The sequence below is a fragment of the Medicago truncatula genome, chromosome 3 (assembly GCF_003473485.1).
Source record: "Medicago truncatula cultivar Jemalong A17 chromosome 3, MtrunA17r5.0-ANR, whole genome shotgun sequence".
Classification (NCBI taxonomy): domain Eukaryota; kingdom Viridiplantae; phylum Streptophyta; class Magnoliopsida; order Fabales; family Fabaceae; genus Medicago; species Medicago truncatula.
Genome location: NC_053044.1, coordinates 14,965,337 through 15,037,425, shown reverse-complemented (window position 1 = coordinate 15,037,425; position 72,089 = coordinate 14,965,337). Strand labels below are relative to the sequence as shown.

Here is a 72,089-nt window from a genome sequence, read left to right as displayed (position 1 = left end):
AGTTTTAGAAAACATTTTGTTGTACGTACGTTTTGGAGAAAAAGGGAGAAAAAGCCAAGTCTAGAGGAACCTAAGGGAGTGCTGCGATTTCTTCAATTCAAGGTAAGGGTGAGACTAATAATTCAATAACGTTGATTGCTGTAATTCTGATGATTGGTTGACAAAGTTAGGATTGATTTAGAGAGGTTTTGAAATTAGGTCAAAACCTTAGAATTGATGATCAAACGGTGAGAATTGGTTTAATTGATGTAGAAAGTGTTCCTAGACCCTAGATAATGTTTAGGACGAACTTTGGAATCAAAAACAAGCTTAGAACCATGTGGATCGACGAATTTTTGTGATTTTAGGAAGCCTGGCCGTAGCGATATTCATCGCTCGCCACGGCGAGCTATGATCCTCGCCTCGCGAGTGATGAGCTTCATCGCTCGCCACGCGAGCCCCTTCCCTTCGCCTCACGAGTTGTTTGGTTCAACTTGCCATGGCGAGAAATCCCCTTCGCCTCGCGAGTTGCGTGACGCAGCTCGCCACTGCGAGCCACCTTACTCGCCATAGCGAGCTAAGGCAGAGTGCATGTTAGTTTTCGTGTTTCGACCTTTTTAGTTGAATCTTTTATGCCTTTGAGTACCTGAACATACCTAGTATTGATTAGGAATGAATGTAGGATCAGAGGGAACCCAGAACAACCTTAGTTTGGGAGTTGAGTGGTACTCGCCATGGCGAGTAAGTACTCTCGCCTCGCGAGTACAACCAGGATGAACTTGTTTATGTGTTTATGCGATCTGTGTCGCACTTGTTGATCAAGAGTGAACCCCTAACTAGTAATGAGACCTAGTGATGTCGTTTAATGCAGATTGTAGAGTTGTTTAAGTTATATTAATATTAATTGAATATGAACTATTGTATTGTATATTCATGCAAGATAAGAAGATGTGATAATGATACAAATTATGTGCTTTGATATAATGATATCATCTTGTTATGTGACCTGTTTATGCTATTTCCGTTATTTAACTAAGTGCATAATTATGTGATGAAGTTTAGCTCCAAATTATTGGATGCATGTTGATAAGTTGATTACGATGTTTTGTTCATATGTGTCCATGCATAGCATATCATTGAGCTTAGTCCTCACCACGAATATTAGGAGCTTTGTCCTCCGCACGTTTTATAGGAGCTTTGTCCTCCGCACGATTAAAGTATATTAATACTTATGATGACGATTGGTACCACATGCATATAAGGAGTCTAAGAGCATTGTCACATTGTCATGATTAAGATGCCTTGTTGATAATAAATGAATATGTGATTACGTGATAAGTGTTTATTGATTATGTTATGTTGTTTATAAAGATTGGATATATGATTACGTGATAACTGTTTAGCATTTATGCAAAGTTAATAATGGAATGATTATGATGTTAATTATGATTCATGATTACATTGATTAATGTTATTTTATTATGAAATCTCACCCCTTCTGCTTGAAAATGTTGCCCTTCGTATGGGTAACTTGCAGGTGATCGTGCTTAGTGTGCAGTTGCCGTCGTGAGTGACCTTGCCTTCATTGTGTCGTCTAGGTCGCTCTGATACGTAACGGGATGGGGTTTTATGCTATAACATGCTTCATTCTCTTACGTGAACTGCTATGATAATTTCTGTTTTGATTAACTCTTTTGAGATACTTATTGGGCCTGCGTGCCAAAACGTTTTATGAATTATGATTATGACTTTCCGCCGCAATGTTTAAGATATTGGTTAAATTATTATTTAACTGTTGGATTACGATATATGTGATATCCCGTTGTTTGATGTTTACTCTGATAAATGTTATGTTTTTAAAGAAATTTTGATATTGGGAAAACGGGGTGTTACAATTGGTATCAGAGCAGGTCGGTCCGTCCGGTCAATTAGAGTCGTGTCGAGTCTTAGTAATATTATATTACTATCTTATGCTGTTGTTGCTACTTTTGTAGTATATCAGAAATGGCTGGAAGAAACGATGTTGCGTTAGCTGCTGCTCTACAAGCTGTTGCCCAAGCTGTGGGACAACAACCTAACGCAAATGTTGGTGCGAATGCTGAAGCTAGAATGTTGGAGACGTTCATGAAGAAGAACCCTCCGACTTTCAAAGGACGTTATGACCCTGATGGAGCCCAGACGTGGCTTAAGGAGATTTAGAGGATTTTCCGGGTTATGCAGTGCACTGAAGATCAGAAAGTGCGGTTTGGTATTCATCAGCTAGCCGAGGAAGTTGATGATTGGTGGGTTGCGCTTCTTCCTCCCCTTGGGCAGGAGGGAGCTGTTGTGATTTGGGCTGTTTTCAGGAGGGAGTTCCTGAGAAGATACTCTCCGGAAGATGTTCGCGGGAAGAAGGAGATCGAATTCCTTGAGCTGAAGCAAGGAAACATGTCTGTGACAGAGTATGCTGCCAAGTTCGTGGAGCTGTCAAAGTTCTACCCGCACTATACTGCTGAGAATGCTGAGTTCTCGAGATGTATCAAGTTCGAGAATGGTCTGAGGCCCGACATCAAGAGGGCGATTGGGTATCAACAGCTGAGAGTTTTTCCAGATTTGGTTAACAGCTGCAGGATCTATGAAGAGGATACCAAGGCTCACTACAAGGTAGTGAATGAGAGGAAGGGCAAGGGACAACAGAGTCGTCCTAAGTGTAACACCCCGTTTTCCCGACTTAGAAATTTCATTTAATTAATCAGAGTAATCATCAAATAACGGAATGCTACACTTCTAAAAATCATAAAACAGATAATTAACAAATTATCTTTCAACATAATTAATTCAAATACTTCGCAGCGGATTAAGTTCATCATCATAAATAAGTTTTGGCACGCAGGCCTCATCAAACGCATTATAAGTTCAGTAAATCAACATCAAAACATAGCATGTACGTAAAGGAAAGAGAAATAGCCACTAAAGACCCCTCCCGTTACGTATCAGAGCCCTAAGACACTTGAGCCACCACTCCTACTAAACTTTAATACCTGCAAGTTACCCATACGAAGGGCAACATTTTCAAGCAGAAGGGGTGAGATTCACAATCAATAATAATAATGTATAATTCATCAAATGCAACTAACAACTTAAACTCTATTAATTAGTAATAGTAATTCTTTTAACGACTCCTAAACCATATCATATACTCATCATATCAACAGTCATAACTCGATATCATAAACAACATCATAACAGCATCATTTAACTTCATAATTAACATCTTAATCATAATCATATAACATCATACTCATAATTCGTATACAACATGACAACTTCATAATGAAATAATGAATGACCTAAACAACGTAACAACATCATATTCATAGTTCATATACAACATAACAACATCATTAATTCATGTTAACATTCTCCACCTAGCACCTTATTAACAACTCATGAATAGAGGACAACTTAGCAACTATATGTAACATCATCATTTCATAATAATAATTATTCATCAAACGTTCCATTAGCAATTCATGAATAAAAGACAACTTATCAACTTAACATAACCATCATCAAATACATTTAACAACTCATAGATAACATCACATAATCATCATCACAACATTCATAATCATCATCATGTAACATTTAACAACTCATAGATAACATCACATAATCATCATCACAACATTCATAATCATCATCATGTAACATTTAACAACTCATAGATAACATCACATAATCATCATCACAACATTCATAATCATCATCATGTAACATCATAACAACCTCATATTCAACACCATAAACAGTCATCATAACATCATAATCAATATCATAATAATATAAACAACAACATATATTCAACAATAATGTTCTTACTTCTTTAACTTTAGTAACACTTGCTAATTCAACCAACAACGACGACAACAACAAGATTAAACGACAACGACAACAAATCTCTCAAGAACAACGGCAACTACAATTATCCAATATATGTATATATTTCATAATCAACAATATCATCAATAATAGATATCCAATTCATCAATTAAATCTAACACCCTGTCATAATAATAATTCATCAATATATAAGTATATTATCATTAACAACATCAACAACAAATGGTAATTAAAACCAACAACAACGACTCATGCAAGACATGACCTTCCCCCTAATACTCCTCAATAAATGCAACTATGCATGTGGTACCATAATTCAGGGCCGTGACCCACACCGCTGTCGAATGGTTAAAGCATTCTCAACAGGACCTAAGTCCTCACCGCTCCACACCGCTTTGAACAACTAGTGTTCCACCGCTTTGAACGACAAGGCGTTCCAGAGCCGAAGCTCTCCCACTTTGATGTTTATGCAACTACCCAACCTGTGTATCTCTACATACAACTCCACAACAAATGCATATGTACTTATATGACTCACCACGACAATCCAATTAATAATACTTCAACCTTTGAAAAGAATTCAGCAACATGTATAATTTATTTAAATATAAATATACATCATAGTCAACAATAATCCATCATAATTGATCCAACGAATCTTAATAGCAAGATCCATCAACACATTCACAACAACATATATATTCACCCACCATATCATAATACATCAATTCAGTAAGCAATCATGTTCTTGGTAAACAATGCAGTCACATATAATCAATAATAAACGGAAACATGGCAGCACTCAAACATTCTTAAGATATAACAATATCAAATGGTAATTAACATCAACTTAAACATCTTATATAATCCACATAACGAACATATTTCACATTAACCAACATTAACCAACATTACCCAACATTAGGTTAAATACTCTTAAACACCTTAATTGAATTCATAATACTTCTAGTTTTCGAGGTTTGAAATTATTCCCTAAGTTTTGGATTAACTTAGAAACGGTTATGCTGAATTTTCATAAGATTTCACTAAGACCTACTTGGAGTATTTCCATCATAACTTCTAAACCAAAAATCATTTTAAAGTCAAACCAAAGCCATTGGAAAGCTAACAAAATTATCTACAACTTTTATGTTTACACCAAAGGCCAATTCAAAACAGAAACGTGTGAAAAAGACACAAGAACGCAAAATAAGAAATGCTGTAAAAAGGCATTTCGCTTAAGCGAACGGTGCTTCGCTTAAGCGAACTACTTACAGTAGCTGTTCGCTTACAGCTCGCTTCCGGCTCGCTTAAGCGAACAGTCATCGTTCCTGCATAATTTTTCACGGGTTTAAACCATTTTTCACCCCAAAACTCCCAATTTTGATCTCCCAATGCCCAAACATGTTTCCAAAGATCGTTTATAGGTTCATTATACAATTAGGCATCTAAAGGAACATAAAACATGCATCAACAACAACAAATACAGATCACTCCACCATCATACAAATCTTCATCAATTCATCTAATCAATCATAATTTCAATCAATTTATGATCACAACAACAGTATAGATTAAGTTTTCATTCTAGACATTACATTACAATAGAATTAACATGATCAATACCCATTCCCCTCAGAATCATCATCAAACCCTAACCCTCAATTTATTTTCCAAAATTATGCAATTAGGTCAATTTTCAGAAATTATAGATTATGATTATTGAGAGATAGTCTCACCCTTACCTTAATTTAGATGAACAAAAGCACAACAATCGGTTTCTCTGACTCCACTTGTTCTTCCCACCCTTGTTCTTGATTTTCTCTCCCAAAACTTGTTTCACATAAAACTGCTTCTGACCTTTTCTTTTCCTAACTCCCAAAATATAACTCCTCCTTTATTTCATTAAACTCCCCTTAATTCTATTAATTCCTAATTAACTCCCCAACCTCTAAAATAATATTTATTCTCACATTATTCTAATTTATATTAAAATAAACTATATAATAAAATAATACACACCACATAATCAACCAATATTATTTAAAATCACATAAGTTATATAAATATATCCTAACTCAATAAAAATAATTAAATAATCAAATAATTCAAGGAGGGCGTTACAACTCTACCCCCCTTAAAAGAATTTCGTCCTCGAAATTCAAAGCAAAAGAAAATGAATTCAGTTAGTGCATAAATACCCTTAAACTATATATAGCAAGATATAACCTTCAATCAAAACATACAAACCACATTAAGTTAATCAATCAACATAATCACTTAATAAACATAACAATTTATCAGGAAACACAACAAACAACAATCAGGACAAAACAGACAACATTAAGTTGACACTCTAGCCTATGTGGCTCAACACGACTCTACTATTTGGCCGGACGGACCAACCTGCTCTGATACCAATTGTAACACCTCGTTTTCCCGACTTAGAAATTTCATTTAATTAATCAGAGTAATCATCAAATAACGGAATGCTACACTTCTAAAAATCATAAAACAGATGATTAACAAATTATCTTTCAACATAATTAATTCAAATACTTCGCAGCGGATTAAGTTCATCATCATAAATAAGTTTTGGCACGCAGGCCTCATCAAACGCATTATAAGTTCAGTAAATCAACATCAAAACATAGCATGTACGTAAAGGAAAGAGAAATAGCCACTAAAGACCCCTCCCGTTACGTATCAGAGCCCTAAGACACTTGAGCCACCACTCCTACTAAACTTTAATACCTGCAAGTTACCCATACGAAGGGCAACATTTTCAAGCAGAAGGGGTGAGATTCACAATCAATAATAATAATGTATAATTCATCAAATGCAACTAACAACTTAAACTCTATTAATTAGTAATAGTAATTCTTTTAACGACTCCTAAACCATATCATATACTCATCATATCAACAGTCATAACTCGATATCATAAACAACATCATAACAGCATCATTTAACTTCATAATTAACATCTTAATCATAATCATATAACATCATACTCATAATTCGTATACAACATGACAACTTCATAATGAAATAATGAATGACCTAAACAACGTAACAACATCATATTCATAGTTCATATACAACATAACAACATCATTAATTCATGTTAACATTCTCCACCTAGCACCTTATTAACAACTCATGAATAGAGGACAACTTAGCAACTATATGTAACATCATCATTTCATAATAATAATTATTCATCAAACGTTCCATTAGCAATTCATGAATAAAAGACAACTTATCAACTTAACATAACCATCATCAAATACATTTAACAACTCATAGATAACATCACATAATCATCATCACAACATTCATAATCATCATCATGTAACATTTAACAACTCATAGATAACATCACATAATCATCATCACAACATTCATAATCATCATCATGTAACATTTAACAACTCATAGATAACATCACATAATCATCATCACAACATTCATAATCATCATCATGTAACATCATAACAACCTCATATTCAACACCATAAACAGTCATCATAACATCATAATCAATATCATAATAATATAAACAACAACATATATTCAACAATAATGTTCTTACTTCTTTAACTTTAGTAACACTTGCTAATTCAACCAACAACGACGACAACAACAAGATTCAACGACAACGACAACAAATCTCTCAAGAACAACGGCAACTACAATTATCCAATATATGTATATATTTCATAATCAACAATATCATCAATAATAGATATCCAATTCATCAATTAAATCTAACACCCTGTCATAATAATAATTCATCAATATATAAGTATATTATCATTAACAACATCAACAACAAATGGTAATTAAAACCAACAACAACGACTCATGCAAGACATGACCTTCCCCCTAATACTCCTCAATAAATGCAACTATGCATGTGGTACCATAATTCAGGGCCGTGACCCACACCGCTGTCGAATGGTTAAAGCATTCTCAACAGGACCTAAGTCCTCACCGCTCCACACCGCTTTGAACAACTAGTGTTCCACCGCTTTGAACGACAAGGCGTTCCAGAGCCGAAGCTCTCCCACTTTGATGTTTATGCAACTACCCAACCTGTGTATCTCTACATACAACTCCACAACAAATGCATATGTACTTATATGACTCACCACGACAATCCAATTAATAATACTTCAACCTTTGAAAAGAATTCAGCAACATGTATAATTTATTTAAATATAAATATACATCATAGTCAACAATAATCCATCATAATTGATCCAACGAATCTTAATAGCAAGATCCATCAACACATTCACAACAACATATATATTCACCCACCATATCATAATACATCAATTCAGTAAGCAATCATGTTCTTGGTAAACAATGCAGTCACATATAATCAATAATAAACGGAAACATGGCAGCACTCAAACATTCTTAAGATATAACAATATCAAATGGTAATTAACATCAACTTAAACATCTTATATAATCCACATAACGAACATATTTCACATTAACCAACATTAACCAACATTACCCAACATTAGGTTAAATACTCTTAAACACCTTAATTGAATTCATAATACTTCTAGTTTTCGAGGTTTGAAATTATTCCCTAAGTTTTGGATTAACTTAGAAACGGTTATGCTGAATTTTCATAAGATTTCACTAAGACCTACTTGGAGTATTTCCATCATAACTTCTAAACCAAAAATCATTTTAAAGTCAAACCAAAGCCATTGGAAAGCTAACAAAATTATCTACAACTTTTATGTTTACACCAAAGGCCAATTCAAAACAGAAACGTGTGAAAAAGACACAAGAACGCAAAATAAGAAATGCTGTAAAAAGGCATTTCGCTTAAGCGAACGGTGCTTCGCTTAAGCGAACTACTTACAGTAGCTGTTCGCTTACAGCTCGCTTCCGGCTCGCTTAAGCGAACAGTCATCGTTCCTGCATAATTTTTCACGGGTTTAAACCATTTTTCACCCCAAAACTCCCAATTTTGATCTCCCAATGCCCAAACATGTTTCCAAAGATCGTTTATAGGTTCATTATACAATTAGGCATCTAAAGGAACATAAAACATGCATCAACAACAACAAATACAGATCACTCCACCATCATACAAATCTTCATCAATTCATCTAATCAATCATAATTTCAATCAATTTATGATCACAACAACAGTATAGATTAAGTTTTCATTCTAGACATTACATTACAATAGAATTAACATGATCAATACCCATTCCCCTCAGAATCATCATCAAACCCTAACCCTCAATTTATTTTCCAAAATTATGCAATTAGGTCAATTTTCAGAAATTATAGATTATGATTATTGAGAGATAGTCTCACCCTTACCTTAATTTAGATGAACAAAAGCACAACAATCGGTTTCTCTGACTCCACTTGTTCTTCCCACCCTTGTTCTTGATTTTCTCTCCCAAAACTTGTTTCACATAAAACTGCTTCTGACCTTTTCTTTTCCTAACTCCCAAAATATAACTCCTCCTTTATTTCATTAAACTCCCCTTAATTCTATTAATTCCTAATTAACTCCCCAACCTCTAAAATAATATTTATTCTCACATTATTCTAATTTATATTAAAATAAACTATATAATAAAATAATACACACCACATAATCAACCAATATTATTTAAAATCACATAAGTTATATAAATATATCCTAACTCAATAAAAATAATTAAATAATCAAATAATTCAAGGAGGGCGTTACAACTCTACCCCCCTTAAAAGAATTTCGTCCTCGAAATTCAAAGCAAAAGAAAATGAATTCAGTTAGTGCATAAATACCCTTAAACTATATATAGCAAGATATAACCTTCAATCAAAACATACAAACCACATTAAGTTAATCAATCAACATAATCACTTAATAAACATAACAATTTATCAGGAAACACAACAAACAACAATCAGGACAAAACAGACAACATTAAGTTGACACTCTAGCCTATGTGGCTCAACACGACTCTACTATTTGGCCGGACGGACCAACCTGCTCTGATACCAATTGTAACACCTCGTTTTCCCGACTTAGAAATTTCATTTAATTAATCAGAGTAATCATCAAATAACGGAATGCTACACTTCTAAAAATCATAAAACAGATAATTAACAAATTATCTTTCAACATAATTAATTCAAATACTTCGCAGCGGATTAAGTTCATCATCATAAATAAGTTTTGGCACGCAGGCCTCATCAAACGCATTATAAGTTCAGTAAATCAACATCAAAACATAGCATGTACGTAAAGGAAAGAGAAATAGCCACTAAAGACCCCTCCCGTTACGTATCAGAGCCCTAAGACACTTGAGCCACCACTCCTACTAAACTTTAATACCTGCAAGTTACCCATACGAAGGGCAACATTTTCAAGCAGAAGGGGTGAGATTCACAATCAATAATAATAATGTATAATTCATCAAATGCAACTAACAACTTAAACTCTATTAATTAGTAATAGTAATTCTTTTAACGACTCCTAAACCATATCATATACTCATCATATCAACAGTCATAACTCGATATCATAAACAACATCATAACAGCATCATTTAACTTCATAATTAACATCTTAATCATAATCATATAACATCATACTCATAATTCGTATACAACATGACAACTTCATAATGAAATAATGAATGACCTAAACAACGTAACAACATCATATTCATAGTTCATATACAACATAACAACATCATTAATTCATGTTAACATTCTCCACCTAGCACCTTATTAACAACTCATGAATAGAGGACAACTTAGCAACTATATGTAACATCATCATTTCATAATAATAATTATTCATCAAACGTTCCATTAGCAATTCATGAATAAAAGACAACTTATCAACTTAACATAACCATCATCAAATACATTTAACAACTCATAGATAACATCACATAATCATCATCACAACATTCATAATCATCATCATGTAACATTTAACAACTCATAGATAACATCACATAATCATCATCACAACATTCATAATCATCATCATGTAACATTTAACAACTCATAGATAACATCACATAATCATCATCACAACATTCATAATCATCATCATGTAACATCATAACAACCTCATATTCAACACCATAAACAGTCATCATAACATCATAATCAATATCATAATAATATAAACAACAACATATATTCAACAATAATGTTCTTACTTCTTTAACTTTAGTAACACTTGCTAATTCAACCAACAACGACGACAACAACAAGATTCAACGACAACGACAACAAATCTCTCAAGAACAACGGCAACTACAATTATCCAATATATGTATATATTTCATAATCAACAATATCATCAATAATAGATATCCAATTCATCAATTAAATCTAACACCCTGTCATAATAATAATTCATCAATATATAAGTATATTATCATTAACAACATCAACAACAAATGGTAATTAAAACCAACAACAACGACTCATGCAAGACATGACCTTCCCCCTAATACTCCTCAATAAATGCAACTATGCATGTGGTACCATAATTCAGGGCCGTGACCCACACCGCTGTCGAATGGTTAAAGCATTCTCAACAGGACCTAAGTCCTCACCGCTCCACACCGCTTTGAACAACTAGTGTTCCACCGCTTTGAACGACAAGGCGTTCCAGAGCCGAAGCTCTCCCACTTTGATGTTTATGCAACTACCCAACCTGTGTATCTCTACATACAACTCCACAACAAATGCATATGTACTTATATGACTCACCACGACAATCCAATTAATAATACTTCAACCTTTGAAAAGAATTCAGCAACATGTATAATTTATTTAAATATAAATATACATCATAGTCAACAATAATCCATCATAATTGATCCAACGAATCTTAATAGCAAGATCCATCAACACATTCACAACAACATATATATTCACCCACCATATCATAATACATCAATTCAGTAAGCAATCATGTTCTTGGTAAACAATGCAGTCACATATAATCAATAATAAACGGAAACATGGCAGCACTCAAACATTCTTAAGATATAACAATATCAAATGGTAATTAACATCAACTTAAACATCTTATATAATCCACATAACGAACATATTTCACATTAACCAACATTAACCAACATTACCCAACATTAGGTTAAATACTCTTAAACACCTTAATTGAATTCATAATACTTCTAGTTTTCGAGGTTTGAAATTATTCCCTAAGTTTTGGATTAACTTAGAAACGGTTATGCTGAATTTTCATAAGATTTCACTAAGACCTACTTGGAGTATTTCCATCATAACTTCTAAACCAAAAATCATTTTAAAGTCAAACCAAAGCCATTGGAAAGCTAACAAAATTATCTACAACTTTTATGTTTACACCAAAGGCCAATTCAAAACAGAAACGTGTGAAAAAGACACAAGAACGCAAAATAAGAAATGCTGTAAAAAGGCATTTCGCTTAAGCGAACGGTGCTTCGCTTAAGCGAACTACTTACAGTAGCTGTTCGCTTACAGCTCGCTTCCGGCTCGCTTAAGCGAACAGTCATCGTTCCTGCATAATTTTTCACGGGTTTAAACCATTTTTCACCCCAAAACTCCCAATTTTGATCTCCCAATGCCCAAACATGTTTCCAAAGATCGTTTATAGGTTCATTATACAATTAGGCATCTAAAGGAACATAAAACATGCATCAACAACAACAAATACAGATCACTCCACCATCATACAAATCTTCATCAATTCATCTAATCAATCATAATTTCAATCAATTTATGATCACAACAACAGTATAGATTAAGTTTTCATTCTAGACATTACATTACAATAGAATTAACATGATCAATACCCATTCCCCTCAGAATCATCATCAAACCCTAACCCTCAATTTATTTTCCAAAATTATGCAATTAGGTCAATTTTCAGAAATTATAGATTATGATTATTGAGAGATAGTCTCACCCTTACCTTAATTTAGATGAACAAAAGCACAACAATCGGTTTCTCTGACTCCACTTGTTCTTCCCACCCTTGTTCTTGATTTTCTCTCCCAAAACTTGTTTCACATAAAACTGCTTCTGACCTTTTCTTTTCCTAACTCCCAAAATATAACTCCTCCTTTATTTCATTAAACTCCCCTTAATTCTATTAATTCCTAATTAACTCCCCAACCTCTAAAATAATATTTATTCTCACATTATTCTAATTTATATTAAAATAAACTATATAATAAAATAATACACACCACATAATCAACCAATATTATTTAAAATCACATAAGTTATATAAATATATCCTAACTCAATAAAAATAATTAAATAATCAAATAATTCAAGGAGGGCGTTACAACTCTACCCCCCTTAAAAGAATTTCGTCCTCGAAATTCAAAGCAAAAGAAAATGAATTCAGTTAGTGCATAAATACCCTTAAACTATATATAGCAAGATATAACCTTCAATCAAAACATACAAACCACGTTAAGTTAATCAATCAACATAATCACTTAATAAACATAACAATTTATCAGGAAACACAACAAACAACAATCAGGACAAAACAGACAACATTAAGTTGACACTCTAGCCTATGTGGCTCAACACGACTCTACTACTTGGCCGGACGGACCAACCTGCTCTGATACCAATTGTAACACCCCGTTTTCCCGACTTAGAAATTTCATTTAATTAATCAGAGTAATCATCAAATAACGGAATGCTACACTTCTAAAAATCATAAAACAGATAATTAACAAATTATCTTTCAACATAATTAATTCAAATACTTCGCAGCGGATTAAGTTCATCATCATAAATAAGTTTTGGCACGCAGGCCTCATCAAACGCATTATAAGTTCAGTAAATCAACATCAAAACATAGCATGTACGTAAAGGAAAGAGAAATAGCCACTAAAGACCCCTCCCGTTACGTATCAGAGCCCTAAGACACTTGAGCCACCACTCCTACTAAACTTTAATACCTGCAAGTTACCCATACGAAGGGCAACATTTTCAAGCAGAAGGGGTGAGATTCACAATCAATAATAATAATGTATAATTCATCAAATGCAACTAACAACTTAAACTCTATTAATTAGTAATAGTAATTCTTTTAACGACTCCTAAACCATATCATATACTCATCATATCAACAGTCATAACTCGATATCATAAACAACATCATAACAGCATCATTTAACTTCATAATTAACATCTTAATCATAATCATATAACATCATACTCATAATTCGTATACAACATGACAACTTCATAATGAAATAATGAATGACCTAAACAACGTAACAACATCATATTCATAGTTCATATACAACATAACAACATCATTAATTCATGTTAACATTCTCCACCCTAGCACCTTATTAACAACTCATGAATAGAGGACAACTTAGCAACTATATGTAACATCATCATTTCATAATAATAATTATTCATCAAACGTTCCATTAGCAATTCATGAATAAAAGACAACTTATCAACTTAACATAACCATCATCAAATACATTTAACAACTCATAGATAACATCACATAATCATCATCACAACATTCATAATCATCATCATGTAACATTTAACAACTCATAGATAACATCACATAATCATCATCACAACATTCATAATCATCATCATGTAACATTTAACAACTCATAGATAACATCACATAATCATCATCACAACATTCATAATCATCATCATGTAACATCATAACAACCTCATATTCAACACCATAAACAGTCATCATAACATCATAATCAATATCATAATAATATAAACAACAACATATATTCAACAATAATGTTCTTACTTCTTTAACTTTAGTAACACTTGCTAATTCAACCAACAACGACGACAACAACAAGATTCAACGACAACGACAACAAATCTCTCAAGAACAACGGCAACTACAATTATCCAATATATGTATATATTTCATAATCAACAATATCATCAATAATAGATATCCAATTCATCAATTAAATCTAACACCCTGTCATAATAATAATTCATCAATATATAAGTATATTATCATTAACAACATCAACAACAAATGGTAATTAAAACCAACAACAACGACTCATGCAAGACATGACCTTCCCCCTAATACTCCTCAATAAGTGCAACTATGCATGTGGTACCATAATTCAGGGCCGTGACCCACACCGCTGTCGAATGGTTAAAGCATTCTCAACAGGACCTAAGTCCTCACCGCTCCACACCGCTTTGAACAACTAGTGTTCCACCGCTTTGAACGACAAGGCGTTCCAGAGCCGAAGCTCTCCCACTTTGATGTTTATGCAACTACCCAACCTGTGTATCTCTACATACAACTCCACAACAAATGCATATGTACTTATATGACTCACCACGACAATCCAATTAATAATACTTCAACCTTTGAAAAGAATTCAGCAACATGTATAATTTATTTAAATATAAATATACATCATAGTCAACAATAATCCATCATAATTGATCCAACGAATCTTAATAGCAAGATCCATCAACACATTCACAACAACATATATATTCACCCACCATATCATAATACATCAATTCAGTAAGCAATCATGTTCTTGGTAAACAATGCAGTCACATATAATCAATAATAAACGGAAACATGGCAGCACTCAAACATTCTTAAGATATAACAATATCAAATGGTAATTAACATCAACTTAAACATCTTATATAATCCACATAACGAACATATTTCACATTAACCAACATTAACCAACATTACCCAACATTAGGTTAAATACTCTTAAACACCTTAATTGAATTCATAATACTTCTAGTTTTCGAGGTTTGAAATTATTCCCTAAGTTGCTAAAGGATTATGACTTTGGTTTGAATTATCATCCGGGTAAAGCTAATGTTGTTGCAGATGCCTTGAGTAGGAAGACACTGCATATGTCCGCCATGAAGGTCAGAGAGTTCGAGTTACTTGAACAGTTCAGAGATATGAGTTTGGTTTGTGAATGGTCACCTCTGAGTGTGAAACTGGGTATGCTGAAGATTGATAGTGAATTTCTGAAAAGTATCAAGGAAGCGCAGAAAGTTGATGTAAAGTTTGTGGACTTGTTGGTTGCTAGAGATCAGACTGAAGACAGTGATTTTAGAATTGATGATCAAGGTGTGCTGAGATTCCGAGGAAGAATTTGCATTCCAGACAATGAAGAGATTAAGAAGATGATTCTTGAAGAGAGTCATAGAAGTAGCTTGAGTATTCACCTGGGAGCTACGAAGATGTATCATGATTTAAAGAAGATTTTCTGGTGGTCTGGTTTGAAACGAGATGTGGCACAGTTTGTGTATTCCTGTTTAGTTTGTCAGAAGTCGAAAGTCGAGCAACAGAAACCCGCTGGGATGATGGTACCTTTAGATGTGCCAGAATGGAAATGAGATAGTATATCGATGGATTTTGTGACGAGTTTGCCGAATACCCCGTGAGGGAACGACGTAATTTGGGTTGTTGTTTATAGATTGACGAAGTCAGCTCATTTTCTACCTATTAATATTAGTTTCCCTGTTGCCCAGTTGGCAGAGATTTACATCAAGGAGATTGTGAAGCTACATGGTGTTCCTTCGAGCATTGTATAAGATAGAGATCTAAGATTTACTTCTAGATTTTGGAAAAGTTTGCAAGAGGCCTTGGGTTCGAAGTTGAGATTGAGTTCGGCGTATCATCCGCAGACAGATGGTCAGTCGGAGAGGACAATTCAGTCGCTAGAGGATTTGTTGAGAATTTGTGTTCTTGAGCAAGGAGGAACTTGGGATAGTCATCTTCCGTTGATCGAGTTCACATACAATAATAGCTATCATTCTAGCATTGGAATGGCACCTTTCGAGGCTTTATATGGTCGGAGATGCAGAACTCCGTTGTGCTGGTTTGAGTTAGGTGAAAGAGTGGTCTTAGGACCAGAGATTGTTCAGCAAACTACTGAGAAAGTTCAGATGATCCAAGAGAAAATGAAGGCGTCGCAGAGTCGACAAAAGAGTTATCATGATAAGCGTAGAAAAGATCTTGAGTTTCAGGAAGGAGACCACGTGTTTTTGAGAGTCACTCCTATGACTGGTGTAGGACGTGCTTTGAAGTCAAAGAAGTTGACCCCGAAGTTCATTGGACCATATCAGATATTGGAAAGAGTTGGAACGGTGGCTTACAGAGTGGGTTTACCACCGCATCTTTCGAATTTGCACAATGTTTTCCATGTGTCGCAACTTCGGAAGTATGTTCCGGATCCATCTCATGTAATTCAGAGTGACGACGTGCAAGTTAGAGACAACCTTACGGTAGAAACTTTACCATTGAGGATTGATGATCAAAAAGTGAAGACGTTGAGAGGCAAGGAGATACCTCTCGTGAGAGTCGTTTGGTCGGGAGCGACTGGTGAAAGCTTGACGTGGGAGCTTGAGAGTAAGATGCTGGAGTCTTATCCAGAGTTGTTTGCTTGAGGTAAATTTTCGAGGACGAAAATCTTTTAAGTGGGGGAGAGTTGTAACGCCACTTTCGTTTAATCGTTTATTTAATCGAGTTGAGGCGATTATATTATAATTATATAGTATATGCATGATTTTGATATGTTTTGATGATTTACGATGATTTTAGTGATTTGATTGATGACGTGATAAGTTATGAGTTTTGGAAGATTTGATAAGGTTATGAGATTTATTTTATTGTTAAATAGAATAAAGATTTGAAAATAATATAAAATATTTAGTTGAGGGCTGTTTTGATATTTTAGATAGTTTGGGGGAGAAAGTGAGATAAAATAAGTAATTAAGGGGAGATATAAAAAGGCTAGACCTAGTTTTAGAAAACATTTTGTTGTACGTACGTTTTGGAGAAAAAGGGAGAAAAAGCCAAGTCTAGAGGAACCTAAGTGAGTGCTGCGATTTCTTCAATTCAAGGTAAGGGTGAGACTAATAATTCAATAACGTTGATTGCTGTAATTCTGATGATTGGTTGACAAAGTTAGGATTGATTTAGAGAAGTTTTGGAATTAGGTCAAAACCTTAGAATTGATGATCAAACGGTGAGAATTGGTTTAATTGATGTAGAAAGTGTTCCTAGACCCTAGATAATGTTTAGGACGAACTTTGGAATCAAAAACAAGCTTAGAACCATGTGGATCGACGGATTTTTATGATTTTAGGAAGCCTGGCCGTAGCGACATTCATCGCTCGCCACGGCGAGCTATGATCCTCGCCTCGCGAGTGATGAGCTTCATCGCTCGCCACGCGAGCCCCTTCCCTTCGCCTCGCGAGTTGTTTGGTTCAACTCGCCATGGCGAGAAATCCCCTTCGCCTCGCGAATTGCGTGACGCAGCTCGCCACTGCGAGCTACCTTACTCGCCATAGCGAGCTAAGGCAGAGTGCATGTTAGTTTTCGTGTTTCGACCTTTTTAGTTGAATCTTTTATGCCTTTGAGTACCTGAACATACCTAGTATTGACTAGGAATGAATGTAGGATCAGTGGAAACCCAGAACAACCTTAGTTTGGGAGTTGAGTGGTACTCGCCATGGCGAGTAAGTACTCTCACCTCGCGAGTACAACCAGGATGAACTTGTTTATGTGTTTATGCGATCTGTGTCGCACTTGTTGATCAAGAGTGAACCCCTAACTAGTAATGAGACCTAGTGATGTCGTTTAATGTAGACTTTAGAGTTGTTTAAGTTATATTAATATTAATTGAATATGAACTATTATATTGTATATTCATGCAAGATAAGCAGATGTGATAATGATACAAATTATGTGCTTTGATATAATGATATCATCTTGTTATGTGACCTGTTTATGTTGCTTCCGTTATTTAACTAAGTGCATAATTATATGAAGAAGTTTAGCTCCAAATTATTGGATGCATGTTGATAAGTTGATTACGATGTTTTGTTCATATGTGTCCATGCATAGCATATCATTGAGCTTATTCCTCACCACGAATATTAGGAGCTTTGTCCTCCGCACGTTTTATAGGAGCTTTGTCCTCCGCACGATTAAAGTATATTAATACTTATGATGACGATTGGTACCACATGCATATAAGGAGTCTAAGAGCATTGTCACATTGTCATGATTAAGATGCCTTGTTGATAATGAATGAATATGTGATTACGTGATAAGTGTTTATTGATTATGTTATGTTGTTTATAAAGATTGGATATATGATTACGTGATAATTGTTTAGCATTTATGCAAAGTTAATAATGGAATGATTATGATGTTAATTATGATTCATGATTACATTGATTAATGTTATTTTATTATGAAATCTCACCCCTTCTGCTTGAAAATGTTGCCCTTCGTATGGGTAACTTGCAGGTGATCGTGCTTAGTGTGCAGTTGCCGTCGTGAGTGGCCTTGCCTTCACTGTGTCGTCTAGGTCGCTCTGATACGTAACGGGATGGGGTTTTATGCTATAACATGCTTCATTCTCTTACGTGAACTGCTATGATAATTTCTGTTTTGATTAACTCTTTTGAGATACTTATTGGGCCTGCGTGCCAAAATGTTTTATGAATTATGATTATGACTTTCCGCTGCAATGTTTAAGATATTGGTTAAATTATTATTTAACTGTTGGATTACGATATATGTGATATCCCGTTGTTTGATGTTTACTCTGATAAATGTTATGTTTTTAAAGAAATTTTGATATTGGGAAAACGGGGTGTTACAGTTAGAAACTTTTCTGAGGAACCATCCTCATACTTTCAAAGGAAGATATGACCCTGATGGAGCTCAGACGTGGCTCATGGAGATTGAGAGAGTGTTTCGGGTTATGTAGTGTACAGAGGTTCAGAAAGTGCGTTTTGGTACGCACATGCTAGCTGAGGAAGCTGATGATTGGTGGATTAGTCTTCTACCTGTTCTAGAGCAAGATGGTGTTGTTGTTACTTGGGCTGTGTTTAGGAGAGAGTTCCTAGACAGATACCTTCTGGAAGATATTCGCGGGAAGAAAGAGATTGAGTTCCTTGAGCTGAAGCAAGGAAACATGTCAGTAACAGAGTATGCTGCCAAGTTTGTGGAGTTGGCAAAGTTTTATCCGCACTATACCCGCTGAATTTTCTAAGTGTATCAAATTTGAGAATGGCTTGCGTGCTGAGATCAAGCGGGCAATTGGTTACCAGAAGATTCGTAACTTTTCCGAGCTGGTGAGCAGTTGCAGGATTTATGAGGAGGATACTAAGGCTCATTACAAGATTGTGAATGAGCGAAAAGTCAAAGGTCAGCAGAGTCGTCCAAAGCTTTATAGTGCTCCTGCTGATAAGGGCAAACAGAGAATGATTGATGAGAGGCGGCCTAGGAAGAAAGATGCTCCTGTTGAGATTGTCTGCTATACTTGTGGTGAGAAAGGCCACAAGAGTAATGCTTGTCCTGGAGATGTGAAACGGTGTTTCCGTTGTGGTAAGAAAGGGCATACACTTGCTGAGTGTAAAGATGATGATGTTGTGTTCTTTAATTGCAATGAAGAAGGTCATATTGGTTCGCAATGCAAGAATCCTAAGAAGTCGCAAACTACTGGGAGAGTTTTAGCTTTGACTGGTACTCAGACAGAGAATGAGGATCGTTTGATCAGAGGTACTTGTTATTTTGATAGTATACCTTTAGTTGCTATTATTGATACTGGTGCTACGCATTGTTTTATTGCTATTGATTGTGCTTCTAAGTTGGATCTTGCTATGTCAAATATGAATGGAGAGATGATTGTTGAAACTCCAGCTAATGGTTCAGTGACTACTTCTCTTGTGTGTTTAAGATGTCCTTTGTTTATGTTTGATCGTGATTTTGAAATTGACTTGGTTTGTTTACCTTTGAGTGGTATGGATGTAATCCTGGGTATGAACTGGTTAGAGTACAACCATGTTCATATTAATTGTTTTAGTAAGTCGGTGTATTTCTCTTATGCTGAAGAGGAAAGTGGCGCATAATTCTTGTCTACTAAGCAGCAGAAGCAGTTAGAACGTGATGGAATTTTGATGTTTTCTTTGATAGCATCCTTGTCTATTGAGAATCAAGCGGTGATTGATAAGCTATAGGTTGTATGTGATTTTCCAGAAGTTTTTCCTGCTGAAATTCCTGATGTGCGTCCAGAAAGAGAAGTTGAATTTTCAATTGATCTTGTATCGGGTACGAAGCCTGTGTCTATGACACCTTACCGTATGTCAGCTTATGAGTTGGCTGAGTTGAAGAAACAATTAGAAGATTTGCTTGATAAGAAGTTTGTTAGACCAAGTGTTTCACCTTGGGGAGCGCCGATTTTGTTAGTGAAGAAGAAAGATGGTAGTATGAGGTTGTGCATTGACTATCGACAGTTGAACAAAGTAACGATAAAGAATAGGTATCCACTTGTTTACACTGAAATTTGGTAAGGAATCGCTGGTTTAAAAAATGTTTACTTGCAAGATCAACCAGTAAATCTTAAGATCATATTGTGCTTTGTTTATCTTTCGAAAGTTTTGACTCTTGTTCTTGAAGAACTTTGATAAAAACAAGAATAAATAAAAGGGAATCGAATCCAACCAGTTGAATCCAATCGAAGTACAATGCGAATGAAAATAAATGAATTACTTAAAATAAACAAGTAAATTGCAAAGACATTTAAAGAAATGTATTGAAATTGCATTGATTGAATGTAAGTTGGTGTACATTTTCATACATTGCAACTTGTAACTCGTTAGTCGCTTCCATACGGACAGTTTGAGCGTAAGTTTTTAGTATGATTGAATTGTGACCCATTTTCCCTAAGAAAAACTACTATTTATATAAATAGGGTAATAACTACCTAGTTTTAAAACTATAACGGCAGAAAAACTAACTAATCATAGCCATTCGATTTAAATATCGAATATAACCGTTAGAACACATGACCTTATCCGGAGGAGTAACTACTTTCGAAATCCCTTTGCCCATCGAAACGGGGCACGCATCTTCGATTCTCTTCCAAGGAAGATATCTTCGATAAAAATTGCAAGGTCAAGTCCATCTTGTGAGGTCAACTCTTTTGACCATATTAAATGATACCCTTTTACAATTGGCTAACAAATTGCCCCCCTCCCCTCCCCTAGAAACGTTATGTTCGAACTCGTCTTTCGATCAGGAGAAAATGGCGTTTCTGAATCAATGAAGACTTGATCTTTCTCGATGAGAGATAAGAAATTTGAGTGACGTCACTTTCTCTTTTCCAAAAAGGACATTTTCAAAAGATACCTTCATAATGTCCCCACCATGGCTTAGTGGGCCATGTTCGGTCATTGGGAACCATCAACAAAACCGTCCCATGTGATTGTTCACACCTGTAAAAATCAAAGGTTATAAAACCAAAGACCTATTTTTACTTTCACTTCTTCTACTTTTCATCCTTTTTACTTTTTTCACTGCACCCTTCTTCTTCCTTCACGAACATAACTGTTCACCGCAAAACCTTTTTGCAAATCTGACTGAAATCTTTCCAAAACTTCAACATTTTTCATCTATTTTTAATAAAAATCATATCATCACCATGACTCGCGCGGAAGGTTCATCTTCTCAAGCACCAAAACGTCATGAGAAAGCCATCCTACACAGGAGGTTTCTCGTGGAAACGTTCAGTTTATAGAAGAACCAGACGTCAGGGAAGCGGAAGACAAAATATGGAAATCCCAGGTAATCATCTCATGCCCTAATTCATCACATGCATATCTAGGCCCCTTGCCAGACGAACCCGAAGACTTAGAGAAACTTAGTGCTGTTTTCCCTTGCGCTGAGGGACAGTTACCTCTCATCTTCACCAAAGGTCCTTATGACCTGAGTTTTCTAAAATTCAAATTTAGTATTGAGCCTAAAATAGAAAACAACGAGAAATATCTCTGCTGGTTGGACAAAGTAGAGAAAGAAAAAGGTTCATTTTGGAGGGAAATGGGGATTTTCGACCTCATACAGCTATCCAGACAAGGGCCTAAGTACCACTATGAGCTAATCATTGCTGCCCTACATTTCTGGAACCCTTCAACTGGTAGTCTCCACTTGAAATGTGGAAGGCTTACACCCACTTTACTAGATGTTGTTGGCCTTACTGGCCTAAAACCTATTGGCCAAACTTTCGATCCTGATACACACTCGTCAGAGCTAACCTTCGATTTCACCAGGCCCACATATGGAAATTTCATAATTGACCATCATGACACTTCTAACACTGGAGTATCTGATCAAGAGCACATCGCGTTTTTAACCTATTGGTTGTTAATGTACATTTTTTGCTCGAGATCAATCCAAATTCCCAAAAAAATTGACAACCTTAGCTATACAGCTACATAAGGGAAGAGATATTTTTTTGGGTAAGCTTATTTTGGGATCTTTATACGAGAATCTGAATCAGGTTGTGTCTAGTATTAAGGAATTTCAACCTAGTAGCAGCCTCATTATACTTGGCCCTATTTGGTTGTTTCAATTATGGCTTTTGCCCACTTTCAGAACGAAATTAGCAATCCACCTTCCCCCAAGTCTTTCAGAAGCTTATGAGGATCGATCCGTCGAAGGAATAGGTTTGGCCATGCTTCAGTATGGCAACAGGAGTTCTCCAGACTTGTTTTCCATTGCTTATAATGCCTTCTTAAGTTGTACATCTTTTACCCCTTCGATGGCTCCTTTCACCACTAGGACTCGTGGGCCAACTTGGTTCACATGAAAGTTTCGAACTGATTCAAACGAAGATGAGGTTGACGTTAATGCTATATGGGAGGCTTATTTAACCCCCACCTTTTTATCCAGCAAAATCGCTGCTGGGAGCCCATACGGAGTATATGGGTATCAGCCTAACCATGTAGCTAGGCAATTTGGCTTGGTTCAAATCAGGCCAAGTTCATTGTACAAATGTGTAGATGACCTGAGGCAGCCTCTGATAGAGCATGTGTGGAGATCTATCTTGCATCGAGCTCAGAAGCAAAAGCTCATTTTCGAGCCAAAGCCTTTTGTTTCATCTTTTGCATGCACAGAAACATTCTATCGATGGTGGCAACGCTACTTCAAGCGTCAATCCAATCGAATAGATCCTGATACTCTGCTTCCTCAACTGATACTTGCTTTTCATGTTGTGCAGAGGAAATCGAAGAAAAACAAAGCTACGCATATTCGAGAAATTCAAGCTTTCCAAAACTTCTTTCAAACTGTATATGACCCTTTCCATCTAAAGAGGACAGTCTATTATGCTGCTAAAATGCTAAGGGATAAAATCTATGACAAAATTCCATCAATGACATTCCCACCTTTCACCCCTAGTAAATATCTTTTTGCACTACATTTTAAAACAAAGTTTCCCTATTTGCCAACTAGCCAGTTGGCATGGCCTTTAGGCCGCCCTATCTCAAATGGTTGTATTATAATAGTTTAATGGGAATGAAACAAAAACTTATAAAGAAAGACAAGGACAAGGTGACTGCTACTAAGCACAATCTGTTCACCTTTAGAGGCCATCTACATTTAGATCTCCCTCACATTCGAATTCTGGCTGAAATAGGATTAGGTACAAAATTTTCTAATTCTTGCAAAATCTAAACAACCTTGAATTTCTAGTCATCGAAAAGAAAATTTTACTTATCTGTTTTATCTATTCTTGCCTATAGCTCTTCCTTTGGCCTCAGGGGATGTAAGGCATGATGAAGAAGAAAGCTCACCAAAAACTTCCAAGTCAAAGTCTGATAAGGCTTCTAAAAAGAGGAAATCCTCGAAGACAGAGAAGAGAAAACACTCTGAAAAATCTTCCAAAGAGCCGAAAGATCTTGGAGTTGATGATGTTGTAAGTCATTTCTCGATTCATTCACACATTACTGTTTGTGAGATAAGTTCTGACTTTGAAATTATCTCGTAGGTTGAAGTATCCTCTGGCGCTGTCGAAGGGCCTATAATCTCTGAACCCCCTAAAGTCAAGGAGAGTCGGAAGAAACAGAAGTATGAGTCTACGGCTGTCGAAACGACTACCGTTGATGAGTCCTTAGGCAAACCTAGCCTCAAAAAGACAAAACACTATCATAAGGATTCAAATCCCAACAACGCCCATTCTTGTGTACGTGACAACGTTTCAAAGGTACTCCTCAGGCTCCTTCTAATTACGCTTAAACTTCGATGGTGAAATACATTTGCTTCAAGATTCAAATCCTATGACCATGTTTTTCATATGCAGGGTAGCCAAGCTGATAAATCTCAGCGTGCTCAACTCCTGTCTGCTATTCAAGCAACTGCATCGCCTATTGCTGATGAAGACGAGGGTATCGAGACAAGCACTCCTCCACCTGGTATGGAGATCACTTCTCCTAATCAGCCTGTGGTCAAACCGAGTGGTGACCTGGACCAGGAAATGCCCGCAAGGGATAGTGACTTGGAGCTGGAGGGAACTGCAGATCAATTCATCATGGCTTCGAGGGATGACAACATTGTTGCAGGTCCAATATCTGCTCATGGCCCAAGCCCAATGGTCGATGTTGTACCGGTTCAAGATAGTGGGGCTATTAGCCAAGAGGATCTTGACCAACTCGAGAAGGCTAACCCTTTGGACACCTTTGCTTTTCTAGCTAACGACATTCTCCTTTCTAGGAGTACTGGGCGATCCTCCAACATATCTGCTGAAGATCCTTCACAAACTTGAAAGGATAATCTCTTTGCGGAATTTTGAAGCAAAGTTCTGAGAGCTGACTTGTTTGATGCCATAGGGCAGGATGAAAGCACCATTCTCGAAGTGAAGGAGTTACTGTGCAAGTTGATCAATCTTCCTTCAGGTTCAAAGTTTCAAACCTTTTTTAGAGCGCTAGAACCCCTCTTGGAAAACATCAAACAAGGGTTTCTTCAGAAAAAAGCTGGTCAGGCCAAGCTCAAAGAACAAACTGTTCCCTGCGACCAACTCTAAGACGAAGTCACTGCATTCAAAGCCAAGTTGGAAGCATTTCGACAAGAGACTCCCACTATCCAAAACCAAGTGGCAGAAATCGATTCGTTTATTGCCAAGTACAAGGCAGAAATCGAGCAAATGGAGAATTAAAAAAGTTCAACTTTTGGCTAAGGAAAACCTCATGAAACAAGAGGCTCAGATTGCCATCAAAAAGGTCAAAGAATCTAAGCTTTCTCAGCAAGAAATAGCCACTCTTACGGACAATGGCAAGGTTCTTGAAGAAAAACTTGGTGACTTAAAGAAACAACTGCACCAACTCACTTCTGGCTTTAAAATATGAGCCATTTTCTGTCGAACTTTTTATAGATATTTTCTTTTGTTTGTTCCTCTTACATTGTCATATATTTATTTATTTTTTTTAATTTTGTGACGGTTCAAAAAACCGTTTATTTCAATGACATATTTTGGTAACAATTTATTTTTTGCACCTTATTATTTTGTTGCTTGGAACAAATTTCAAAGAATAGTTAATGATGAGAAACTAAAAAGTTTCTTGTTAACTTAATTAAGTTAAACTATTTTGGAAACCGTAAAGTTTCAAAAAATCTAATCATGAGATTCTTAGGAAGAGATAAAGTAAAAACTTTTACAACTTCTCTTTTCCAAACACGCATCTTTGCAGAAGTTACTATGCCACGTGTTCCCATCTTACGCTTGATGGAAGAAAAACCGTTGCTTTTAGTTCCAAACCCTTTCAACTTATTTACTTGACTATAAGTAACGTTCCATTCTCTTGTAATTTTTATTCTCTCATCTTTCTCTTTTCTTTGTTTACCTTAGAAAAAGATTTTACACAACATCTTTCACTCAAGTTTTTCTTTTCAAGCTATGGAATTCATAAGTTACCTAAGTGATGATCTGATCATAGACATTGTTGCGAGAGTTGCTGGTCATAGCATTCGTGATCTTTTTTCCTTCCAAAGGCAGAACAAGAGGATTGCAGCGCTTTGCAGGGATCCTGTGGTTTCAAGATCCTTTGGGAATGATTGCATCGAACTGCTCACTGATCTGGATCCTACTCATGAGAAGTTGGATTTCATGAACCGCTTGTGGGATCATGGGAACCGTATATTTTGCCTCCTGCGGTGCACTCAGCAAATGCTTCATTTTGAACCACGCTTTGCTACCATCAAGCGTTTATTAAGGAACGCCATGGATGTAGGCTCTGTGAGCGCGATGTATTTTGATGTTATGCTCAGAGCCCTTGATGGTGCTATTCCAGATACTAGATTTTCGATTCGTCTCTAGTAGCTCAGTTGGCGGAGATTTACATTCATAATATTGTGAAGTTGCATGGTGTCCCATCAAGCATTGTGTCGGATAGAGATCTGAGGTTCACTTCAAGGTTTTGGAAGAGTTTACAAGAGGCCTTGGATTCAAAGTTGAGGTTGAGTTCGGCTTATAATCCGTAGACAGATGGTCAGTCGGAGAGAACGATTCAGTCGTTAGAGGATTTGCTGAGATTGTGTGTTCTTGAGCAAGGTGGAGCTTGGGATAGTCATCTATCGTTGATAGAGTTCACGTACAACAACAATTACCATTCAAGTATTGGTATGGCACCGTTCAAAGATTTGTATGGTCGGAGGTGCAGAACTCCATTGTGTTGGTTTGAGTCGGGAGAAAGTGTAGTGTTGGGACCAGATTTAGTTCATCAAACTACATAAAAAGTCAAATTGATAAGAGAAAAGATGAAAGTGTCGCAGAGTCGACAGAAGAGTTACCATGACAAGCGAATAAAGGCCCTTGAGTTTCAAGAGGAAGATCATGTGTTTCTGAGAGTCACTCCTGTGACGGGTATAGGTCGTGCGTTGAAGTCTAAGAAGTTGACTCCGAAGTTTATTGGTCCATACCAGATATCTGAGAGAGTTGGAACAGTGGCATACAGAGTGGGTTTGCCACCACATCTTTGGAATTTGCATGATGTGTTTTGTAACAGCCTGTTTAATTATTTGATTATTTTAATGAGTTTAGAAGATACTTATATGATTTGTGTGATTTATATGATTTATTTTGATGAGGGATATTTTATTATGTTATGTTGGTATTTATTAGTATAATATATATGTTATTTGATTTAGAAATATATATGTTATTTGATTTAGAAATATATATGATTTGTTATAGAAATATATGTTATTTGTTATAGAAATATATATGATCTGTTATAGAAATATATATGATTTGTTGTAGAAATATATGTGATCTGTTATAGAAATATATATGATCTGTTATAGAGATATATATGATTTGTTGTAGAAATATATATGATCTGTTATAGAGATATATATGATTTGTTGTAAAAATATATGTTATTTGTTATAGAAATATATCTGATCTGTTATAGAAATATATATGATTTGTTGTAGAAATATATGTTATTTGTTGTAGAAGTATATATAATTTGTTGTAGAAATATATGTTATTTAGTGAGAAAATATATATATGTTATAGAGATATATTTGTTATTTGTTATTTGTTATAGAAATATTTTATGTGTATATATATATATATATATATATATATATATTAGAATAGAATATTAAGATTTAGGATATAAGAGAAAAATAAGTAGGTTAAGGATTTTTATAAATAGGAGATACCTAGTTTAGAAAAAACATAACGTACGTACGATCAGTTTTTGGAGATAAAGGGAGAAAAAGCCAAGAGAAGAGGGAGAAGACCTAGAGGCTGCGATTTTCATTCTTTAAGGTAAGGGTGAGACTAGCATACAATTCTATTAATTCTCTAATTCAATTGGTTGTAATTAACAAGTTGTAGGATTGGATTATAGAAGATGGAAAACTAGGGTTAATGAGAGAGAATTGATGATTAAATGGTGAAAACTTGTTAAAAAGATGTAGAAACTGTTCGTAGACCTTAGATAATGATTAAGATGAATTCTGGAATTGAGATTAGGCTTAAAACCATGAGAGTTGATGATTTTTAGGCAAAACTGCACTTCTGCCCGTAGCGACATTTATCGCTCACCTCCCGAGCTATGATCATCGCCACGGCGAGGCATGAACTTCATCGCTCGCCACGCGAGCCACCTTTCCTCGCCTCGCGAGTTGCACGTTGCAGCTCGCCATAGCGAGCAGTTGAACTCGCCTCGCGAGCTTGACCGGAGAGCATGCAAGATTTCGTGATTTTGACTTTTGAGTTAAACCCTAGATGCCCTTGAGTGCCTGAACATGTCTAATATTGATTAGGAAAGAATGTAGGATGAGATTGAATCTGGAAAGACTTAGAATGAAACTTTTGATAATCTGACTGAACTCGCCATGGCGAGCAGAGGCTCTTGCCTCGCGAGCACTTGTATTACAGAATGCCATGTTTAGGTTAAATGCGATCCTTGTAGTACGAGTTGTTATGAGTTAAACCTTGGGATAGTAATGAGGAATATGTATGATATTAATGACGATCTGTGAAGTTGTTATACGATGATTTGATGATTTTTTTAATGTTATATAATTGGATATATATATATTGCATGAATTATGTTTGATGATTGAGATGTTGATGACGTGCATTTGTAATTGTTATATATGATGATTATTATTATCGAATGAAGCGGTTTTGTTGTTGCGAGGAATATGATTTACTTTGATGATTATTGAGAGAATATTATATATTGTGGATGATGATATGAAGTTGTAATGATTGTATTTGATGATTATTGTTGATGTTGACTTGCTGTAAATTATTTGATGTTGTTGCCTTGCTGAAGTGATGTATTAATATCATTAAGATGCCAATGTTGGTTTAAGTCATATGAGATGTTTAAGTTGTAAGAAATGTTCCAAATTATTGGATGTATATGAGATGATGATTAAGATGTTTAGATGATAGAGTCAATGCATTAGCATACATTTGTTGGGGGCTCATGCCCTAGAGCTTTGTCCTCACCACGATGCCCTAAAAGTATATTAATACTATGATGTTGAGGGCTCATGCCCTGAATTGGTACCACATGCATATAAGAGGTTTTGGTTGCATTGTTGCATTTGTCGAGTCAAAGTTATTGTTGATGAATTATCATCCATGAGTTGTTAAGTTGTTAATGAATTATCATCTATGAGTTTCTGAGTTGTCTTCTACCCATGTGTTGTTAAAGAAGTACCTATGAAGATTATACGATGTTCATGACGTGGTCAAGTTTCTTATGATGAATATGTTGTTGTTATATTATTATAAAATGATGAATATGTTGTTGTTATATTACTATTAAATGATGAATATGTTGTTATAAGATGATGTTTATGTTGTGATGTATATAATTATTACTATTAAGTGAAGATTATGTTGTATTGGATATGATTATTATTATGTTGTATTATATATGATTATTATTATTAAGTGATGATTATATTGTGTGGTCTAAATTATTATGAGATTATGATTATATTGTGTTGTTTAATTTATTAGTGATGATGATTACATGATGTTATCTATGAGTTGTTAAATGTACTTGATGATGGTTATGTTAAGTTGATAAGTTGTCTTTTATTCATGAATTGATAATGAGATGTTTGATGAATAATTATTATTATGAATTGATGATGTTACGTATAGTTGTTAAGTTGTCTTCTATTCATGAGTTGCTAATGAGATGTTTGGTGGAGAAATGTTATTACGAATTAATGATGTTGTTATGTTGTATATGAATTAGGATTAATATGTTGTTCTGTTGTATATGAATTATGATTAAGATGTGGTTATGTTGTATATAAACTATGATTATGATGTGATGATCTATGATGTTATCATTTGGTTAATATGTGCAATATGATGATGTTTATAATGTGATGAATATGAAGTAAATGATAATTAAAAGTTGGTTGAACTATTAAGAATTATTACATGAAGAATTATTATTACTAATAGATGAAGTTATTTATGTTGTTAAATATAATTATTGAATTATATGCTTGATATTATTGTTTTGTGAAATCTCACCCCTTCTGCTTGGAAATGTTGCTCTTCGTATGAGTAACTTGCAGGTGATCGAGTTTAAGTTGTTGTTAGATTGCTGTCGTGAGTGGATTAGCTCTCATGTGTGTCTTTAGGTGCTCTAATACGTAACGGGATGAGAATTTTATTGTTGTCTTTATATTCCTTACGTATTGTTTAAGAAGATTTTTGACTATGTTTTTAGATTGAAATATATGAGATATTTATGAAGAGGCCTTCGTGCCAAATACTATTTTAGATGTTGAAATAAATTCCGCTGCGAAGTATTAAAGATTTAGTTATTGAATTTGAAAGGATAAATAGTTATTTATTCAGTTTATGATTTTAAGAAAAGAATGTGACATTCCGTTTATATGAATACTCTGATTATTTTTATGAAATTTTTATGTTGGAAAAACGGGGTGTTACATGTTTCATGTGTCGCAACTTCGGAAGTATGTAGCGGATCCTTCGCATGTTATTCCGAGAGATGATGTGCAGGTTAGAGACAACCTTACAGTTGTGACATTACCGTTGAGAATCGAAGACCGTGAGGTGAAGAAGTTGAGAGGCAAGGATATACCTCTAGTGATGGTTGTTTGGGGAGGAATAACTGGTGAAAGTTTGACATGGAGCTGGAGAGTAAGATGCTGGAGTCTTATCCAGAGTTGTTTGCTTGATGTAATATTTCGAGGCCGAGATTCTCTAAGTTGGGGAGAGTTGTAACTCCGTAGTCGTTATTTAATTATGTCTGATTTATTTACAGTCTTTTATATGATTTTAAATAATTATTGTTAATGGTTGTGGTGTGATGTATTTTATTAAATGATTTATTTTTAGTATTTAATAGAATAATGTGAGAAATAGAATTAGTATGAAGTTTTGGGGGTTATATTTTAATTAAAGGAATTAAGTAGGAGTTAATTAGAATTAAGGGGGAGTTAAGTAAGGAGTTGGAGAAGTCAGAAAACAGTTTTACGTACAAGCAGTTTTTGGGAGTAAAACCAAGAGAACAACCAAGAAGGGAGATTTTGATTTTTGGAGAGTTTTGTTCATCAAATTAAGGTAAGGAGTAGACTATCTCTCAATGATAATGGTTATACAATTCTGATTTTGATTTAACAAAGTTCTAGTTGAAATAGGAAATTTGGAGGTTAGGTTCTAAGTATGATTTTTGGATTGAGAGAGTGTAGAGACCTTTGTAATAGTGTTATTGAATAATGCATTCAGGTTGTACACAGAAACTTATAACACTTCTATAAATTGTTTTGGGGATTGAAATTGAGAAAATTGGGATTTTTGGGAAAAACCTGCATTCTGCCCGTAAAGGATCTTCATCGCTCGCCCCCACGAGTAACTTGTCTCGCCTCGCGAGTGAACAATCTTCATAGATCGCCTCGCGAGCAAAACCACTCGCCTTAGCGAGTAAGTGAGTGAGAGATCATGATTTTCAAATTGTTGTTATAAGATGTAAGTTGGTTAGTTTTGAGTGCCTGAATGTTTTTAGAGAGGACTAGGACAATTTTTAGATTAAAAAGATGATTAGGGAGCTTAAAAATGAAGATTTAGTGAGAAAAATGGCAAAACTCCCAAGAGCACCATTTTTCGTACTCGCCAAAGCGAGTAACCCCTTTTCTTGAGTTCGCCATAGTGAGTAGATGTACTAGCGAGGCGAGTTGCCCAGTACCTGAAGCCGTTTTTATGTATTTGAATATTGTTGGTTGTATTTTGTGTAGGACAAATAACTATGATTAAATGTGCTATTTTACCGGAGCTGTTAAATTAAGTTTGATGAATTGTTGATTGATGTTGTGTATATTTATATTTAAATAAACTATACAAGTTGTTGAATTTCATTTCAAAGGTTGATGTATCCTTGGTTGACTATGTTGTGGAGTAAGTCATATTCATATATATGCATTGTTGAGTAGCAGGTTGTCACCGTTCATGTTGTTGTTGTGTTGTAGTTGAGTTGTATGTCGATATACACAAGTGGAGTTCATTGCATAATCATAACTGTTGAGGGCTCATGCCCTGGAATGCCTTGCCGTTCAATTGGAGAGGGCTTATGCCCTGTGAATGCTAGTTCATTCAATTGGTGAGGGCTCATGCCCTATGAATGCTTTAACCATTCAAATTGTTGAGGGCTCATGCCCTGGAATGCTTTGTCATTCAAACGCGTTAAATAGTACCACATGCATGTGCATTGTCGCATTTTGTTGTTGAGTCATAGTAGTGTTGTCATGTCATTGCATGAGTCATTGTTGATGGTTGAGTAGTAGTTCTTATTGTTGATTGAAGTTGAATATATTGATAATGATGTTGATCATGAAATATATAATTATATTGAAGTATTGTTGTTATTTAGGGTATTAGATTCAGTTGATGAATTTTATATCTATTATCGTTGTTTGTGAATCTCACCCCTTCTGCTTGAAAATGTTGCCGTTCGTATGGGTGACTTGCAGGTGATCCAAAATAGTAGAAGTGGTGGCTCAAGTGTCATAGGAATCTGATACGTAACGGGATGGGAAATTGTTGTTTTATTTTCATTCCTTATGTATCAATTTTTGGAACATGTTGTTGGAGCCTTTATTCTTGTTGAACAAATTGTTGATGGATAATTATGTTGAGGCCTTTGTGCCAGAATTTATTGATGGTTATTAATGTTAAGTGATCGAAAAATATTCCGCTGCAAAGTATTGATTTATCTCTTAAAGTTGATTTTAATATATAGCATTTTATTCTATTTAAGAAATTTTGAAAAGCAGTGTGACATTCTTGTTTGTTGTTGAACTCTAATTTATTTTATTGAATATTTAGTTGTTGGGTTAACGGGGTGTTACAATTGGTATCCAAGCAGGTTGGTCCGTCCGGCCAAGTAGTAGAGTCGTGTTGAGCCACGTAGGGTAGAGTGTCGACCTTAAGTTGTCTTTTGTTGTTCTGATTGTTGTTTGTTATGTAGAATTTTGAGATGGTTGGGAGAAATGATGCTGTTATTGTTGCTGCACTGGAAGCTGTTGCTCAAGCTGTAGGACAACAGCCGAATGCTGGTGCTGGTAACGATGGTGTGAGAATGCTGGAAACCTTTCTGAGGAATCATCCACCAACATTCAAAGGGAGGTATGACCTTGATGGAGCCCAAAAGTGGCTCAAGGAGGTTGAGAGAATTTTCAGGGTGATGCAATGCAGTGATGTTCAGAAAGTGCGGTTTGGTACACACATGTTGGCCGAAAAGGCAGATGACTGGTGGGTGAGTCTTCTACCCATCCTAGAACAAGATGGTGCTGTTGTGACCTGGGCTGTGAGAGTTTCTGAACAGGTATTTTCCAGAGGATGTCCGAGGTAAGAAATAAAATGAATTTTTGGAGTTGAAGCAGGGAGATATGTCTGTAACTGGATATGGTGATAAGTTTGTAGAGCTTGCAAAATTTTACCCACATTATACTGCTGAGTTCTCAAAGTGCATTATGTTTGAAAATGGTCTGCGTGTTGATATTAAGCGGGCCATTGGCTACCAAAAGATAAGAATTTTTTTTGATTTGGTGAGTAGCTGTAGAATCTATGAGGAGGATACAAAAGCTCATTATAAGGTGATGAGTGAGCGTAGAGGCAAGGGACAGTAGAGTCGTCCAAAACCGTATAGTGCTCCTGCTGACAAAGGTAAACAAGGACTGAATGATGAGAGGAGGCCTAAAAGGAGAGATGCTCCTACTGAGATTGTCTGTTTCAAGTGTGGTGAAAAGGGCCACATGAGTAATGTATGTGACTGTGATGAGAAGAAGTGTTTCCGATGTGGAAAGAAAGGACACATAATAGCTGAGTGCAAGCGTCGTGATATTGTTTGCTACAATTGTGATGAAGAAGGTCATATTAGCTCGTAGTGCAGGAAGCCTAAGAAGGCTCTGACAGGTGGCAAGGTGTTTGCTTTGACTGGTACGCAAACTGTTAATGAGGACGACTTATCAGAGGTACTTGTTTCTTTAATAGTACTCCTTTAATTGCTATTATAGATACTGGTGCTAGTTATTGTTTCATTGCTGTGGTTTGTGCATATAAGTTGGTTCTGGTTATATCTGATATGAATGGAGAAACGGTTGTTGAAACTCCAGCTAAGGGTTCAGTAACTACTTCTCTTGTTTGTTTGAGTTGTCCATTGTCTATGTTTGGTAGGGACTTTGAAGTTGATCTTGTATGTTTGCCGTTGATGGGTATGGATGTAATCTTTGGGATGAACTGGTTAGAGTATAACCGTGTTCATATTAATTGTTTTAGTAAGACGGTACATTTCTCTTCTGTTGAGGAAAAAAGTAAAACTGAGTTCTTGACTACTAAGCAGCTGAAACAATTAGAACGTGATGAGATCTTAATGTTTTCTTTGATGGCATACTTTGTTGGAACAAAATGTGTTTCACAATGAACCTTAATAAGTTTTGATGATAACAAGGTATTAAAAATTGTCAATTGGTTATTACTAATAATTGTTCAAGTGTAGAGGACCAAAGGCTAGTCAAGTAATTTCAATAGGTCTTGGAAAAACAATGGAAAGAAAAAGAATTCTAAGCATCTGAATAAAACTGCGTCTGAAGCTTAAAGTGCTTCTGAAGCTGAAGTGCTTCTGAAGTGATGACGTCATCAGAAGCAGAAGCTCATCAGAAGCAGAAGGTCATCAGAAGCAAGGTTTTCATCAGAAGCGAAATCATCACTAGAAGCTTCATTTAATCCGTAAATTCAAACTGAAGATCCAAAGTAGCTGTCTCTCATTTCAACCTTATCTAAGAAGAACGAAGAATTGAAAGGGAGGTATCAACGGTCATTTGGATAGCACTGAGCATTTGTCCTTCGTTAACAGAGTTGACAAAGTACAAGTGTACAACCACTACCTCCACTACTCTGTTTTTGTCCACGCTACAAGACAAGACAACAGCTATGCCTACAAAATTTGTGCCTTCAAGATGGGAATGAATTTGAAGCTAATTCTTCAAAGGACTACACCCAAATCAGGCAAAGGATTACTGGTGAATGATCAAAGGATTTCAAACAACTCTTTAGACGTGCTAATTATCTCAACGTCTCTTTCACGCCTCTATATAAAGGAGTGAAGACTTGAAGATTGTAGATAGAGATATACAAGTTCAAAAGCGCCAAAACTCTGTCAATTTGATTCTACAAAGCACAATGAATTTCTGCACTGATTTGATACATCTTAGAAATTCAAAAGTCTAGAGTCTTTATTGTATTGTATTGAGAACACCACTGATTGTATATCAAGTGTTCAAGTCAAACTTAATTCTTTGTATTTTTGTTTGATCAGAAGCCTCTTGCCTGCGTGCTTGAGCATTAGAAGTCTCTTGCTTAGTGCTTGAGCATTGGAATACTCTTGCGTGTGTGCCTGAGCATTTTTGTGAAGTCTCATACTTAGAGAGTATTGAGCATTTGTAATCTTTGTGATTATAGTGAAATCTCCTTGGAAGTGCAAGGGGGACTGGACTACTTCCGTGTTGTGGAAGGAACCAGGATAACTGCTTGTGTCTTTGTCTTTCTTTTCTCTGCTCTGTTATTTTCCGCTGCATATCTGATTCTGATCATTTCATCAGAAGCACTCACAAACTGCTTATGAAGGTTTATCAGAAGAAGAATTTTTTAGAGAGAAAAATAAAACACAATTCAACCCCCCCTTGTGTTTTTCTCACCTTCAATTGGTATCAGAGCTTGCTCTGTTATCATAGCACTTAACTGTGTTACAGTTCAAGATCCATTAGAAAAACATGTCTGGAGGAGAGGAATCAACTACTTCTACAAAATACACAAGTGTCAAATATGACTATGATATTTCTGACAAGAAAACTGACTCTGGAAAAGCTCCAAAATTTAATGGAGATCCAGAAGAGTTTTCATGGTGGAAAACAAATATGTATAGCTTTATCATGGGATTGGATGAAGAGCTATGGGACATATTGGAAGATGGAGTTGATGACCTGGATTTAGATGAAGAAGGAGCTGCTATAGACAGAAGAATACATACTCCTGCTCAGAAGAAGCTTTACAAGAAGCACCACAAAATCAGAGGGATTATTGTGGCTTCTATACCTCGCACCGAATACATGAAGATGAGTGACAAATCTACTTCGAAGGCTATGTTTGCGTCACTATGTGCCAACTTTGAAGGCTGCAAGAAGGTGAAAGAGGCTAAAGCTTTGATGCTAGTTCATCAGTATGAACTATTCAGAATGAAGGATGATGAGAGTATTGAAGAAATGTACTCAAGATTTCAAACTCTGGTTTCTGGATTGCAAATACTGAAGAAAAGCTATGTTGCTTCTGATCATGTTAGTAAGATTTTGAGAAGCTTGCCTTCAAGATGGAGACCCAAAGTAACTGCTATTGAGGAAGCTAAGGATCTAAATACTTTAAGTGTTGAAGATCTTGTTAGCTCACTCAAAGTGCATGAAATGAGTTTAAATGAGCATGAATCCTCTAAGAAGAGTAAATCCATTGCTTTACCATCTAAAGGAAAGACTTCAAAATCTTCCAAAGCCTACAAAGCCAGTGAATCTGAAGAAGAATCACCTGATGGAGATTCTGATGAAGATCAATCTGTAAAGATGGCTATGTTGTTCAACAAGCTTGAGTATCTGGCAAGGAAGCAAAAGAAATTTTTGAGCAAGAGAGGTGGCTACAAGAACTCAAAGAAAGAAGATCAGAAGGGGTGCTTCAACTATAAGAAACCTGGTCATTTCATTACTGATTGCCCTGATCTTCAGAAGGAGAAGTCTAAAAGCAAATCCAAGATATCAAGCTTCAGCTCCAGTAAATTCAGAAAGCAAATAAAAAAGAGCTTGATGGCAACCTGGGAAGATTTGGACAGTGAATCTGGTTCTGATAAAGAAGAAGCAGATGATGATGCAAAATCAGCCATGGGGTTAGTGGCAACAGTATCATCAGAAGCAGTATCAGAAGCTGAATCAGATTCAGAAGATGAAAATGAGGTATATTCCAAAATTCCTAGACAAGAACTTGTTGATTCTCTAAAAGAACTTTTATCTCTATTTGAACACAGAACCAATGAGTTGACAGATTTAAAAGAAAAATATGTTGATTTAATGAAACAACAAAAGACAACTCTATTGGAACTGAAAGCTTCTGAAGAAGAACTAAAAGGGTTTAACCTCATATCAACAACATATGAAGATAGACACAAAATTCTTTGTCAGAAGCTACAAGAAAAATGTGATAAAGGTTCAGGCAATAAACATGAGATTGCCTTGGATGATTTCATTATGGCTGGAATAGACAGAAGCAAAGTTGCTTCTATGATCTACAACACATACAAAAACAATGGCAAAGGGATTGGATATTCTGAGGAGAAATCCAAAGAATACAGTCTCAAGAGCTACTGTGATTGTATCAAGGATGGATTGAAATCCACCTTTGTGCCTGAAGGTACAAATACTGTACCTGCTGTTCAGTCAGAACCTGAAGCTTCTGGTTCAAAGGCTAAGATCACATCAAAGCCAGAAAACCTCAAGACTAAGGTTATGACAAAATCTGATCCTAAGACTCAAAAGATTAAAATTCTGAAAAGATCAGAACCTGTTCCTCAGAATCTGATTAAACTGGAATCTAAAATCCCAAAGCCAAAGGATCAAAAGAACAAAGCAGTTATTGCTTCTGAGAAAACAATACCTAAACGTGTTCAACCTAAAGTATTGAATGATTAGAAGCCATTCAGCATTCACCCCAAGGTATAAGGGAGGAAAAGTAAAACCTCCAGAACTAACCCAAAAGGACCCATGAAGATATGAGTACCTAAATCTGAATTGGTTAAAACTGCAGGTGTGCCTAAGGGCAAGAGAGAAACAAAGGTCATGGTACGTAGACAGCGGATGTTCAAGGCACATGACTGGAGAGAAAGTTTTGTTCCTTACCCTTACAATGAAAGATGGAGGAGAAGTGAAGTTTGGTGGCAACCAAACTGGAAAAATCATTGGTACAGGTACTATTGGTAATTCCTCCATCTCAATTAATAATGTGTGGCTTGTAGATGGTCTGAAGCATAACCTATTGAGCATTAGTCAATTTTGTGACAATGGGTATGATGTAATGTTCAGTAAGACCAACTGCACACTAGTCAACAAATATGACAAATCCATTACATTCAAGGGAAAGAGAGTCGAGAATGTCTATAAAATAAATTTCTCTGATCTGGCTGATCAGAAGGTAGTTTACCTCCTGTCAATGAATGATAAAAAATGGGTATGGCATAGAAGGTTGGGACATGCTAATTGGAGATTAATTTCTAAAATTAGCAAGTTACAACTTGTCAAAGGATTGCCTAACATTGATTATCATTCAGATGCACTGTGTGGTGCATGTCAGAAAGGAAAGATTGTGAAAAGTTCTTTCAAATCTAAATACATTGTATCAACCTCCAGACCCTTAGAATTACTCCATATTGATCTTTTTGGACCAGTTAACACTGCATCTTTATATGGAAGTAAATATGGATTAGTCATTGTTGATGATTACAGCAGATGGACTTGGGTAAAATTCATTAAAAGTAAAGATTATGCTTCTGAAGTGTTTAGCAGCTTCTGCACTCAAATACAATCTGAAAAAGAATTGAAAATTTTGAAAGTCAGAAGTGATCATGGTGGAGAATTTTAAAATGAGCCATTTGAATCTTTTTGTGAAAAACATGGGATTCTCCATGAATTTTCTTCTCCTAGAACTCCACAACAAAATGGGGTTGTAGAGAGAAAGAACAGAACCTTACAAGAAATGGCCAGAACCATGATTCATGAAAACAATTTAGCTAAACATTTCTGGGCAGAAGCAGTTAATACTTCATGTTATATTCAAAATAGGATCTATATCAGACCTATGTTGGAGAAAACTGCATATGAACTCTTTAAAGGAAGAAGACCCAATATCTCTTACTTTCATCAGTTTGGATGTACTTGTTACAATCTAAACACTAAAGACTATCTGAAGAAATTTGATGCCAAGGCTCAAAGAGGAATCTTTTTAGGTTACTCTGAAAGGTCAAAGGCGTACAGAGTGTATAATTCAGAAACACTTTGTGTTGAAGAATCTATGCACGTTAAATTTGATGATAGAGAGCCTGGAAGTAAAATCCCAGAGCAAAGTGAAAGTAATGCAGGTACAACTGATTCTGAAGATGAATCAGAATCTGATCAACCTTCTGATTCTGAAAAGCATTCAGAAGCTGAACCTTGTCCAGAAGCTGAAACTAACCTAGAAGCTGAGTCTATTTCAGAAGCAGAACCTAGTCCAGTAGTACAGAATGAAAATGCTCCTAAGAATATTCAAGATAACACTCAGCAGGTTATTCAACCTAAATTCAAGCACAAATCTTCACATCCTGAGGAGCTAATCATTGGAAGCAAAGATAGTCCTAGAACAACAAGATCACATTTCAGACAAGAAGAGTCTCTAATAGGATTGCTTTCAATAATTGAGCCTAAAACTGTTGAAGAAGCTCTCTCAGATGATGGTTGGATATTAGCCATGCAAGAAGAGCTAAATCAGTTTCAGAGGAATGATGTGTGGGATCTGGTACCCAAACCTTTTCAGAAGAACATTATTGGAACAAAATGGGTATTCAGAAACAAGCTGAATGAACAAGGAGAGGTAACCAGAAACAAAGCCAGACTTGTTGCTCAAGGTTATAGTGATGAGTCATTTATATGTTATTTTAATATGCTTTTTAGTTTAGATTTTATATAATTTTATATTAGTATTATTTCCTTTTTAGGATAGTTTACTTTAAAATGCAATTTATTATATTTCAGGAAAGAATATTTGATGGAGAGAGTCTTGGAGCAAAAGAAAGGGATTTGGAACAGATTGGACACAAAAACATGAAGATTGGGAAGCAAAATATATCTCCCACAAGTCAGAAGCTTGGCACGGCCCGTGCTAGCCTTGGCACGGCCGTGCCACCCTCCAGATGCCTTTTGCTGCTTTTGCTTTGACTCCAAGCTATTCTATTTTGGCGCACAATCTACCGAGGAATATTCTAGGAATATACTTGCTTAGATTTTAAGTCAATTGTGTACTATAAATAGAGTAGCTAGCCATCACTAATATTCATCTTTACTTGGAATACAATAAGTGACATTTGCTTTTCTAAATAAAGTTCTTTTCCTTTATTTCTTTGTCTTTTACTTTCATGCTTTCTCTCTTCTCCCCCATGTCTACGATGAACATGAGTGAGTAGACTTCTTCTTGTCTTGGGATTGTTGGATAAGTCTAAATGACATAATCCTAATCAAACCAAGCCCTAAGCCCTAATCTTATGTAACCCTAATTTCTTATCTGAATTCACCGTCTTAACATGGATTAACCATTATCAAACTGTGGAAACGAAAGTGGAGGGTTTGATAATTGTTCGTCCATTATTCCAAATATCAATTCATAAAACGAAAGTGGAGCTTTGATATTCGAACAAGTGAATTCAGACAAGGATTGCAAAGTCAGCGAAATAGGCTTTGCAATCTTTGAGACATATAGTTTCGATCTTCAAGGGAACTAATAACAATCAAGTCAGCGAAATAGGCTTGGTTGTTAGAGGAACCAAAATCCAATAGTAATCAAGTCAGCGAAATAGGCTTGGTTGCTAGAGGAACATAAGAGAAACTGTCTTGAGAAATTAGGTCTAACATAACATTATAAGCTTATGGCTTCGGTTTGAGAAGGACTTGTTATTTAGATAGAACCAACGATCCCAAGGCTCTTTTATTATATTGCTTTTAACCGTTTAAAAACCCCCAACTTACAACCTCTTCTCTCTTCTAATCATCTCTAAAGGTTAACTAAATTAAACTACTCCCTATCGGAACGATACTCTTTATTACTACTTCGGTAAGACCGTGCACTTGCGGTTTTATCTCATCAAGTTTTTGGCGCCGCTGCCGGGGAGTAAACTAATTTAATTAACTCTTTCTTAGTGATTAGAACTCCCTTCTCTTTTCTCTTCCTCTTCTCTTCTATTTTTCTCTCTTTTTTTTTTTTTTTTTACCACTAACTTCTCCCTTCTTTCTTCCTACACCTGATTTGGGAGACCTAAAGATAATAGATAACATGGCTGAGGAACGCACTCTTAAGGAGTATTCGATCCCTTCTTCGGATGAGCCATGCACTATTATAGTCTATCCAACAGTTCAAGGTAGCAACTTCAAAATAAAACCTGCACTACTAATTCTAGTACAACAAAACCAGTTCTCTGGATCACCTTCCGAGGACCCAAACTCTCATATCTCAACCTTTTGGAGACTTAGTGTAACTTGCAAAGACGACCAAGAAACCGTCAGGCTACATCTCTTCCCTTTTTCTCTAAAAGATAAAGCCAGCAATTGGTTTAACTCTTTGAAGCCTGGTTCCATTACCTCATGGGACCAACTGAGGCGAGAGTTCCTTTGCCGTTTCTTTCCCCCATCCAAAACTGCCCAACTTAGGGGAAAGCTTTACCAATTTACTCAAATGAACGGGGAATCTCTTTTCGATGTGTGGGAACGTTTTAAGGAAATACTTAGACGTTGTCCCCATCACGGTCTAGAAAACTGGTTAATCATCCATACCTTTTATAATGGTCTAACATCTAGCACTAAATTGACCATTGATGCAGCTGCAGGTGGTGCCCTAATGAACAAGGATTTCACAACAGCTTATGCGTTGATTGAGAACATGGCTCTAAACCTCTTTCAATGGACAGAAGAAAAAGAAACCGTCGATCCTTCACCCTCTGAAAAAGAGGCAGGTATGAACGAAACCTCTTCCATTGACTATTTATCTACCAAGGTGAATGCATTATCTCAAAGACTTGATCGTATGAGCGCACCTACCTTCTCACCTCCTTGTAAAACATGTGGCCTATCTAGTCATTCCAACACCGATTGCAACCTAAGTAGTGTTGAGCAGTTAAATTTTGTTCAGAATAGCCAAAGAGTTATTCAAAAATCTCACATTGAACTTTTAATGGAAAACTATTTTTTTAAACAATCCGAACAGCTCCAAGAGCTCAAGGACCAAACTAGACTTTTGAACAACTCTCTCGCTACTCTCACAACAAAGATAGACTCCATCTATTCTCACAACAAAATTTCTGAAACTCAACTCTCCCAGGTAGTTCGTAAGGCTGGCCACCCCAATAAAATGAATGCTGTTACACTTAGGAGTGGTAAGCCACTCGAAGACCCCATAAGGAGAACCGAGACCGATCACAGTGAGAAAGAGACCCGCGAGCCACCATCTAGGGAAACCAGGGCAGAAAGAGAGGAACCACGAGTTGAGGGAAACACAACGCCTCCCTTTAAGCCAAAAATCCCCTTCCCACAAAGGTTTGCCAAATCAAAGCTAGATGAGCAATTCAAAAAATTCATGGAGATGATGAACAAGATATATATTGATGTGCCATTTACCGAGGTCCTAACCCAAATGCCCACATATGCTAAATTTTTGAAAGAAATCCTCTCAAAAAAAAGAAAGATCGAGGAGAGTGAAACGGTTAACCTTACGGAAGAATGTAGTGCCATCATCCAAAATAAATTGCCACCAAAGCTTAAAGATCCAGGTAGTTTTTCCATACCTTGTGTCATAGGGTCGGAAGTTGTGAAAAAAGCTATGTGTGATCTAGGAGCCAGTGTCAGCCTAATGCCCTTATCACTTTATGAGAGGTTGGGAATAGGGGAACTTAAATCAACAAGGATGACCCTTCAACTAGCAGACCGTTCTGTTAAGTATCCAGCTGGAATCATAGAAGATGTCCCCGTTAAGGTAGGAGAGGTATACATCCCCGCCGATTTTGTTGTAATGGAAATGGAGGAAGACAATCAAGTACCAATTCTTTTGGGAAGACCTTTCCTTGCCACCGCAGGTGCTATCATTGATGTAAAAAAGGGCAAGCTTGCCTTCAATGTAGGTAAGGAAACTGTTGAATTTGAACTGGCTAAACTAATGAAAGGTCCCTCCATTAAGGACTCTTGTTGCATGATAGACATAATCGACCATTGCGTGAAAGAATGTTCTTTAGCATCAACTACACATGATGGTTTGGAAGTATGCTTGGTTAACAATGCAGGTACGAAACTGGAAGGAGAGGCAAAAGCTTATGAAGAACTGTTAGATAGAACTCCTCCAATGAAAGATCTAAGTGTGGAGGGGTTAGTAAAAGAAGAACCAACACTTCAACCCAAGGAGGCACCAAAAGTAGAACTCAAAACTCTCCCATCAAATCTAAGGTATGAATTCTTGGGCCCTAACTCCACTTATCCTGTTATTGTAAATGCAAGTCTCGATGAAGTAGAAACTGAAAAATTGCTATATGTCCTCAAGAAATATCCTAAAGCCATAGGTTACACCATTGATGACATTAAAGGAATAAATCCTTCATTATGCATGCATAGGATACTTCTTGAAGACGACTATAAACCTTCCATTGAGCACCAAAGGAGACTAAATCCCAATATGAAAGAAGTTGTGAAAAAGGAAGTCTTAAAACTCCTAGATGCAGGTGTGATCTATCCAATTTCTGACTCCAAATGGGTTAGCCCCGTGCAAGTTGTACCAAAGAAGGGTGGTCTCACAGTCATTAAAAATGATAAAAATGAATCCATTGCCACTAGAACCGTCACCGGTTGGAGAATGTGTATTGATTATAGGAAGCTTAACAAAGCAACCCGTAAAGATCACTTCCCTCTCCCTTTTATAGACCAAATGTTAGAAAGGTTAGCTAAGCATTCTCATTTTTGTTACCTAGATGGCTATTCTGGATTTTTCCAAATACCCATTCACCCTAATGACCAAGAAAAGACAACATTTACATGTCCCTTCGGGACCTTCGCCTATAGAAGAATGCCTTTTGGTCTCTGTAATGCCCCTGCTACTTTTCAAAGATGCATGATGTCTATCTTTTCTGACTTCGTTGAAAAAATAATGGAAGTCTTTATGGATGATTTTTCTGTGCATGGTTCTAATTTTGATGATTGTTTGACTAACCTTGAAAAAGTTTTGGAAAGATGTGAACAGGTGAACCTAGTCTTAAATTGGGAGAAATGTCACTTCATGGTAAGAGAAGGAATTGTCCTAGGACACTTGGTTTCCGACAGAGGTATAGAGGTAGACAGAGCAAAAATCGAAATTATTGAAAAAATGCTACCTCCCACCTCCGTCAAAGAAATTAGAAGTTTCCTAGGACATGCAGGGTTCTACCGTCGTTTCATCAAAGATTTTTCATCAATCACTAAGCCGCTAACCAACCTGCTCCTCAAGGATGCAGACTTTACCTTTGATGATTCTTGTTTGCAGGCATTTTGCAGGTTAAAGGAAGCACTGATCACCGCCCCAATCATACAATCACCAGATTGGAACTTGCCTTTTGAAATAATGTGTGATGCAAGCGACTATGCGGTTGGGGCGGTATTAGGTCAAAGAAAGGACAAAAAGATGCATGCCATATACTATGCTAGTAAGACCCTAGATGGGGCACAGGTAAACTATGCCACGACAGAAAAAGAATTGCTAGCAGTTGTCTACGCCATTGACAAATTTCGGCAATACTTGGTAGGATCAAAAATCATTGTTTATACAGATCACTCGGCCATAAAATATTTGCTAAACAAAAAAGATGCCAAACCGAGATTGATCCGATGGATTTTGCTCCTCCAAGAATTCGACCTTGAAATAAAAGATAAAAAGGGCGTAGAAAATGTTGTCGCTGACCACTTATCCCGACTTCGGGAGGCCAATAAGGATGAGTTACCCCTGGATGACTCATTCCCAGATGACCAACTATTCTTATTGGCACAAACTGACGCACCTTGGTATGCAGACTTTGTTAACTTTCTTGCAGCAGGAGTACTACCACCCGAGTTAAACTACCAACAAAAGAAGAAATTCTTCAATGATCTCAAGCACTATTATTGGGACGAGCCCTACCTCTTCCGAAGAGGCTCAGATGGGATTTTCAGGCGCTGCATTCCTGAAAGCGAGGTAAGTAGTATTCTAACTCATTGTCACTCCTCTTCTTATGGTGGCCACGCCAGTACACAAAAGACTTCTTTCAAAATTCTTCATTCTGGTTTCTGGTGGCCATCACTTTTTAAAGATGTGCACCTCTTTATCTCTAAATGTGACAAATGTCAACGCACCGGTAGCATCACAAAGAGAAATGAAATGCCTTTGAATAACATCCTTGAAGTAGAAATTTTTGATGTTTGGGGTGTTGACTTTATGGGACCTTTCCCCTCCTCTTTTGGGAATCAGTACATACTAGTAGCCGTTGACTATGTGTCCAAATGGGTTGAGGCCATTGCATCCCCCACTAATGACGCACAGGTAGTTATAAAAATGTTTAAGAAGGTCATCTTCCCTAGATTCGGAGTGCCACGAGTTGTGATAAGCGATGGCGGTTCTCACTTCATTTCAAGACATTTTGAAAAACTTTTGCAAAAACTTGGAGTGAGGCACAAAATCGCGACACCCTATCACCCCCAAACTAGTGGACAAGTGGAGGTCTCAAACAGACAAATTAAAGCTATCCTTGAAAAAACTGTTTCCACCTCTAGAACAGATTGGTCAAATAAGCTTGACGATGCCCTTTGGGCCTATCGTACGGCTTATAAAACCCCCATTGGGATGACCCCTTTTAAACTTGTCTATGGGAAATCCTGTCACCTTCCTGTTGAGCTCGAGCATAAAGCCTATTGGGCTATTAGAAACCTCAACTTAGATCCCAATTTAGCCGGTGACAAAAGAAAACTTCAATTAAATGAGCTAGAAGAACTTAGGATGGATGCTTATGAAAATGCCCGCATTTACAAAGAGAGAACTAAGACCTGGCATGACAAGAAAATCATCAAAAGGCATTTCAAAAGTGGTGATCTTGTGCTGCTCTTTAACTCTAGGCTAAAACTCTTTCCAGGAAAACTGCGATCACGCTGGTCCGGCCCTTTCAAAGTTCGCACAGTCTACCCTTATGGGGCAATTGAAATCTTTTCTGAAGAAACAGGATCCTTCACCGTTAATGGCCAACGGCTTAAAATCTATAATACCGGGGAAGAACATGAAGTAGTGGCTGATTTCACCCTTAGTGACCCACCTTAAGGATTTTCATCCTCACCTTCGTCAAGCTAGTGACGTTAAAAGAGCGCTTCGTGGGAGGCAACCCACCAATTTAATTGCTTTCTTTGTTTCCTGTTATTTCTCTTTATTTTGTAGGTAAATGTCCGAGATCGATTAAGAAACGCAAGAAAATCAAAGCTCCAAGAACCAGAAAGGTGGCACGGCCCGTGCTTGATTTGGCACGGCCGTGCCAAGAACCACAACCAAATCTTCCAAAATTTGGCAGAATGCTGGCACGACCCGTGCTAAACATGGCACGGCCGTGCCAACCTGAAGGCCACCAGAATTCAAAACTAAGGCAAATTGTGAGCTTTCCGCACCCTTTCTCATTTTTCCATTCTTTCTTACGTTTCTATCATTTGAATCCTTGAGGACAATGCTTCTCCTAAGTGTGGGGGGAGCCTAATAAAGCGTCTTTAGTCGTAGTGTTTCCAAACTCCCTTGAACTTTATTCTTTTGTTCTGTTTTATTGTAAAAGGCATAGTTAAGTAGCTAATTTTTATTGAAAAAATCAAGACACAAAAATTTTCATTGTCTCCTCTTATTTTATTGATTCTTGTACATGAAAGCAAACTCTTGTGTTTTAAGTCTTCTTGATATAACCACATCTTGTTTTAAAGTGAATAAAATTCTCCAATGAGAAAAACACAAAGTTGCTTCCCTTGAGTAAATGTATGAATAGGTATTTTAAGGAAACACATTCTAATCTTAGTGGTGCATTAACCTTTAAAAATTCTCAAAGCGCCAGTAGTATAAGTGAGTATAAGGGAGATCATAAAAAGCCAAAAAGCCAAATAATTCCAAGGTCTCATCACTGAATCTAGATTGGGGAAGGAGGTAGGCCCTCCGACTTCCTACGTGAAGGTGATTGTTATCTTGAGAAAAACTTTAAAAAGCATTGTTGAAACTAGATTGGGGAAGGAGGTAGGCCCTCCGACTTCCTACGTGAAGGCAATGTCTTAAGGAATATCATTGAATCTAGATTGGGGAAGGGGGTAGGCCCTCCGACCTCCTACGTGAAAATGTTGTTCCTTAAATAAAGAACTTAAAATGTGCATATGGCAAAAGAACAAAGATTCTCAAAAACTCCCATCTCTCTTATATGAATTGTAGAAGGAATTTTTCTTGGTTAGAAAAGGGTTGGACTTCACACACACACTCACTTGAAACTTGATTGTTGGGTAGAATAAAGATTTCAAGAAATACTTGAGTTTGTGATTAGTGTACATTTTGGGATCTAAGCCTTTGAGGAGACATGTGCTTTAATTAATTGTCATTTGATTTAAACTATTGATGCTACTATGTTTATGCCTTTTGCTTGAGGACAAGCAAAGATTCAAGTATGGGGGAGTTTGATGAGTCATTTATATGTTATTTTAATATGCTTTTTAGTTTAGATTTTATATAAATTTATATTAGTATTATTTCCTTTTTAGGATAGTTTACTTTAAAATGCAATTTATTATATTTCAGGAAGGAATATTTGATGGAAAGAGTCTTGGAGCAAAAGAAAGGGATTTGGAGCAGATTGGACACAAAAACATGAAGATTGGGAAGCAAAATATATCTCCCACAAGTCAGAAGCTTGGCACGGCCCGTGCTAGCCTTGGCACGGCCGTGCCACCCTCCAGATGTCTTTTGCTGCTTTTGCTTTGACTCCAAGCTATTCTATTTTGGCGCACAATCTACCGAGGAATATTCTAGGAATATACTTGCTTAGATTCTAAGTCAATTGTGTACTATAAATAGAGTAGCTAGCCATCACTAATAATCATCTTTACTTGGAATACAATAAGTGACATTTGCTTTTCTAAATAAAGTTCTTTTCCTTTATTTCTTTGTCTTTTACTTTCATGCTTTCTCTCTTCTCCCCCATGTCTACGATGAACATGAGTGAGTAGACTTCTTCCTGTCTTGGGATTGTTGGATAAGTCTAAATGACATAATCCTAATCAAACCAAGCCCTAAGCCTTAATCTTATGTAACCCTAATTTCTTATCTGAATTCACCGTCTTAACATGGATTAACCATTATCAAACTGTGGAAACGAAAGTGGAGGGTTTGATAATTGTTCGTCCATTATTCCAAATATCAATTCATAAAACGAAAGTGGAGCTTTGATATTCGAACAAGTGAATTCAGACAAGGATTGCAAAGTCAGCGAAATAGGCTTTGCAATCTTTGAGACATATAGTTTCGATCTTCAAGGGAACTAATAACAACCAAGTCAGCGAAATAGGCTTGGTTGTTAGAGGAACCAAAATCCAATAGTAATCAAGTCAGCGAAATAGGCTTGGTTGCTAGAGGAACATAAGAGAAACTGTTTTGAGAAATTAGGTCTAACATAACATTATAAGCTTATGGTTTCGGTTTGAGAAGGACTTGTTATTTAGATGAAACCAACGATCCCAAGGCTCTTTTATTATATTATTTTTAACCGTTTAAAACCCCCAATTTACAACCTCTTCTCTCTTCTAATCATCTCTAAAGGTTAACTAAATTAAACTACTCCCTGTCGGAACGATACTCTTTATTACTACTTCGGTAAGACCGTGCACTTGCGGTTTTATCTCATCAGTTGTGCATTTGGATGTTGATATTGCAGATTTGGGAGTTGAGACTGATTATTTGTTGGACGACGTAGTTCCTCCGACGGTTGACCTTGTAAACTTGATTCTAATATATAATTTGGGTGATGTACCAAGATAAAATGATCACACATAAGTTGTTGAGATCGAAATTTCGCCCCACATTCAGAACATGTCCACATAGTTATCCAATTGTAACAAAATTTGGGACTATGTTAAAGAAGATAATGACTAGTGAATTAGGGTATAGCATAAAATTAGTACGATGAGTAACAACTTATATAGACATGCAAATAAGACTCTATTTACATTGAGTTGTTTTAAGTTTGATATTCTTATAAAAAAAAAAATCAAATAAAGTGCTGAAAATATGTTTGATATTTAAAAAATATGGTTTCAATTTATTTTCTTGAAAGATGATACAGTTCTGAAAAATATTATTAACTCTAGTGGTTAAAATAAATTTGATGTTTTTAAATTTTCTTCAAAATTATTTGCAAAGAATTCACTAAAATCTAAAAATAAATTTGATGTTTTTAAATTTCCTTCAAAATTATTTGCAAAAAATTCACTAAAATCTAAAAATAAATTTTTTATCACAATTTTATATTTGTTAAAATTATAAACAAAAGAAAAAACATTGGTGCATAACTAAATTTGTAACTATACATCAACGAAATATGATGTTTGTGCGTAAGTTTTCTCTTTTATCATTACCCTTCATTTAAAATATTTTATTTAAAATATTAATTTTCTTAACTTTTGTAAAAGAAAAGTAAAACTCCTTTACTTAATTTCATTAATAATATAAAGTAGAAATAATCCGTTTTATATTTGAAATATACCCTCTTTAGAATTATTTTCTAAAAATATCCCAAAACTGAGAGAAAAACATCAAATTTAGAGGTGATAATATATTTTATATTTTACTAAGATCTTATTCCAAAAAAAAATTAAAAAAAAAAACTGAAACAATAACATCTCACCAATTCGGTTTATACAAATTTAAAATATCAAAGTATTTAAAACATGGTGGCGCAACTAAATATATATTTGTTCAAAAAGAAGTTTAATATTCATACCCATATGAAGAAGAAATATCAAGTTTGTGTGTAGACAGGTCAAAAAAAAGTTTGTATGTAGACCCCTCAAAAAAATGTTTGCCCAATTATTTTCACTCTTTTATTTACAAGTTCATTCTTCAATTCATATTTTTTTTTTTGAAAAAAAAGTTGGTATTTTAATATTATAATGACATAAAACCCGTTAAAGTGAATTTTTCAATATTTTTCTCACATTATTAATTATATCAAGGAACACAATATAGTTAATTTTGGGTTGGCTTTATTCCGCATGCACACACATAATAGTCCAATCACCTTTAATAGTTAGGCAAAAACAAATAATTTCAAGATACCTTTTAAAGGTGTAAATAACAAAATATCGTCCATTCTTCCAAATTCTATAAAAAAACACTCTGGTTGCAATATGCCATGAACACAACACATGAAGACACAGACAACATATACTATAACTAATTGAGGAAATATAATTCAAATGAAATTAAAAACGACCAATAATTATCAATGTTCATCGTTCAGTCTAACCTAATGCGTAATAGTAGAGGATAACAAAAATTAAATAGCTATTATAAGTGAGATAAATCTCTAAACTGCCTATTCAAGTGAGTGTGTGTGATGATTTATAGTTGGAACTATGTGAAGTATCAATATTATTTATTGTTGTTGTTTATGTTATTTATGCGAAACATTGTTGATGATGATTTGAAGTTGATTGATGATTTATAGTTGAAATTATGTGAAGCATTAACATTGTTAAATTGTTGTTGTTTATGTTGATAAATTCTCTTACTTAAATTATTGTTTATTAATTTTACTAATGATGAATAGATGTTGCTATGTGTTGTTAAATTCTGTTGTTGAATTATATGCTTATTATTATTGAATGTGAAATCTCACCCCTTTTGTTTGAATGTTGCCTCTACGTGGGTAACGTGCAGATAGCCAAAAATAGCTGTTGAAGTGAGTTGACTCGCGTCGTCTTAGGATCCGCGATGGGGAATCTTCCTTGTTTCCATGTGTTACGTATTTCTATTATTTTATGTTGATGAACCACCTAGAATAGAATTTTAATAAGTTGTTTATATTGAAGCCGTTGTGCCATTACGTTGTTTAATTAAATGTTTTCTGCTGCAATGAAATTTGATTTATTAACATGAGATGTTTTGAATAAATAGTAATTCTATTTTATTTATCTTTTAAAGTTGTGTGAGATTCTGTTTAAAGTTAATTACTCAGATTTTTATGGAATTTTTTTTTTTAAGTTGGGAAACGGGTTGTCAATCCACACCATCTTTTGTTGACTAAGCAACTCATTTGAACAACCATTGATGACAACTTTGAAACAACCTCATGTTCCTGTTTTCTATTGGTTAAAAATAATAGAGAGAGAAAAAGAAAGAGAGAATAAATATGAATATGAAAGAGAAAGGTTGTCCAATGTTGCAAAATGGTTGTATAAACATAATGGCCTTTATCTAAGCTTCTTTATTTCATCCCTAACATAGCACACCCGGTTTTGTTTGGGTGAAGTATTTTTGTTTTGAAGGGACAAAGCGAAGCCAAAAAAAGAATACAATCTCTGATTCCGCAATGGGAGAAGTAGAAGAACGCCTGGATGTTCTGACGAAAAGCGGTGAGAAAACCGGAATTTCCAAACCCAGGCAAGTAACACTAACACACACACTCTCTATCTTTCTCTTCTTACTAATTCAACAACTCATAACAAACAAAAACGCATGCGTTTCGTTTCAGAGGAGAAGTTCATCGAGATGGCGATTACCATCGCGCCGTTCACGTCTGGATTTTCGCGGAGAGCACGCAACAGTTACTTCTCCAACGCCGCTCTTCTTGCAAAGATTCATGGCCTGATCTTTGGGATATTTCCAGCGCAGGTCACATCTCTGCTGGTGATTCTTCCTTCATCACTGCCAGGTAATTCAATTCTTCGATTCATTTTCAGTTCTGTAATCTGTTGTAAATTTGTCAACTTCATTTTGATCATATATGAATTTTGATGTTAATTGTTGACTTTAGATGATCAAGTTGAGTTACTTGTTGATCAATGATTGAGATTGTGATAAAATACATGCAATTGTAAGACAAACAATAGATGTCGTTGTGGCATGTTTGGATCGACTTATTTGACCTTATCTACCGAAATAATCCATCCTATCACATTTATAAGCAAAAAAATAGACTAGATACCTTAGTTATTCAATGAATCAATAATTTTTTTTTTTTTGCTTATAAACGTGACTAGAGGAAGTAAGTCGGGCTAGTGGTGTTAGCTCAAGGTAATTTCAATGGGCTAAGTCCATGCAGAGTTAGCTAGCTCCGAGTTTAAATGGGGTCTCGCAAGTAGACAAGTGGGATTGAACCTCTCGTATTAGTTGATCCTTGAGCCGGAAACTGAGTTTTTTTTATAAAGTTTTATGAGAATGTTTGGGAGACAATTTTCATAAGCTTTTTTCAACATAAGTTCTCCAATATAGCTTATGAAAACAACTTATAGCATATACAAAACAATTTAAATCTATTTTATCTTTTGCTATAAAAATAGATTATGCAAGCTTAAACATAAGTGCTTATCATTATAAGCGCTTTTGCTATAACCTGCAAATAGGCTATTTCACAAGTACTTGAGTTCGAATTCTGCTCGTTGGTGTGCAATATGTAACTACATCTGTCAACGCTCTTTGAACCTTAATCTTCATCACCACTTAGGGATCAGCTCACCAAACTTTGGAATTCCCCAAAAAAAAAAAGACGTGTTTTCTATTTTTGGTTAGGCAAATGATAGTGAGTTATTGGTTTTTAGTTTTCAGGGGTTGAGCTTTGGATTTCTTGATTAAAACTTTTTCGACGTCCATCAGCTCACCAACCAAGCTACTTGTTTGGGACGAGAGATGAAGTTGTTAGTTGTTAAAATCTCAATTAGATTTTGTTCTATTTGTTAATTTAGAGAAGTCAAATTCTAAAACTTTAGCTAATGCAAAAGTTGATTGTTTTTATTTAACTACAGAAAATTTCACTCTCAAGAGAGGTTTTGTGTTCAATGTGTAACTAATGTCTTTATTTTAAATAGGAAAGCAAAATTGTTCAGAATGTTTGGAATATGGAGATTGCCTTGGTGATAAACTGTTTAGTGTTGTATATTTGGTTTTTTCAGGAGGGAGCTCGAAGAAGAGTTAGGTGTAACCCTTCCTAAGGATGCATTCGAATTAATATTTGTTTTCTTACAAGAGTGGTAAGTAGTTTATAGTGTATTACTGTATTTTATCAAAATTTTAGGAGTACGGTTTGGTTTTTCTGTGAATATGCTTTGTTATAATTACAAAACTGACACATTGCTTTCGTGCTATTTTCTATTTTCAAGATTTACTTTTTGGCAACCATTTACTTAACAAAAAATTCAAAATAGAAAACAGAATATATATAAAGTGGCATTCGTGTAATTATAATAAAAATGTATCGACTAAGAATGTAAAATGAAAAGACAAAATAAACATCCTCCAAGTTCTCATCATAGTTTTTGTCAGAAAAATAAAAAGCTGTCCTACAAGCTAAACTAAGGATTTGCTTAAAGAGGGTTTCTTTCATACCCTGTTTCACATATGAAGAGAGACTGCTGATTTGTTGTTTTTTTTTCTTCGTTTTATTGCATATCGCAGGATGTTTTTCATATTCAATTAATGCAGTACTTCCATTCTTATGTTATCCATGAACTAACTGATTTTAACCTTTGATATGGAATGCAGTGTCACAAACAATGGAAAGTTCATCAATAACGAATATAATGATGTGTTTCTGGTAACTACTATAGATCCAATACCTCTGGAAGCTTTTACACTCCAGGTGATGATGTTTAAGATGCTTTCAAATTGAACATTCTGCATTTCCCCCTCATTTTTGTATTGTTCTCGAAATAAAGTAGATTTCCGTGATTATCACTGTGTTTGGCCTTTTTTCATTAGTTGATTATTTTAAATTGTTTTGGAAATTATAGAATTTTATGTTTTGAACCTAGGGATTTCCTGGTTTTTGAGTTTTAAGATTTGGAACTGATAGTATAAACAATTGTTTCATATCTTCTATAACAAATTCAAGCTGAGTTATTTAGCTATCCAGTTTCTTTCTAGCTAGCTATTTAATGGAATTCTGTGTTCGAATTGGTTTATAGTTATGTTAAGGTGCGTTTGGTCCATCTTTTTTTGGCTTAAAAGATACTATAGAGCTAATGATAAAATTAAACGCTTTAGATGTAAAGTCAATGTTGTTTTCTAATTTTTTTTCTAGCTTAAATGCTGTTTGATAACATGATTTTATCACACTACACTATAAATGAATGAAATATTTATTTATAAAATAAACGACACTATTCTCACAAAGAATTACTATTAGTAAAAAGCATGAGTTTTTTTTTTTATTATGAATAAAAAAAAATGATCATTCATTTATAGCACATTGTAATAAAATCATAACATTTAAAAGCAATACCAAAATGATCATTCAATAGAAGTGGTCTCTGCAGCTTCAAGGCGTCGACGCCCATAAGTAATACCAAAATGACATAACTCGTGGACACCTTGTGACTGTGGAGAACTTGAGTAGAGGCAGATGTTTTACAGTGAGGATTTAGTTAATACATGGGAAGGAGCTAGATTCTGATGTAGCTCGTGATGCAAAAAGAGGTGTATCCTCAAAGAAAGTAACATCTGCAAGGACATAAAACTGTGTGCAGATGGAGAACAATAACGATACCCTATTTGTACTTTCTTTTGTTGGTATTATACCCTATTTGTACTTTAGAATACCTAAGAAAGATACATTTAACAGCCCGATCAGACAAATTACCATGACCTGGAGATAGATCATGAATAAAACAAGTGGAGCCTAACACCCGAGGGGGTACAACAGACACGTGTTCCTTAGGGAACAAGAGAGAGTGAGGATTCTCATTACCTCATAATACTCAGGAATCAGGATGGCACGCATAACCCCACAATTTGGAAGGTGAATGAGAATTGATTAATAAGGTCTGTGCTGTATCGACTAGATGACAATGTTTCCGTTTAGTAGCATCATAACTAGTTTGATGTGTGATGCAATGAGAGGACGTAAATGAGTCGATTGATAGAGAAAAGTATTCCCTGGCATTGTAATTTGCAACATTTCAGATTTTCTTCCGAAATTGGGTCATTATCTCTGAGCAAAAAGCTTCAGAGGCACCAAATAATTCTGAATCGTCTTTCAATAAAGTAATCCAATTTCAAGTGCATGTCGAGAAATTTATATGAATGTGACTTACTACCTGTATCCCAAAGTAGAAGGCACACGGCTAGGTCCCCAAACATCAGAATGGAAAATATTAAAGGGGGACATTTATCTTTTTTTGCACTACCAGGAAAGGACATTCTACCATGTTTTTCAAGCTGACAAGGCTCACATTCTAAATACTTCAAATATGAAAGACGAGGAACCAACAACCTTAACTTATCAAGGCTTCCATGTCCCAAACGACAATGGATGAATTCTTTAGATGCAGAATTAGTGTATACAGTGGATTGAGGTTGCAGGTAATAGAGACCCGTTGATTCAAATTATGTTCCAATCGTCTTCCCCTTCTACGGTCTTGTATAGGAGGAGTCAGAAGTCGATGTTATGGAACAATTGAGAGAGACAGTAAGTTGACTAATTGAAATTGAACCGAGCGAGGCACACAACAATGCCAAAAGCTAGAAAGTAATTACTCAAAAGCCAAAATAGGGAACAAGTCCCAAATAAGGTAAAAACAAGATGCGAGGCCGGCAAACACAACCTAAGAAACAATCTTAAAAATGGCCATTAGGAACGGGTTGCAAGGCTCCCACATGTCGGAGTTTACACATGGCTGCGGTGGCGCGTGGGGGTGCATGGCTGGGTGTCTAGCGACTATGTTATAATTGAAGACTGATTGGTGCTGTTTGAGACTTATGTTAGGTGATGGCGGTGGCTCTGGCGGCAGTTCTTTGGTGACTATTTCACAATGAAAGGAAAAATAGAAAATTAATAAAACTATGTCAACAATAATACATATAGAAAAGTCATATCTATAATAACCTAAATAAATAACAGAAAGATATGATATCATTTATTTTGGCTCAATCAATTTTTATACGACGAGAATTTTGAAATAGATCATTGAAATCCTCTAGAGGCATCAGTGACATTATAACTTTGGTTGACTGCAGAATAATCTCGCTCGTGCTCTCTTCTGAGTATGATAATTGCTAATCTAATTCAATGCATGTTCTTTATATCTTTTATAAGCATGTGCATGATTTGTTATATTGAGTTTTCTGATCTTGGTTGGGGGATCTTTTTATTTTGGCAGGAAACAGAAGTTTCTGCTGTTAAATATATCGCTTATGACGAGTATAAAAGCTTGCTTGCTAAAGAAGATTCAGACTATGTCCCTTATGATGTTAATGGAAAATATGGTCAACTGTTTGATATAATTGAGAAGAGGTATGCTAATGTTTAAGATTCACATAAAAATTTCTTATATTTGAAACAAAACCTCTTTTATTCCACTACATAGAAATATCACTATTATGCTTTGGTTATGATAGAGCCCAACTAGTAAGGCGGCATTGTGGGCCCAAGGTTTGGATAGCATACACTAGGATGGATAAGAAATACTAACATATTTAGGAATCTTTTATCTATTAAGTTGATATTTTTTAGTTGTTGCGTCACTGTTTTTAATTTTAAATTTCAATTTAGGATTATAAAGTTACTTTTTTATTGTTATTCTGATATCTTGGAATTGTTAGGGGAAACAATATAAAGGGATGGAGGAGTATGTTAGGATCTATCTTTGGGTTTTTCTCTTAGGAAATTATTCAGAGCTTAGGGTTTTGAAAAGAGGTAGCAGTTCAATTATGTAACTCTCTTTTTTAATAAGCTAATTCTATATTTTCAGTAATCCTTATTTGGTGCATTGACATTCATCTAGCCATGAAAATCCCGATAGAGGCGTTGTGTATCATTAGTATTCATTACTTTAGCCTGTTCTAAAATAAACTTGAACATGAGGTGCAGACGGAAAATAGATTTTATGGAGGGAATGGGATCACTTGATGACAGTGCACAACTAGGTATCAATTTTTTCCCATCGTTCTCAATTGACAACATTCACAAACTCAACCTTGGTGGTGAGGTAGTCTTTATAGACTTGACCATTATCCATAACTAGATATTTGAGGTCCAGGTATTTTAATTGGTTCCATCAAATTTCTTAGTGGAGAAGGGAGAAGTGACATGAAAAAAATGGGAGGATTGGTCTCAGGGGAACCTGTAGTACTAGAAGCAGACATGATTAATGACCATCAGACACAAAGCAACGATGAAACACTACCTGAAATGATGTCAACAACCTCCGACTAGTTGTATGTTGTTAGGGCTGATAGTGGGTCGTCTAAGACTGCCAGACGAAAGCGACACCTGTGCTGGAAGCATTGGCCGAAGAGCAGGTGTGACACCCCTCCGTGCGCAAGGGTCTCAAAAGGATGATAATTTGAGGGTTGATGATCTTGACGCGGATGTCCTAGCTCAAGATAATAATTACAAAATAAACATAGGTTGTACTATTCCTATTTACATGAGACGATGTGCTCATATAATCATCCTCTATTAAATACGTAGAACCTAAATATTTTCAACAGTTTCCAATCCGTACTCAAACTGCATAGATTTCCTTTAAAGTGCACATTCCCTACATCTATATTGTCACGTGTTAAAGCACAACTTTCTTCAAATCTTCATATGCTTACGAATTATGACCATATACTGTGGGACAACTACCTAGAACACCTCTTCGAAAATAATGACGTTCATTGATTATATACTTAATTTTGCTATTCCTTATATATTTGTTGCAGGTACAAAGAGAATACTGTAGCACGCAGTTTGACTTTACAAAAACAACTAAGTCGCTATGCACCTGTGACTCTCAATGTAGAGGTTGTTATTATTTCACTTTGTTTGCATTATATGACTTCGATCTATCTATCTTTCAATTATTTGCTTTAATTCTTTTTATCTTCGTGTGCTTTTGACAATTGAACAACATACGGTTAAACTGCAGCGTTTCAATCATATCATAACCCTCTTTGAATGCGTCTATTTTTTTGGTCTAAAACAGTAAAACTAGATTGGTTTTATTTCACTTTGCACAGCCTTATTAATACATGGAAAGAATAGCAGCTGCAATGTTTTTATACATTTACAGATGTAATAAACAGTTGGAACTGATCCGAAATAGAAATAACTAATTTCAACTTACCAATGATCCACACTACTGAATGCAAGCAATTCTGAACATAGAGATATAACAGAAACTTAGAGTAGAAGGCACATATGTTACAATATTTGCCCCTCGGACGGGAGTCTTATTCTAGTTTGTAGACATTGAAAATGGAAGTTTAACAACCTGATACAAAGAAAACAAATTCCACCAAACAGCTGTAAAAATCAGGTTAAAATTATTTGGACATGCCAAAAACATTACCAAAAAAACAAAACAGGTGGAAACACAGATCGATTCTATCTGAAATGGCACCTGACGACTGAAAATCTGCCAAAGTGACTGCGCTTTCGTCAGACCAACAGGACCCTTTTCTCTGTCCCCAAAACACGAGCCATTTCCTTTTCAAAAATACCTGGGCATTCTCATTGCTCACTTGCAGTTTCAGGATCTGGTTGGTTTCTTCATGAGAAATCTAACAAACGTTTTTCAACACGATTTGAGGAAATTCTTGAGGGTCCTAAATAAATAATGTGCTCACCAAATATGGAGCGAGATCCATATAATATAGCAGACCACATGTAATTTCACTTGACAAAAGTTTGTTGGAAATAATGTATTTGAGAATGTGCTGTTAGTAGTATTTGTCTTGAATATAGGGCCACCCAGTGATATTTTACCCTCTAGCTGTGTTGGTTGGCCTTTCCTGATTCAACTTGTATTACTTTTGTCTGTGGCGGGGGGGGGTTGTAGGAAAACCATTGCCCTAGTAGTCCTTTGAAGAGAATAAATTATTGTGCAGGAGATTCTAATTCTGTAATTGGAGGTGTATAACTCGGTCTACGTGTGTATATATTATACCGGTTTATGAAGGCGGTACAAAGTAAATCTGGACCAAGCCCATTTACTCTCAGCAACCTAATGTTAACATCAACAATAACAATTTTCAGAGGAATTCAATTTTTTTCACGTAAAATAAAGATTAAATTTGATATATCCAAAAAGATTATTTAGGAGTTATCCAATGGATAATTTGAACCAAGTGCTAGATATTTAAGCTGAATCATATGAATCTATTAGTTGGTTAGAAATCTATGGTTCTATTTATATGTTTTTGGAAATTGCACTGTTCCATTATTTATTTTTTTATTAGAGAAGAATATACACCTCTTTAAGACTTTCATCTTTCTATAACTATTAAAAAAACATCACTTTGATTTCTCTTTTCTTGGCAACGTGTTCTTGGTCCTGAATGATTAAGACAATTCCGAGTCACGTGGCCAGAAGCCATATGTTCAAGCATATGAAGCAATATCAAATATTTTGTTGATTTTTGAGCAGAAGAAATATCAGAATATGTTGAAGTCATACATATTTGCAAGGAGAGACATGTGATACTAGCAATTAGTTTTACACATCTTTTACATCAGCGTGACTATGTACCATAGTTTTGGATGAACTGTTATTGCAAATAAATTAATAAAATTCATAAAAAGGCTTGTTAATGAATTTTGAAGGTTATGATATCATTATTAGTTGAGTGTAAGTGTAACAATACATGGATTATTACCAACATAATTATCATAAAATTTTTTGTTGCCTTTTAACATTTGAAACAAATTTCTATTTTTTATTTTTTTGGCAGTTGACAGGGCTTACAAATTCGGACAAAGAGGCTCTTGTTTTAATTGTCAAGGCTGCAACTGTTATGGATGAAATTTTTTATCTTCAGGTTTAGTTTACAATACATTTATAGCAGTGTTTATATGCATTTTTTATGTACCTGTGTATTGATTTTGCTTTCAATGTTCAATGTGCATGTTCATATCAAGTATATAAATTCTAAGACTGAGCAAATAATTTTTCATATGCATGTAATAATGTTCCACGTGCTATGCTTGGTATCTAGGTTTTAGTAATCATTTTGTGAAATTTGATTGGCAATTCATTCTGTGCTCCAAAAAATCATTCTATATTTCTAACTGTGATTGGTAGAGTAGAACCAGGAAGACAGATATGTTAGAATAACAGTAATAGTGTGTATTACTAAAGCTATTCTGTTCATTTCCCTGTCAGTCGTGGTACAGTAATCCAGCTCTCAGAGATTGGTTGAAGGAGCATGCCGATACATCAGAGTTAAATAAGTTGAAATGGTCCTATTATCAGATAAACGGAAGCCCATGGTGAGTCTTCAATAAATCTTTACAACTTATTCCTCCAACCGAATGCTACTTATTTACGTAGACAAACATAGATGGATAGACTTTGGTGATTTTACATCTCAGAAAATCAACTTGGACTTAAGGTTAAACACTGGTGTTATCTTGTTCTTGAGCTCAGATTTGAGAATTCTGACTGTCTAGAATTTGGTTAATTTACTACATTTAAGATTAAGATTGTCCTGAGAATCTGTTTTCTTAGTCCGAGGCGAGTGATTGCCAACATGATAGTTCCTATTAGCATCATCTGGCTCATTTTGTATTATACTTCCTTTCTCTTTATCTGATTCATGAAGAACCCAAACCATACCTCAAGTGTAAAGAAGATTCACAAATTACCAGGAAGGCCTTAACATTACCAAAGCAGTGATCTTCTTTGGTTTATGTAGTGATAGAGGACACAGTAAGGGCATACAGCTTGCCCACCAAAGTAGTCAAAATCGAGATCTTAGGCAAGATCGGAGAGGTCACAAGATCGTAAATCGGGGGATCGTAACACGGATCGTAAGATCCTACCAAATTCACAAATCTACATATATATGCCTATAAATTCATGTATGGATAAAAAACACTTCACAACACCTTAAGTATTTGATGAAAAACAAATAATTTTTTTTGAAGATGAAAAAAAAAAAAATTATTTTCTTTTAGGACACCTTATAAATTAAAAATAATATACCATAAAATATTTTTCTTTTATTATTAATGTTATTGTTTTCTTATGGGAATTTTATTGTGTTTATGTGTATGGATTTTTAAATCACATTATTAGTTATTAACTTTTTGAAAGAATTATTTAGTCATTAATTATTGAAAACAAAAAAGAAAAGCAAGTTGTATGGTAAAACTAAAAGGAGTAGAAAAAAAGCGTGTAACAAAAATAGATGTGACACTCAGCATAAGCAATGAATGAAATTACTATTCGTTTTCGGTTTTCTCTATTCTTTGAACTCTCTCAGCTCTAAAATGGTGCAGGAGTAGAGTAAGGTCCATGGATTTTGGCCAATGACCTCTTCCTCCGGCACCTGAACTGCCGTATAATTGATTAACATATTTAATCGTTAATATTATAATATTTCTTTCCTATTACTTTCTATTCAACCAAACCAAAGAAGAGAGAGAGAGAGAGAGAGAGAGAGAGAGAGAGAGAGAGAGAGAGATACACAATTCTCTCTTCTTTTTCTTTCTAATTTCTTTAATAGCAAACAATACCATAAATATTCTCAATTTCTCATCTCTTTCTTCTCTCACTCTTTCTCACCTCTTTCTCTCTTCTTACTTTCTTCTCACAACCAAACACACCCTTAGGGTTAGGAGTTTTGTGTTCCTTTAAATAGGTGTGTTTAGTCTTTTGTATTAAATTATCATCAAGTCATAATCAATCAAGTGATAACATTATCATATTAAAAGTCTATTATTATATTTTATCTAAAACTCTCGTTATCATAGACTTACAATTGTGAGACCCTATACCGACATGTTTCACTAAAGTCTAGGCTACTTTCTTAAATGTATTTGGCTGTGTTTTGTTCTCTCCTTAGATTCTTCAACAACAAGCACAAATTGTAGTATAGGTCCTATTGGTGTGTGCATTCTTAGGATATTCCAACTTCCATAAGGATACAAAATTATTTCTCAGATGGGCGAAATCTTCATTTGCAACCGTTTAGTCTTTAATGAACCAAGGTTTTCATGTAATCAACTCTTCCATTCAAATGTCAGTCAGGGAACAACTTTGTCTCATCCTCTCCCACCTATACCTTTTGTTCCTCCCTTGGCAACACCAGTTGGACCCTACTACTACACCAGTTTCTACTAATAAAAAATGGGCAGAACTACCAAGCACCATTTTCCCACATGATTTGGTTGGATTGGATTGGCCCTTTCTTGAATCCAACTTATTTTGTATTAAAGCATCAAATCTTTGAAGTTCAAAGACCATTGTTGAATCTTCCTCCTGCACCTCCTGGTTGTTGGATATGATAGGTAAGAAAGTTGAAAAGAAGGGCTAAGGTCCTCCTAAGGTGAAGCGGGTTGCTATCTCATCACGGAAAAAGGTTACGGAATTGTGCAACAAAGCTATATTGAGTCTGTTGATAAGGGATTTCCAGTTGCAAAATGCACAAATTATTTCCCTCATCTTGTTAAAGGTGTTTGAATGGTGTTCTTGAGAAATATATAAATATCTTTCTTGAACAGTTTTTTTGGGTAAAACTTATTTATTTGAAAGATCTCTTTTTCCTACATACATGTGTAATTACATTGTTTTCATTCTTCACAGGTCTAGCCTTGACGATGATGAGGCATTTTTGACAACCGCAGATTCAGCAATAAGGCTGCTCTCTAAAGCAACCAGGACAGTTAGAGAGTGGAAGGGTCTGGAATACAGAGCAGCATTTCCCATCCTAAAACCTGCTGGTGCTAATTTCTATCCCCCCGACATGGACAAAATGGTACCATATGAAAAATTTAGATCTGAATGATATGTGCCTAGATATGATTTATGATAGGATATTATGATGTTGTTGACCAATGCAACCAATCGCATCTAGTGTGAAAGGATTTTTGATGTGGTTCAAAGCTAAGCACATTTTATCAAAACATTGGTTTGATACATGCAAATCAAGAAAGCTTCTGTTTTGCAGGAGTTCAACATATGGAATAACAGTCTAGGAAAGGATCAACAGAAAGAGGCAACAAGCTTTTTCACTGTTATTAAAAGGCACAGTGAATATATTTTAGATTCTGGTCTGTTGAATGATAAAGTAGGTTCTTCCAAGGAACTGTATACAGTTCCCTATTCTCAAGAGTACAAGTCTCTTCTTACAAAAGCTGCTGATTTATTGCATAAAGCTGGGGACATTTCCGACTCCACAAGGTATATTGTTCTTTCATCCATTGTCTCATTATTAAGGGGTTGATTTTCAGCTACATGCTGACATACTTCCATTGTTGGTTAATAACTCATTGTTTCCAAGTGTAGTTTGAAGAAGCTGCTGCATAGCAAGGCTGATGCTTTCCTTTCAAATGATTATTATGACTCTGACATAGCCTGGATGGAATTGGTTAGTCCATATTGTCTAGTTTACTTTTATGATTTAATAATTATTATAAAATATAAAATTGGCAATAATTATTTATTCAAAGAAATAAAATAAAGAATGGTACCAATGTTCCTTTTTATTTGTCCCTATTCTCAGCCTATTCATTTGTCCCTATTCTCATAGTTAACAATCCTTTATTATTATTGTTTCCTTTTATATGGTGCATAGAATCAGCCTAATAATTGTATATATATTTAGAATTCATATTTTATGTTGTACAATTTTTTGTTTTTAGAGAGGATCTTGTACAAATTATGAATTAGATTAATTGGTCGTTAGTAGTTGCAATAGTTTTTCATAGACAAAAGCTAGAGGTGCTGGTATCAGCCTAATAATTGTATATATTTAGAATTCATATTTTATCTTGTACAAATTATGAATTAGATTAATTGGTCACTAATAGTTGAAATAGTTTTTCAGACAAAAGCTAGAAGTGCTGAATTCCATAAACTTTAGTTCTTCCACTATTTTGTCTGTGTTGTGCTCTATGTATGTTTTTCGCATTGTTTAGTTTTTATTTTGTATAAAATTTATGAATCATGGAATTATTCAGCTTTCTCTTGTATGCAGGATTCTAAGTTGGATGTCACAATTGGGCCTTACGAAACTTATGAAGATAAACTCTTCGGATATAAGGTAGTACTAATTATTGAAAACCAGGCTTTGTGCAGCATAAACAATTCAAGCCCCCAAAGCATGATAATGTCCAGCTTAATTGGTTTTTTTTTTTTTTGGAAAATGTTCTTGCTTCACAAAGTTAAAACTATTGAGTGAAGCTTTTTACCATTTCTGGCCAGCTCTCAGTTAACTTATTAAGATGTTGGAAAGGACAAAAAATGTTGGTTGCATTTATGCAATGTCAAACTTAGATATAAAAGTAAATGTCATCACATGGTTTGTTGTAGACAAAATGCTAAGCATGGTCAAGAACATCAGTATTTACGGTCAAATTTTACACTCAACACAAAGACAAACACACTCTTAGTCTTTTATGATTCTTGTGGACATGTACCTTGGTATTCTTGGAGTTTCATTATTGTTCAAAGCACCATTACATAGTTTGGTGATTTAGTTCATACAAGAAGATCCTTGGACAACCATGTGTTGCATATCTTTTAAAGAACCTTGTTACTTTCATATTTATTTCAGTTATCTAATAAATTATTTGAGACAATAGTAACATTAGCCAGTGTGATGTGAACATACAAAAGATTTGGTGTGAACTGTGAAGTATCTTAGACGAAGCATAAAATAATTTTGTCTGGTCATAGAGCTTAATGACTAAGTATTAGTGGGACTAAGCTTGTACTGTGTCTATAATCATCTATTGTATATGGATGAAAATGCAAGGTATCAAATCTATCAACAACTATTAATCATGTTCTAGACAGTGGAAATTGTCTGGAAACTATTCAACATTATCTCACTTGGAAAGACTTTTGTAAAATGCAAGTGTGAAAGTTTTGGAAGTCCCACATTGGTTCTAAAGACAATATTTCGTCTCTTCATCCCATTGATTTGAGATCTTTTTTCACTCTTTTGGAGTCCCTTTTGTCACACAACTCTTACAATGACATTTGGCTATTTAACCTAGTAAGTTTATCCTGTGTTTTAGGCTACCTTTGAAGCATATATTGGAATCAGGGATGATGAAGCAACAGCTCAGTTGAAACTTTTTGGGGATAATCTGCAGGTATTACACTTCAAGCCTTTTATTTAGATTAAATTTTGTAGTTGTTTTACTTTTTGAAATTTTGTGTGGACGATTTCTTAAATAATTCTGCTATTGAAGCTTCTGGAGCAAAATCTTCCAATGGACAGTGCATACAAATCAAAATCTGTGAATGCCGCACCTATTCGTGTCATCCAACTTCTATATAATTCAGGGGTGAGTGTTATGAATATTTGATAACTCTGTGTGTGTGTGTGTAACATGTTTTAGCTGGATGAGACTTTTGGCTTCATAGGAGTCTTTTTTTTTTTTTTTTTTTTTTAAATAGGAGCGCTTTTGAAGTATAAACTGATACCTAATGGATGAAAATGAATATGGTACATAATAACAAATAGTTGATAAACAAATTCAAATCGTTACATCTGACATCTAGCTTATCTAGTAGTTATGGTGGACAGAATTTTCCCCCTGTCCTTCCTAATAATATTTGCTACCGTTTCTGACTTATAATGCATTGCACCATGCTTCAAATTACTAAAATGGAAATTTTACATTGGTTATTTCAGGATGTCAAGGGACCACAAACTCTTGCTTTTAATCTACCAAATGATGAGCGCATTGTAAACGACAGGGGAACATCAATGGTCATGCTTAAGAATGTTTCAGAGGCCAAGTAAATTTCTGTACCTAAATGTTTTAGTTTCTTCAAAATTCAACCTGCCATCATGAATGGGTTTCATCTGCAATATTTTGTTTTTAAATGGATAGTTTATGTTTGGGAAATCTTCCTTTTCTTATCAGGTTCAATCGTATTCTTTTACCTATAGCTGGTGCCTGTGTTGTAGTGGAACAGCAGGAACTCGTAGATTTTGAATCATTTTTTACTCATACGATTTGCCATGAATGCTGCCATGGAATTGGACCTCATACAATAACACTTCCAAATGGTGAAAAGTCGACTGTTAGACTGGTAAGTTGCTAGAAATGCCTTCTTACCCATATCAGACTTTTTGTAAAATCCCATATCTCGTAGTATACCGATGCTGATACTGTACCTACATATGTGAAATTATTTTATGCACTTAGTTTATGAAGCTTTTTTGTATCACATCATTATGGTTTATATAATGTTAATTACAATATCTAATCTTTTGATACAGGAATTGCAAGAATTCCACTCAGCTCTGGAAGAAGCAAAAGCTGATATAGTTGGCCTCTGGGCATTGAGGTTCTTAATCTCTCAGGTTAGATATTATACTTTTTCTCTGGGGATGGGATGATGATTTATTGAGAGAGAGAGGAAATAAATAGCATGAACTTGAGGAACCTTTCTAAAGCATGGAAGAGCCGGTGAAGGGAACATGAAAATAAAAAAGAATAACAAAAACCGAAGATTACCTCTGATTCCTTTCATCACTTCGTATCTACTAACTATGCAGTGGACTTTTTATGCTTTATCTTTAACTTCTCCATATATTTTCTAGATAGTTTATTGTTCCGGGGCTTAGGACTGTGCTAATGTTATAGATTATCTGTATCATTTCACCAGGACATGCTTTCCGAAAGTTTATTGAAGTCTATGTATGTTTCTTTTCTTGCCGGATGCTTCCGCTCAGTACGTTTTGGGTTAGAGGAAGCTCATGGGTGCGTTTCTATCTACACATTCTTCTTTCATCTAGTTTTCATTGTTATAATTTAGAATCTAATTCTACTGAACAATTGTCAGGAAAGGACAAGCATTACAGTTCAACTGGTTATATGAGAAAGGAGCCTTTGTCTTGCACTCTGAACATACATTTTCTGTTGATTTTTCCAAGGTATAATTGCTTTGAAATCATTTTATTTTCCTCCCTCCATTTTGAGTCTATTGACCCTAAAATAAGTGATGTATATTATATTTTTCTTTCTAAAGATTGAAGGTGCGGTTGAAGGCTTGAGCAGGGAAATACTCACCATACAAGCCCAAGGTGATAAAGAGGCTGCTGGCTTGCTTCTTCAGAAATATGGTGTGATGACAGAACCATTGAAAGTTGCTCTCGAAAAGTTGGAGAATATTCAGGTATTATTCATAGACTGTAGTGTTCTGCTAACATTTGTTGTGATTTGATGATGAGTAGTTAAAGACTTGTAGTGCCAAGTGAGGCTTTTCTGCAACATGAAGAACGGATTTCAGAGATTTTCACCATACAAAATCCCAATTAGTTGTCCAAACTAGTATTTACAAAATGACACATGTTTTCAAAATTCTTGAAACCTATACCTCGGTTGCAAAAAATTTTATGTCAGAACTCTTAATCTGTGATGGCAATTAGACCCGGACCCTTGAAAATCACTCACAATGGTAGTTTTTACATATAAAATGGGTATGAGTAAATTACCTGTAATTTTTAATTTGTTTGAGACATAAGTATAGATATTATAGTATCAAATTCTACCCATAGCCCAATATATTTATTATATTATATAAAATAGGATTTGAAAGATTTTGAATATCCTAATCAAGTTAAAATGATTCTTTATGTAATGTTTTATAATTAAGAATTGAATTATCTTTGGATGTTTTTTCCACGAAGTTTTTTGTAAACCTGGTTTTTGTCACTATTAATGCTTCTATTGCTATAACATTCACAATTTACTACTTATTACTAGTTTGTCAAACAAACACATAACAAAAGATCATACCAGTACTAAAAAGTAAGTAGATGAGTATTCAAGTTCTTACCCATGCAGATATGAGTTTGTCTATGGTATAAATTTTAAATGCTAGAGTTCGAGTTGGTACTACTGTATCATTTCAGTAGCCATCTCTAACTTTTTATCATTTGAAAGATTTTAGCATCTTACTTTGCTTGTGACACTTTTTTAAAACTCCTGAAGCTGATACCTTTTCTTATCTATACTTTTCCAATTTTAATTGAAGACTATATCAAGTGTTCTAATACACTGTTCTTGCATCAAGACTGATTTTGAAGTATTGAAGAAACTAATTGCTTGTATTTTATTCTGTACCTTAGGTAGCTGTTGATGTAGCTCCTACCTTCCCCATTGCTGACAAAATATTGCAATGATAGCAAGTAACTCAAATACAAAAAGCTACATGCTTGCGAAATCTTTGCGTCAACCATGAAAAACATATTTCATCGATATCGTTCATGCTAGTTCTTGCTACTAAATAATGGAGCACTTGTATATCGCTGATGTTTGTATTCTCCTTTAATTGATTCTGAAGGGAAAAAGCCATTGTCTTGTAGAATAGTTTGATACATTGTGTAGATATTTTACTCAGCTGGCAAGATCGAAGTTTACCGATCGAAACACTACTTAGATTTGATTCGTGTTGATGGTCCTTTGTTGGTTGCTCTAGCCATGCATATACCCATTAGTGATTTGTTCTTTTAACTAAGTGTATTAATGTTATGTTCATAATTTTAAATGGTTTATTAGTTTTATTTTGCGTTAATCCTTAATTTCCTTATGATTTTTTTAGCGATAGATGTATGGTTGTGATTTGCAAATATTTGGTATTATTTTTTATTTTAAAATATGTGTCGTGATTTAATTTAAATTTAAAAATGGATTGTGTATCATGCTATTTTGATTACTTAATTAAAATTGTCTGTATCATGCTATTTTAATTACTTAATTAAAATTACTTAATTAAAATTGTTTAAATTATGTAATTATTTCGTACGAGGGAGATGTATCAATAAAATATTCTACACGGTAGTGGAAGAAAATTGTGAAACTTGCTTGAGGGTCAAAGATTGTGTTATCAATTGTTATTCTATGTCAATTTTTTTTTTTTTGAATCAAAAGCGAAGGAAGGCATCAAGAGATAACTTGACATCTCAACTAGGTTGGGACCTCAAAGCTACGCTCATCCTCTACCACCATGCTCCAAAAAATTTATTAAAAAAGGGAAAAACTATATAAGAGGTAGGACTAGACTAAAACCCTCAGAAAAAACAGGAAACAAAATGCCAAAATCAAAGCAAGAGATCTAAGGATAACGGAAAATCTGTATATGTCTCTATAAAAATCATCTCTAATAAACAATGGGAAAGCCTCCCACCAAAAACAACATCCAAGTTGTGACCATGCTACATAGGATTCCAATACCATCTATGAATATTAGAGTAAGGGACCATTGGTTCAGCCACAAACATCAACGGCGTATGAATAAAGAAAAAAATCTTTACAGGCAATACGGGAATCCGAATTACATACTTTGGATGTTCCAGTAAAGAATCTTCATTGAGGATTATTTAGAAGATTACCCTTAGACCGAGTATTATAAGCAGACTTGTTAAGTTTCTTTTTCTGTTTCTTTGACAAATAAGTAATGAAAGGCGTGTTATCATTTTGCTGAACCAAAATGTGATGCACCAAATTCAAATCATTTTGTAGAACAGGGCAAAAGTCACTACTCTTTCCCATAACCACTTGTGTTTTCGGGACAACGGGCGATGAATGAGTGTTACCAATGGAATTGTTTGTCAATGTCGTGGCCATAATTTGTTCCAAGATAGGTCTATTTTGATCATTAACCAACTCAACGGAATTCCATGGTGTTCTAACAATCTCATCCGTGACATTTTGTAAGGTAGAAAGGAACGAATTTCCTTGTTCCAAGTGTTGCTGTCTGTGTGTGATTTTATGGTTTACAACAAAAGTTTTCTCCATATTATGGACCTCCAAAACCTGGACAGTTGGGGGTTGTTGTGACTATATTGCTTCATCTGTTTCCTGTTGTGCAAGTCCGGTCCCCTCTCTATGTTGAGGTTGTTGTGCAGGAAATATTTCTGTTTACGAGTCACCATGCACATCAAGAGAAGAGGTTCCCAACGTAACCTTCATTGTCCTTCGCCATCCATTGTTTACTGCTTTTTTTAGCAACATGTTTATTCTATGTCATTAGAACATCTTCAATGGTGGGATATCAACCTGTTATGGACCGGTCAGAAGATCAATCACACATCAACACATGGCATAAGATACATCACCTTAAGACTCCGCGTCTGAAGGAGCATGCCAGCTTGAATACGCCGTGCCACACCGAAGTATGGCCCCGCGCGAGGATCTCCCTACACGTGCCGGAATAGGTAACTATTAGGTAAAATCATCGGAGGGGAAAACAAAAGTGTAATAAGCACCTTCTCTTTACGTGTATCTAACAATTTGTTAATATTAAAATATCAAAAAATAATGATACCTAGTTATTTGTAGATGTTAAAAAATTATTGGTGGGATCTATTTAGATTTTTTTAGAGTTGTTGTGTTAGAGTAATTGAGTGTTTATCAAGTACTATTATTAAGAAAAATAAAATAACTGAGTAACATGTAGACGTGGGATCCATTAAACAAGATATGTGATTATAATATATTGATTTACTCTATTTTTGGTTGCAAGTCAACTTTCCTTGCGCCATTTTTTTGGAAATTCTACTAGGGTTTTAGAGAAACTTTTGCGTGCATAACATCTGACTCCGTTTCAACGTGTTATCTTTCCGTTTCAATGTGTTCCCTTTTCCATATGAATGTGTATCACTTCAATTTCTTTTGTGTTCTTTTCCTTGTTCTACTTTTCATGGCGTCCTTTTTTCTCCTATTAGTGAGTCTGGAAATAACAATGGTGAACAATTAGCAGAGGAACATACTATCATATTTTATGATGAGGATGTAGAAATAGTGTTCAAGAGTGTCAAAAAATTTTAGTGGGCAAGATTGTTATAGGGAAACCAATTCATAAGGGTTCTCTTTAAAGTTCCCTTGCCAGTATATGGTGTAATTCCAATGGCTTGAGGATGGAGGAGGTAGCGGACAAAGTTTTTCCTAAATTCCCGACAACCAGTTTTTTTTTTACCCTGACCGAGCCAACTGATAAGTCGTAATTTAGAGTGGTTTTAGCATTTAAGCTTTTGTTCTTTATTTTCAGTTCTTTACATTTCTAGTCATTTACTTTTATGCCTTTTACTTTCATGTCTTTATATATTTTAATCCCTTGTCTACTATGATCATGGGTGAGTAGACTTTTCTTATCTTGGGATTGTAGGAATAATTTAATGATTGAATCTTAATCAACCCAAATTTAGAATCTATTTTATAAGAATCCATTTTCTAATATAATCTCATCATTGTTAAATTTTAGGCTTAATTGCACTTTTGGACCCCTATCTTTCCAAAAGTTGCGGTTATGGCCCCCTAACTAATTTAAATACAAAACAGCCCCCTATGTT

At 35.3% G+C, this 72,089-nt stretch overlaps 2 protein-coding genes and 1 non-coding gene across 3 annotated transcripts; 2 read left to right on the top strand and 1 right to left on the bottom strand.

The window, feature by feature from the left end:
• Positions 1-41,864: 41,864 nt before the first annotated feature.
• LOC120579509 (uncharacterized) lies at positions 41,865-46,883 on the top strand. The gene is made up of 5 exons (XM_039831915.1): positions 41,865-43,305; positions 43,381-44,807; positions 44,898-45,774; positions 45,886-46,389; positions 46,702-46,883. Exons 1-5 carry the CDS (start codon positions 41,865-41,867, stop codon positions 46,881-46,883), a joined length of 4,431 nt encoding a protein of 1,476 aa, XP_039687849.1.
• LOC112417780 (small nucleolar RNA R71) lies at positions 42,231-42,337 on the bottom strand. The gene has a single exon (XR_003008273.2). It is a non-coding gene; the product is annotated as a small nucleolar RNA R71 (small nucleolar RNA).
• Positions 46,884-52,044: 5,161 nt separating the features above from the next.
• LOC25490488 (nudix hydrolase 3) lies at positions 52,045-69,313 on the top strand. Its single transcript, XM_024779435.2, has 21 exons — positions 52,045-52,232; positions 52,324-52,503; positions 53,741-53,818; positions 54,330-54,426; positions 56,945-57,078; positions 58,494-58,575; positions 60,504-60,590; positions 60,935-61,041; positions 63,359-63,530; positions 63,723-63,955; positions 64,061-64,142; positions 64,752-64,817; positions 65,797-65,874; positions 65,974-66,069; positions 66,420-66,526; positions 66,655-66,823; positions 67,014-67,097; positions 67,403-67,497; positions 67,580-67,670; positions 67,766-67,912; positions 68,868-69,313. The coding sequence occupies exons 1-21, from the start codon at positions 52,162-52,164 to the stop codon at positions 68,919-68,921; spliced, it is 2,310 nt and encodes a 769-aa protein (XP_024635203.1). The 5' UTR covers positions 52,045-52,161; the 3' UTR covers positions 68,922-69,313.
• The last annotated feature ends 2,776 nt before the right edge of the window (positions 69,314-72,089 follow it).

Bases quoted from the DNA above. Each gene is read 5' to 3' on its own strand.
- LOC120579509 (XM_039831915.1), top strand. From the start codon at position 41,865: ATGGCTGAGGAACGCACTCTTAAGGAGTATTCGATCCCTTCTTCGGAT. The intron at 43,306-43,380 runs GTAGTGCCATCA...CTTGTGTCATAG, and splicing joins GGTTAACCTTACGGAAGAAT to GGTCGGAAGTTGTGAAAAAA. The intron at 44,808-44,897 runs GTGAACCTAGTC...AGAGGTATAGAG, and splicing joins TTTTGGAAAGATGTGAACAG to GTAGACAGAGCAAAAATCGA.
- LOC25490488 (XM_024779435.2), top strand. From the start codon at position 52,162: ATGGGAGAAGTAGAAGAACGCCTGGATGTTCTGACGAAAAGCGGTGAG. The intron at 52,504-53,740 runs GTAATTCAATTC...TGGTTTTTTCAG, and splicing joins TCTTCCTTCATCACTGCCAG to GAGGGAGCTCGAAGAAGAGT. The intron at 60,591-60,934 runs GTTTAGTTTACA...TTTCCCTGTCAG, and splicing joins ATGAAATTTTTTATCTTCAG to TCGTGGTACAGTAATCCAGC.